Source organism: Procambarus clarkii, chromosome 22 (genome assembly GCF_040958095.1).
Source record: "Procambarus clarkii isolate CNS0578487 chromosome 22, FALCON_Pclarkii_2.0, whole genome shotgun sequence".
Taxonomy (NCBI): Eukaryota; Metazoa; Arthropoda; class Malacostraca; order Decapoda; family Cambaridae; genus Procambarus; species Procambarus clarkii.
This window is the reverse complement of record NC_091171.1, coordinates 1,369,936-1,442,024: the sequence shown is the minus strand read 5'-3', so window position 1 is coordinate 1,442,024 and position 72,089 is coordinate 1,369,936. Positions and strand designations below refer to the sequence as shown.

The 72,089-nt window shown below is 38.5% G+C and overlaps 1 protein-coding gene across 1 annotated transcript; it reads right to left on the bottom strand.

Moving 5' to 3' along the window:
* Positions 1–12,812: 12,812 nt before the first annotated feature.
* On the bottom strand, positions 12,813–33,018 carry LOC123756203 (uncharacterized). The gene is made up of 3 exons (XM_045739285.1): positions 32,191–33,018; positions 15,308–15,406; positions 12,813–12,872 (listed from the first exon to the last, which is right to left on the bottom strand). The coding sequence occupies exons 1-3, from the start codon at positions 33,016–33,018 to the stop codon at positions 12,813–12,815; spliced, it is 987 nt and encodes a 328-aa protein (XP_045595241.1).
* Between the last annotated feature and the right edge of the window lie 39,071 nt (positions 33,019–72,089).

Here is a 72,089-nt window from a genome sequence, read left to right as displayed (position 1 = left end):
CCATGGTCAAATTTGTCAAATGCGTTTGTGAAATCCGTGTACTGTATACCACATCTGCATTCCCTTTTTCTTCTAATGCCTCAGTGATTTTGTCGTAATGGTCAAGTAGCTGTGAGAGGCATGATCTTCCCGCTGTAAATCCATGTTCACCTGGATTGTGGAGATCATTTGTTTCCATGAAAGTAGTGACCTGACTCCTGATCAATATCTCAAATACTTTTATTATGTGGGACGTTAGTGCAACTGGTCTATAATTCTTTGCCAGTGCTTTGCTCCCTCTCTTGTGTAGAGGGGCTATGTCTGCTGCTTTAAGCGCATCTGGTATTTCCCCCGTGTCCAATCTCTTCCTACTCACTATACTGAGTGCCTGTGCTAATGTCACTTTGCATTTCTTTATAAATATTAAATTCCATGAGTCTGGACCCGGGGCTGAGTGCATGGGCATATTGTAAAATTCTCTTTCAAAATGTTCCATGCTCGTGTTGATATTGGTTATATTTACAGGGGTTTGGATATCACGCATAAAGAAGTTGTCCGGAATTTTTACTTTCATGCTGTGTATCTGAGTGCTAAACATATCCTCATACAGCTTTTTTAGGATTTCACTAATTGTAAAAATAGTGTTATGACAAATTAGAAATTTGTCATCCTCAATGTATGAACCTTCACTAATACAAATAGGTCCAATATTGGCAGTGATATTTTCTTATGATTTAGCATAAATGAAGAAATATTTTGGGTTTTCCTTTATTTCTTGAATTGCTTTTTTGTCTAGTTGCCTCTCTTCAATCTGATATGAATGCTTCAGTCTCTGTTTTATTTCTACAATCTCCCTGTTTAAATTATTCCTTCTTTGTATTAAAAGTTGTCTGCTTAATCATTTCCGTTGTTTTTTGTCTTCTTTTGTAGTGTCGCCTGCGTTTTCTTTCTACGTTGGACCTCTTTCTGGCTTTCCTCAAAGGAACATGTTTCAGACAGACTTCATAGGCTTCAGAAGTCTGTTTTTCTATTTGAGTATGATGTTTATTACTTAGAACACATTCCCATTGAACGTTTGTAAGTTCCCCATTTATTTTTGCCCAGTCTATCCTTTTATTATTATTATTAAAATTGGATTTATTGAATAACCCTTCTCACTTGTTGTTTCTCTTAGGCCTACTACCATTATTAATGTTAGTTTTCACTTCAATGTTGTCCGAGTACGTAGTATTTGAGACAGTAATGTCGCTGATTAGCTCATCATTGTTTGTAAATATCAGGTCCAGCGTGTTTTCGTTCCTAGTTGGTTCTGTAATCTGCTGACTGGGCGAGAATTTGTCAAGAATCTCAGTAGTTCTCTGACCTGTAGTTTGTTATTTCCAGGTTGATTTCCTGCTATAATGTTATTTTTACTATTCTCCATTTTAAAATGGGCAGATTGAAGTCTGCAAAGAAGATAATATCTGGTACTGGGTTTGTTAAGTTATCAAGGGTATTCTCTATTTTGTGGATTTGCTGAGTTAATTTCTCAACTGTTGCATCTTGCAGTTTGTATATTAAAATAATAATTAGATTTATATTTTCAACCCTGATTCCAAGTACCTCTACCACCTCATTAGTTGAGTTCAGGAGCACTGTTCATGTCAGTTCCTCTTTAATATACAGACCTACTCTTCCACCTGACCTTATTACTCTGTCACATCTATATAAATTATAATTTTGGATCCAGATTTCACTATCCATGTGGTCTTTTGTGTTGAATGATTTGCTCATTCAAATCATTCATTCATCATTTGCTCATTCAAATATGAATGATTTCCCATATTGTGTGTGACTTCTGGTGAGCTTAGGTAGTTCTACATTATAATGTAATTATACTGTACTGCACAGTTTATCATAACCCAAATTATCTTTATTTTTCAGTCCTGAGAAACGCTTTACAGCGATTATGTCCCTCATGTCATATTATCGTGAACATTAATCAACATGTCTGCAAGTGTGGCTATAGGCTTTTTGATGTCAAACGTAAAGCTCAGCCGGAAAGCCAGGCTCAGGCAAATATCAAGAGATCAGAAAAGAAAAAACATATACCTGTTGTACATGGTAAGCTCACTTATATTTTTATTCACAATGTTTAATATGGAAATAAATAACATATAATTGATTAATTTAATTTTATTTAAAGAAAATATTTTACTCCCTTTCATATTGTTGTAAAGATTACCAACATATATTGTCAAATGAGCAATTTATGTCATCTGCATTTAAAATACAGCTTTCACACACTTCACGTATTTGTGTTGGATAATATCATTTTCCAGCTTTACATAGAATACTTTGTGTTCTTTATCTATGTTCAGATGAGTTGCACAAAAGTGTGCAAGATTTACAACACCAAAAGAAATTGAAGGAGATTGAAGAGGAGATAACAAGGCTTCGAGCAATTTATGATTCCCAAAATAACAACCCAAAAAGGCGGACAATTATGTACACTGGCACTTCGTCTAGAAAAAGCAGAGCTTTAGGTATTAGTATTATTATTAACAGTTAAATATAATCACTAACTGCTCTTAAATGTAATTATAAATAACTTGTTATAGTAATATATTTTTTACTGTTTTTTTTCTATTACTAGGCACACCATCAAATCCTTTCCCTTACAGTCATGAAGTAATGAAGCCTCCAGTTTCTGTTGTAGACGTTATACCCCAAAATATCAATGGTATGTTATCTAATTATTTTAGAGAGATACAAATATAAATGCATTGCCAGAGTAACCAAGGACTAAGTTGCAGATACAGTGTGTGTGTGTTTGTGTATATATATATATATATATATATATATATATATATATATATATATATATATATATATATATATATATATATATATATATATATATATATATATATATATATATATATATGTCGTACCTAGTAGCCAGAACGCACTTCTCAGCCTACTATGCAAGGCCCAATTTGCCTAATAAGCCAAGTTTTCATGAATTAATTGTTTTTCGACTACCTAACCTACCTAACCTAACCTAACCTAACTTTTTCGGCTACCTAACCTAACCTAACCTGTAAAGATAGGTTAGGTTAGGTTAGGTAGGGTTGGTTAGGTTCGGTCATATATCTACGTTAATTTTAACTCCAATAAAAAACAATTGACCTCATACATAATGAAATGGGTAGCTTTATCATTTCATAAGAAAAAAATTAGAGAAAATATGTTAATTCAGGAAAACTTGGCTTATTAGGCAAATCGGGCCTTGCATAGTAGGCTGAGAAGTGCGTTCTGGCTACTAGGTACGACATATATATATATATATATATGTCGTACCTAGTAGTCAGAACGCACTTCTCAGCCTACTATGCAAGGCCTGATTTGCCTAATAACGCAAGTTTTCCTTAATTAATATATTTTCTCAATTTTTTTTCTTATGAAATGATAAAGCTACCCATTTCATTATGTATGAGGTCAATTTTGTTTTATTGGAGTTAAAATTAACGTAGATATATGACAGAACCTAACCAACCCTACCTAACCTAACCTAACCTATCTTTATAGGTTAGGTTAGGTTAGGTAGCCGAAAAAGTTAGGTTAGGTAGGTTAGGTAGTCAAAAACAATTAATTCATGAAAACTTGGCTTATTAGGCAAATCGGGCCATGCATAGTAGACTGAGAAGTGCGTTCTGGCTACTAGGTACGCCATATATATATATATATATATATATATATATATATATATATATATATATATATATATATATATATATATATATATATATATATATATATATATATATATATATGTATATATATATTATATATATATATTATATATATGTCGTACCTAGTAGTCAGAACGCACTTCTTGGCCTACTATGCAAGTACCGATTGGCCTAATAGGCCAAGTGACTTTTTATTTTCAATAAATTGTTTCCTTTTTTTTAAATATTATTATTATATTATATTAAGAACATAAATTATTGATTTAGTTATGTTGTTTAGTTATAAACAACATGTTATGTTGTTTAGTTATGTTTAGTTATGAAATTGCTGACCTGAAGAGCGTGCAGAGAACCTTTACTGCTAGAATCCACTCAGTAAACCATCAGTAAAAATTATTACTCAGTAAAAAAAGTAACACATCTAAACTATTGGGACCGACTAAAGAGCCTAAATCTGTACTCCCTTGAGCGCAGGCGGGAGAGATACATAATAATTTACACCTGGAAAATATTAGAGGGGCTGGTCCCAAACCTGCACACAGAAATAACATCACATGAGACCAGAAGACATGGCAAGATGTGCAGAATACCCCCATTGAAAAGCAGAAGTGCAACAGGTATTCTGAGAGAGAACTCTATCAACATCAGAGGCCTGAGACTGTTCAACACGCTTCTGCTACACATAAGGGGCATAACTGGCAAACCCCTCAGAGTGTTCAAGAGAACTGGATAAGCACCTCCAAAGGATACCTGATCAACCAGGCTGTGACTCATACATCAGGCTGCGAGCAGCCGCATCCAACAGCCTGGTTGATCAGTCCAGCAACCAGGAGGCCTGGTCGACGACCGAGCCGCGGGGACGCTAAGCCCCGGAAGCACCTCAAGGTACTTGCCCTACCATCTACATGATTTGATGCTCTGCAAATACAGCACACATCAATTCATTGCACACTTATATAATAATTATTTGAGAATATATAACAAGTACTTTATTTTAAAAATAATTTTTTTTATATTTGTAGCTATACAATATTTGTATCCCTGGTTTCCATACAGTATATTCTAAACAAAATATATATTTACAAAACACATCACAACAAATAGTTGACAGCTGGTAGACTGCCAAATAACAAAAAGAGCTTTGAATATATGATCAGATATTCTTGATATGGGACAGGAACCAAACACTCGCCAGGTCCAAAAAGCACACTTGAAGCCTCCCCAAAACCTCCATTCATTCATTCACAAACTTCTCCCAAGACCATCATGAATTAATGAATGAATGCATGATGGTCTTTCCCCCAAGACCAAATGATCCAAGTTATGATCCAAATATTGAAATATATTCCCCAAAGATCAAAATATCCAAGATATGATCAAAATATTCAATCAAAACTAGTAACATCAAATCAGCTTATAGAGTGGGTATCAAATCAACAGGAGGGTATAAATAACAGGAGAATTTGAGTTAAACTAGATAGCTGCTTCCGCAAGTCAGACCTTTTCAAATCTGCAGTCTCTAGTAAATCAAATGTTTATGTGAGTAAATGTCTGACCAGGTTCAGACAAAATCTCTTATTTAAACTGCAGGGTTTCTGGAAAAATTCCCCTGTAATTAAACATTGTTTTGTGGGAGACAATACAATTATAGCTAGGGGGACTGACACTGGAAAAACCTATTTTATAACAACTGAAGCTCACCTCAATTCTCCTGAATGACTGTGGGATAGCTGCTGAATAACCAGAGTTCAAATTATAACCTCATTTAACTAGCAATGTGTACTGTAGCTGTGCCTTTCCTTCCAAAAGGTTTTAACTTTAAAAAAAAAAATGGGTCTTCTCTATTATTGTCTCTTTTTTTTCTTTTTTTACTTCCTTGTTCCATAGTACAATGGCTTTGCCTGTGTCCTCTAGTATAAACTTTATCATCCAGTGTACCTGAGTGTATCTCAATTTAATCTACCTCATTTTGTTTTAGTGTTTTAGTGTAACTTTAATATTAAACTATAGTGTACTTCTTATATTATAGTAAGTAAGCTATTCATTTTATAGATTTCATAATTGCTTTTTGACTTTTATTAGTCATCCATTGTTATTAATTATTCTAGTTAATTTTTACTTTAAGTTCCCATAAGTTTTCATTACTTAAATTACCATTAAGTTTATATTACTTTACAATTTTTAAATTGTATCTATTTAAAATATATTTATATATTTTATAAATTTGTAAATTGTATTTTAAATCTTTAAAATTTATAACTAAAACTGGACAAACTGCAGGAATAGCCCAAGAATATATACACCAGTTGATTGACAGTTGAAACACGGGACCATAGAGCCAATCCTCAACCCCTGCAAACACAACTAGGTGAGTACAAGTTTTGCTTAGAAATCGAAGAATGAGTTTTGATTACCTGTCACAGTTGTATCTTGAGAAAGTCGGTGTTTCTTCATTTTTTTCAAGGACTTATCCTCTTGCTCTACATTCTTGTCTTTCGCTTCCCTGATCTTCCTATTTTGATTTTCCTGAATGTGAACTGAAAATAAGGAAAACCTGAATAAAATATATATCCTCATTAAACAAAAATTGTGTTTCTCTACAGCTGCAGCTACAGATAACACACAGCCACTCTACTTGAATTAATGCACATGCTACACACACACAAACACAATACTTCAAATCTACAAAAGTGACAGCAGAGAAGACCCACTCAATTATAGACCTGTATCATTGACAAGTGTAATAGTCAAAATATTGGAAAAAATAACAAAAACTAAATGGGTAGAACACTGGGAGAGAAATGATATAATATCAGACAGACAGTATGGTTTTTGATCTAGAAGATCCGGTGTATCGAATTTACTCAGTTTCTATGATCGAGCAACAGAGATTTTACAGGAAAGAGATGGTTGGGTTGACTGCATCTATCTGGACCTAAAAAACGCATTTGATAGAGTTCCACATAAAGAGGTTGTTCCGGAAACTGGAAAATATTGGAGGGGTGACAGGTAAGCTTCTAACATGGATGAAAACATTTCTGACTTATAGGAAAATGAGGGCAGTAATCAGAGGCAATGTATCAGACTGGAGAAATGTTACAAGTGGAGTACCACAGGGCTCAGATCTTGCACCGAGGATGTCCATTGTCTACATAAACAATCTACCAGATGGAATACAGAATTATATGAACATGTTTGCTGATGATGCTAAGATAATAGGAAGAACAAACAACTTAGATGATTGGCATGCCCTTCAAGATGACCTGGACAAAATAAGTGTATGGAGCACCACTTGGCAAATTGAATTTAATGTGAATAAATGTCATGTTATAGAATGTGGAATAGGAGAACATAGACCCCACACAACCTATAAATTATGTGAGAAATCCTTAAAAAATTCTGATAAAAAAAAAGAGATCTAGGGATGGTTCTAGATAGAAAAGTATCACCTGAGGACCACATAAAGAATGTTGTGCGAGGAGCCTATGCTACACTTTCTAACTTCAGAATTGCTTTTAAATACATGGATGGTAAAATACTAAAGAAATTGTTCTACATAAATGTACAAAAAAATATTTCTTAATGTTAATCCGGATCTGAAATTCTTCCTGACCATGTAATAGAACCCCAATAAATCAATATATGAAAATATATTTAAAAATTCTTTGATAAACGGATGAGACTTTGTTGTGTAAAGAAGGCATGAACTTCAGGTTGGATTTTTTTATATATATTTTCTTTTATTTATATATATATATATATATATATATATATATATATATATATATATATATATATATATATATATATATATATATAAATAAACAAACGGACCCAATCCATGGAACTCACTCCCTATTGAATTTAAAAGCTGTCTAACTTTTACGTCATTCATAAACAATACAAAAAAGTACCTAATTTCATCTTCATAGTTTTTTACCTTTTGCTTTAAAATTGCACTGTATCTATTGCTACCCAATCTCCAAATTTTTATGTACCCGATCCGAACATCTTTACCATTGTTATCATTGCTGTCTTCTTATATGTGCTGTCAATCTGCTGTATGGTGTCTATTAATCTTGTTTAAATTACCAATCAAGCTGTCAGTGTAATCAATCAGAGCTTTAATATACCAATGGGCTTTAATATACCTACTATTCTCTCTCATCTCATTTTTTTTCTTGCAATGTATTTGTTATTTTATTAATTCTGCTAGAATTTACCTAATTAAAATTATCTATTAGATAAAGGACCTGCCTGAAACGCTGCGTATACTAGTGGCTTTACAAAATTGGAAATACTATGCTATGTAGTCTCACAAACCCAATGTACCTTCTTGTATATAAATAAATAAATAAATAAATAAATAAATGAAATATATAAATATATAAATGAAATATATATTTCAAGTATATATATATATATATATATATATATATATATATATATATATATATATATATATATATATATATATATATATATATATATATATATATATATATATATATATATATATATATATATATATGTCGTACCTAGTAGCCAGAACGCACTTCTCAGCCTACTATGCAATGCCCGATTTGCCTAATAAGCCAAGTTTTCATGAATTAATGTTTTTTCAACTACCTAACCTACCTAACCTAACCTAACCTAACTTTTTCAGCTACCTAACCTAACCTAACTTTTTCAGCTACCTAACCTAACCTAACCTATAAAGATAGGTTAGGTTAGGTTAGGTAGGGTTGGTTTGGTTCGGTCATATATCTACGTTAATTTTAACTCCAATAAAAAAATTGACCTCATACATAATGAAATGGGTAGCTTTATCATTTCATAAGAAAAAATTAGAGAAAATATAATAATTCAGGAAAACTTGGCTTATTAGGCAAATCGGGCCTTGCATAGTAGGCTGAGAAGTGCGTTCTCATATATATATATATGTCGTACCTAGTAGCCAGAACTCACTTTTTGGCCTACTATGCAAGGCCCGATTTGCCTAATAAGCCAAGTTTTTCTGAATTAATATATTTTTTCAAATTTTTTTCTTATGAAATGATAAAGCTACCCATTTCATTATGTATGAGGTCAATTTTCTTTTTATTGGAGTTAAAATTAACGTAGATATATGACCGAACCTAACCAACCCTACCTAACCTAACCTAACCTATCTTTATAGGTTAGGTTTGGTTAGGTAGCCGAAAAAGTTAGGTTAGGTTAGGTTAGGTAGGTTAGGTAGTCGAAAAACAATTAATTCATGAAAACTTGGCTTATTAGGCAAATCGGGCCTTGCATAGTAGGCCAAAAAGTGAGTTTTGGCTACTAGGTACGACATATATATATATATATATATATATATATATATATATATATATATATATACATATATATATATATATATATATATATATATATATATATATATATATATATATATATATATATACATATGTATATATATATATATATATATATATATATATATATATATATATATATATATATATATATATAATAATAATAATAATAATAATTTTTATTTAGGCAAAGGTACATACATAAAGAGATTTTACAAAGTTTGTTGGCTTTATAGATAGAGCTAGTACATACAATGCCTAAAGCCACTATTACGCAAAGCGTTTCAGGCAGGAAAAAACACTACTGACTAAAGCTTAAAACTAATGGGTAAAAAGAAAAAAAATGCGTTGAATACAAATAAAAATAGAGGTAAAAGAGGGGGGAACATTGTTGAAAAAACAGCACAAATACAATTGCAAATTATTACAGAAAATTACATTAAAACAGCGTTGATTTGAAAAAAAAAAAAAAAAAAAAAAAACATACATGGGTTGACAATAGAGGGGTAAGGTAGGTTACAGGGAATTTATTAGGTATAGCTTCGTTTTTAACTTAAACTGGTTGAGAGAGGTACTGTCTTTAACATGGTTGGGAAGGTCATTCCACATTCTGGGCCCCTTGATTTGTAGAGCATTTCTGGTTTGATTAAGTCGTACTCTAGGAATATCAAAACTGTATTTATTTCTGGTGTGGTGCTCATGGGTTCTGTTACAACCTTCTATGAAGCTTTTGAGATCAGGATTGGCATTACAGTTTAGCGTTTTATATATGTATAATACACATGAGAGAATGTGCAGTGACTTAATGTCTAACATATTCAGGGATTTGAGTAGGGATTTGTTCAGGGATATTCAGGGATTCAGTATTCAGGGATTCAGTATTCAGGGATTCAGTATTCAGGGATTTGAGTGTTGTACCTAGTAGCCAGAACGTCATACTCGGCCTACTATGCAAGGCCTGATTTGCCTAATAAGCCAAGTTTTCCTGAATTTATGTATTTTTCTCATTTTTTTCTTATGAGATGATAAATCATTCCATTTCATTATTTATAAGTTAATTTGTTGAAATTTGAGTTAAAACTAACGTAGATATATGACCGAACCTGACCAACCTTACCTAACCTATCTAAACGTAACCTATACTCACACAACTAAGTCAATAATTTATGTTCCTAATATAATATAATAATAATAATTCAAATAAACTAATTGGAAACAATTTATTGAAAATAAAGTAAATCACTCGGCCTATTAGGCAAATCGGGGATTGCATTGTAGGGCAAGAAGTGAGTTCTGGCTACTAGGTACGACATATATATATATGTGTATGTATATATATATATATATATATATATATATATATATATATATATATATATATATATATATATATATATATATAAAAGATTTCTAACATTCTTGAACAGACACTAGCATGCATAGCTTTTTGGGAAAGTCCTTAATCCTAATTTTAACACTCACATTCCCAGTAAGAAGCCCATATCAGCTGTCTAACTCCCAAGTACCTATTTACTGTTAGGTGAATAGATGCATTAGGGCAAAAGAAACTGCCCATTTGTTTCAGCATCTAATAGGAATAGAACCTTGACCCTTAGGATTACAAACCCAGAGCACTGTCCACTGAGCCGTCAGGCTCTGATGTTAATTTTAATATTACTGTGAACTGGAATACATGAAATAAACTATATCAGCAGTCAAGTATAATACAACTAACAATTGAATTAATAGTGGTCCAGAACGGACCGAAACGTCTTTGTATTTTCATCTTTTTGTGTGTGGTTAGGACAACATTCTTCAGCAACATTATTGTGACTCATCAGCTGTATAAAATACAACTACTTTATACAACAAATCAGTAATGTAATTGTGGAACCTAAAAACTTGTCTAAAATATATACAAGTTTTGCTTTGAATTTATAAAACGAAGAATGAGTTTTTATTACCTTTAATAGTTGAATCTTCAGACAGTCTTCGTTTTTTCTTCATTTTCTTTAACTTAAGCTCTTGCTCCCCATTCTTTTCTTTTGCCTCACTGATGTTGATATCTTCTTGGGCATCTATATTATTTGTTGGTATCTTGTTGACACTTGATCCATTGTCCTGCATGTACAGTATGCTGAAAATAAAGAAACATGCGTAAATTTAATATGGTATCATCATTACAAAATATGTGCTCCAAAAAACTTTAATTGAAAGAAACACTGAAATGTGAAATTTGGCAGCAATGAGGAACTATGTCATTATGGGAATTTTGGTACCCATATGTAAAGGAAGTCTCATTATCTGCTGATATAGACCTGATGCAAAGTAAAGTGTGTCAAAATTATTTGCACACCCTCCTCCACTATGTGATGGAGTGAAAAAAGATACGTGAATTCGGATAATTCTATAACAAATGTTCAAGATATGAGTAAATATTTCATTCAAAATGATCTGCCAGAAATCTTGGTCAATTATCACCAGTTTGCTAACTGTATGTAGTAACTAAGTGATTGTAACCTATCCACCGCTCTCCACTGGATGGAGGCAGTGTGCAAGATAAACATATCAATTGTGACACTAGCTCTCCACACATGTCAGTTGCTTAATTTAAAATCTGTACTCATGGTCGGTCTCGAGACCCTTGTCAATGTGGTGATGTGCATGGAATTATGTAATTATGTCATCAAGATGGAAACTTGCTTAGCTAAAATGAATTGCTTGGTTCAGTCCCGGAGCCAATTAATTATGTGCCTCTGCAACCATTTCCACCACCGCTAACAACATGGATATGGGATGCATAATATATGAACTAAACTACTGTACTATGTAAATGCTTTTCATTATTGCCAACACAAAGGAACATGCAGGTGTTTATGATTTTCATTGTTAGCTTATGCAAAATAATAATAATAATAATTACCAAGATAAAACAATTCGGTGAGATTATTAACATTTTTGCTTGACAGACCACTTCCTGGTAGCATGCCCTTTGTGGTATTTCTATTGCCGACCTTAAAATAGATGACAGCAGCTTGCTAACCACCACCTTGTAGTTTAGAGACCTGCAATACAACATAATATTTACAAATATAACTAAAATATTTTTAGTGTTAATTTGAACACAGTGTTCAAGAGATATGGCTTCAATTATAAAAAAAGAGATTAACTTTATGATTACAAAATATAAGATGGGATAACCATAAGCCTCTGAAACAGACAGCATCCCTCCCTCATACAGCATTGGGTACATCTGCAAAAGTGCAGAAGTACCGAAGTAGCTTAAGATGTACTTTTCTTACCTAGTTTAAGAGACCTACTGATAGTTATATCATTAAAGTATTATTACATAACTAATGGAAATTAAAAAAAATATAAAATAACACAAAAATACTTATATAATGCACATTACTTTATAATTAACAACAATAAGTACAGTATTCACCAAAATTGAAAATGTTAATACTAATTAATTATCAAATGGCTTAAAATCTGTTTATTTGTGGGACAATTTAAAACCTAACAGAATGGGTATTAATACAATTCTAATTGAAGAAATAACAGAATGCATGAAATACTTACAGATTTTTTCATGGCTTTAAATGATCTGCAAAGGTTTTGATGCTTAGCAGCTCTTCGACCCATTTCCTTATATTTCTCCTCCCGCTCTACATCACCCTTACGCTTTTCATCTATAAAGCTGTGTCCACAGTTGCAGAAATGTCGAAGAACACTAATGACATTACTGCAGATGGGACATCACCGCTGGGAAGGTTTCTTCTGGCCTGTAAATACAGATAATCTGGGCAATCATAAAAAAGAGTAAAATGTTGAAAATGTAATACAGTGGTACAAAAAACACAGTAGCAGCATAATGAAAGAGCACAAAGCAGTACAGTGCTACAGAAGACTGAGCGGAAAATTGTGATTGTATTATTGAGAACCTGTACAGCAGCAGATTTTATTAATTACACAAGTAAACCAAATTTAATATGTTTAAATAAGAGAAGAATAATCTGGAATTTTCAATGTAAATCAAAATTGCAATTTGTGAACTGCAAATAATTGAATTGTGACTCAAATACTTATTTGACTAAGTTTTTTGATCTTCCAATAATATTAAATTAATATTCAACTTAACTAACATTTTGTGGTATTAATAAAGTTTGAAATAGATATGCAATTCTAACAGACAAAATTGACAAAACAAAATTATGATTTTATACTCTATATCTAATGATAATATGAACTTACACCCAAATAAAATTAATAACCTACAAAAATAAAATTTAAAGTATATATTATATACATGTAACGGTTCTATTGTTACGTAAAGTATGGTGACAAATAAACACAGACACTAAGATACTATATATATATTTGGTCGAATATACAGAAGTACACAGGTGATACTTTGGTGTGAGTTGAGCGCACTGAGCGTCGGTACAGTATCTCGCAAGTGTCTGCTCTAGACCACACTTGAATGTAGACTCTGGTTAATGTTTGCTATTCTGCTGCTTATATGCTCGGGCAACACCTCACCGTGTTGCCCGGGCAACGCCTCACCTCATTCATCTCCAAAGGTTGACAGGAATATTAACAAAGCATTTGGAGCGAGTATATTATTGGGATAATCTACTCGCTACAGAACTCCCCCTCCCAGGGGATGAAAGGAAAAATACTTGATCAAGGAACTTAGCTGGTCGGTGAATTGTACGCCCTGCTCGCGTTACATAACCATCAAAGTTAACTTCCTCCTCTTCGCTAATGTCATCTAACTGGGGTCGTAGGGTGGGAGGTCGCACAGGATCGTCCGTCGTCGTAGGATCAGGTTGTGGTGCGGCTGGTAACTGGGGTTGTAGGGTGGGAGGTCGTACAAGATCGTCCGTTGTCGTAGGTGGCGGTGCTGCTGGTAACTGTGGTCGAAAAGTGAACTGCGTAGTCGGCGGATGTGTCTCTGGATTTAGCAGTGTTGCAGACGTTGAGACGAAGCCTGGAGCAGAGCAGAGAGCTGAGTGAGGCCGGAGTCGTGGAGCTCTATGTGGGTGAGCGTGGCGGCTCGATTGAGAATTGTGAGTGTCTAAACTCGGGGAGCGAGAGCGTGGCGGCTCGATTGAGAATTGTGAGTGTCTAAACTCGGGGAGCGAGAGCGTGGCGGCTCGATGCGGTCGTAGTCTGCTGTCTGCTCTGTGTCGAAGCTGTAGCGTCTTGGGTTGATTAGGACTGTACACGCCGAGTACTACATTGTTGACTGTGGAAATTGTAGTCTGGTAATAAAAGATGTAGGCAGTGTGTGGACAAGCTCGGTGTAGCAGGAGAGAAGAATGTGCATAATTGTTGCGTCCTTGGGTCGCTGGTGGAGCATTTAGATCCGGGGCGGATGAGCTCGGGCACCAGGACTTTAGGAGGTAATGTAGGCACGTAGTTAGGACAACGAGGGAATCACTGCTAGAGCTGAATTGTCCTGGAGGCAACGAAGAGTCGGAAACGCAAGCTGTAAGTCCTGTACTGCGCAAAGGGCTTGAGTCGGCCAAGTATCAAAATGCAGTGAACGTGTAGATGAATCTGATGACAGCAGCTGTCGTGGGCGTAGGACAAGCAGTGCCCTGGCAGCGACGGAGAGTCGGCAGGACAGGCTGTAGATCCAACATGATGTAATCATTGATGAGGCTTGTCAGATGAGTGAGTAACGATCGTGGAGCAGCAAGCCGTAGTAGATAAAAATGCAGAGATGGACGCGATTAAAATCTTAACTGTGGCGAGGGTGTTGGCAGTGTTCCATCACAGCAAACAGTAGCAGTAGAGGTCCAGTGAGAGTCCATGTTGTAGTCCATCGTGGCTGGGTATCGTCGAAACTCTCTGGGGTCACCAATGTAGCGGTTCTATTGTTACATAAAGTATGGTGACAAATAAACACAGACACTAAGATACTATATATATATTTGGTCGAATATACAGAAGTACACAGGTGATACTTTGGTGTGAGTTGAGCGCACTGAGCGTCGGTACAGTATCTCGCAAGTGTCTGCTCTAGACCACACTTGAAAGTAGACTCTGGTTAATGTTTGCTATTCTGCTGCTTATATGCTCGGGCAACACCTCACCGTGTTGCCCGGGCAACGCCTCACCTCATTCATCTCCAAAGGTTTACAGGAATATTAACAAAGCATTTGGAGCGAGTATATTATTGGGATAATCTACTCGCTACATACAAATCACAATTATAATGTAACTTACTTGAATTACTGGAAGCCATTGCGGTAATGTTCTCTCAGATAGAATTGTTGACAATGTTGTAAGGTTGCAATTGATAATGTTGTCTGATATAAATTTTACCTGAAAAAAACAAAAATATATTAATAACAGATATACAATAGCATCAGTTTAGATTAATTATAAAAAAACAAAAATGCATATTTTTCATATATATTTTTTCATGCATATTTTTCTACCTTGCATATAAATGCAAGGTAGAATGCATATATGCACCACTAAGATGGTGGTGCATGTATTTTATAACACATTTGAACAATGAAACTCTACAGATGATACAGAAGACACAAGAAAATTGGCACTGTAGGAGACATTAAAAAAACAGAAATAACATGATGTTTAACAGTGATAAGTTACAGGTGCTGAAGTATGGTAGAAACGAGGAAATTAAATGAAACAAGGAACACAGGACACAATCAGACCTACTCTAAGAAGGGAAAAACATGCAAAAGATCTGAGAATTACGACGTCTGTCGACCTCACACTTTGTGAACATAACCGAGCAAATATAGTGGCGGCCAGAAAAATAATGGGATGGTTTATGAGAATGTTAAAATTCAAAGACCCCACCCACAGTAATGCTAATACTATTCAAATAACTGGTGCTGTCCCATCTTGAGTATTGCTCGGTACTGATTCCCCCTTTCTGAACAGGAGAAATCTCTGAATTAGAGGAAATAAAGAGACCATAAACAGCAAACATATAAATGATAAAAAATCTAAATAATTGAGACCGTCTCAAAGCTCTCAAAATGTACTCTCTGGACAGGAGACAAGAATGGTATCAAATAATACATATATGTAAGATACTAGAGGGCCAGGTCCCAAATTTGCACAGCATAATATAACAACATACTGGAGCTAAAGATACAGAAGGAAATTAATAATAGGTGTCATAGGTACAATCAGAGAGCAGAGTCTTAACAGTAGGGGGTTCAAGGGCTGTTTGCTAGGCTAGGCAAGGGTAGACTAGGCTTGGCTAGTGTTGGCTAGGTTATGCTAGGAAGAAGTAGGCTAGGCTGATTTACTCCACCAGTAATTGGCGGTCTGTCTAATTACAAGCTACCACAAGCTACACAAGCTTCACATAGCTTCCTGGCAATATGTTAGTAATGAATAAATAAGATATATTTACTCATTATAATGTTGGTACTGAATGTACAACACGAAAAAACATAATTTTAATCTGAAAAAGTATCTTTTTATAAAGAAATTAGACGAAAATAAAGAAATGGTGACACCAAATCAAGTCGACGATCCAAGCATCGGTTAGGTTAGGTTAGGTTAGGTTGGGTTTGGTTAAGTTAGGTTAGATTTGGTTAAGTTAGATTTGGTTAGGTTAGATTTGCTTAGGTTAGATTTGGTTAAGTTTGATTAGGTTAGGTTAAGTTAGGTCAGCCTAACATATCATACTCAATACTTTGTAAGCTCTTATTGTATTGTTATATTATTATATTGTTGTGTTTTGCTATAATTACTTTCTATTTTACAGCAGATTTGCTTTCATCTGTTCCTATAACTGCTCATCTTATTGTATCGTGACATTCTTATCTATATTGATATATATTATCTATCTATTGTTACTTACAGTGTACCTGAGAGCACTTGTAAGCAATCTACCTCATTTTTCATTTTTGCTCAATTTGTTTTTGTATTGCTTAGTCTTGTTTATATTTTTGTTTTGTATATCTATATCTTGTGTTTTGTATAGTCCATGTTTATATGTTTTTTCTTTAATCTCATTTATTACCTAGGTTGCCTAGCCTAGCCATACTCCCTTACTCCATTGTACCCCTGTAAGCCCCTTTTGTGTTTGTTTTGCACAGTATTGTGTCCATTTTTTTTCCCCTATTTTATAGCTTATTTCTACCTTGTAATATGCCTTTCTTTCCTTGTTTTTCCTCCAATCACCTTTTTTTAATGCAGTCAAGTATAGACCCAGAACTTAACCTCTTATCCACTATCTATGACAATAATCACTTTAATGATCTAAATTGCAGATATTTTGCAGCACATGATGTAAACAATGTAGTAACTCATAATCACAATATCTCTGTAATCAATTTGAATGTTAGATCCCTAGGTAAACACTTCGATGATGTTAGTGCCTTGATTGAAGCAATTGACAACAAATTCTCTTTTATTATACTTACTGAAACATGGTTGAAGGAGGATACTACTCAACTCTTTAACATGCCTAACTACTCAGCAATTTACAACTGTCGTCAACTTCAGAGAGGTGGTGGCACTGCTCTTTACTACCACCAAGAACTAACATGCTTAAAAGAAATTAGAACTAGAGACTGCTATGGGGAGTATATCTTCGCCAGCTTCAGAGTCAAGGGTGCCGAGTCTGTCCTGTCTGTGGGTGCAGTTTATAGAATTCCTAACACTGATGTGTCCGAATTCAACTCAAACCTTAGAAATCTAATACTTGATAACAGACTGAACAAAAACCACCTAATTATTGCAGGGGACTTTAATATTGACCTCTGCGAGCCAGAACACCCTACTGCTGTTAGCTTCCTCAATTGTATAAACTCCTGCTTCCTCATACCCTTAATCACTAGACCTACTAGAATCACTGATAGCACTGCCACGACTCTTGATCACATCTGGACAAACATAACCTCTCCGCTTACTTCAGGTATAATCACCGATAGCACTACAGACCATTACCCCACATTTCTCTTAACTTACATTAGCAAACCACCTCTTGAGTCAAGAGAGATACGTTTTAGACTACACAATGAAACTGCTATAGACAATTTTATAACTGCTACTGATAATGTCAACTGGGAGTCCGAGTTAGGAAACATAGAGGACATCAACCTAGCAGTTCAATCTTTTCTTCAAAAAACTCTTAGCCTTTATAATACCCACTGTCCTATGCTTACAAAACAAGTCACAACCAAAAGGCTTAACAATCCCTGGCTTACAAAGGGAATACTTAAATCTATTAATAAAAAACATGACCTTGAGAAGAAGTATAGGTTAGGAATTATCTCCAAAGAATTCTCAAAGAATTACTCATTATTGCTATCTAAGATAATTAGACGAGCCAAAACTAAATACTACGAAGATAAATTTACCCAAATAAAGAGCAACATTAAACAAACTTGGAGAACAATTTCACAAATATTGGGATCAAAGAAGTCTATAAATAACAAACCAACACTCCTGTCTAATAACGATGGTCAGCTTTCAGCCTCTGATTCTGCTATTGAGTTCAATAGGTTCTTCTCTTCCATTGGTTCATCCCTTGCTAATGATATTCCATCTTCCAGTACTGACATTAAGGACTATCTTACAGGTAACTATCCACAGTCTCTGTACCTAAAGCCTATTAATTCCACTGACGTCAATGAGATAATCCTTTCCCTTAAAACCAAGTCTGGTGCCCTTGAGGAGATACCAACTTTAATCTACAAAAAAGCCTCCAGATCTTTAGCCCCTGCTATTGCTTTGCTCTTCAACAAGTCACTTGAACTCCAAACCTTTCCAGATATTCTAAAAAAAGCGAGAGTAACGCCTGTCCACAAATGTGGTGATCTCACAGATGTTAACAACTACAGACCTATATCAATCCTGCCAAACTAGTCAAAAAATTTTGAAAAACTAATCTATAAGCAGCTTTACTCATATCTAGCCAAACTCAATATACTTAGCCCTTGCCAATATGGCTTCAGGCCCAAAAAAAGCACTAACGATGCACCTATTAGTATGCTTAACTCGATTCATACAGCTCTTGATCAAAATGAGTTCCCTGTTGGGTTATTTGTGGACCTGCGTAAAGGTTCAATACTGTCAACCACCAAAACCTTCTTCTTAAATTACATCATTATGGTGTCAGAGGACACTCCCTACAATACCTCAAATCCTACCTTACTGACAGGCTCCAATGTGTTTCTGTGAATAATACAATTTCTCCCACCCTACCCATCAACATTGGTGTTCCCCAGGGCAGCATACTTGGCCCTCTCCTCTTTCTCATCTACATTAATGACCTTCCAAATGCCTCCCAACACCTCAAACCAATTCTATTTGCTGATGACACAACCTTCATTTACTCCAGTCCTGATCCCCTTGCTCTAAATGCCACAGTAAATACTGAGCCTAATAAAGTCCATCTGTGGCTAACTGCCAACAATCTCACCCTTAACATTGACAAAACTTTCTATATTCTGTTTGGCAATAAATCCTCTAATCAAATAAATCTCAAAATAAACAATACCCAAATTTGTAACAAATTAAATGGCAAATTCCTTGGCATTCTCATTGACCACAAGCTGAATTTCCAGGGACACATTCTAAACATATCAAAAAAAGTTTCAAAAACTGTGGGCATTCTTTCTAAGATCTGATATTATGTACCACGCCCTGCCCTGGTGACTCTCTATTACTCCCTTATCTATCCATATCTCAACTATGGTATTTGTGCTTGGGGCTCTACTACCCAAAATCACTTACGTCCTCTAATTACTCAACACAAAGCTGCTATTAGGACAATATCCAATTCTGGCCCCAGACATCACTCGGTACCCCTACTCAAATCTTTGAATATGTTAGACATTAAGTCACTGCACATTCTCTCATGTGTATTATACATATATAAAACGCTAAACTATAATGCCAATCCTGATCTCAAAAGCTTCATAGAAGGTTGTAACAGAACCCATGAGCACCACACCAGAAATAAATACAGTTTTGATATTCCTAGAGTAAGACTAAATCAAACCAGAAATGCTCTACAAATCAAGGGGCCCAGAATGTGGAATGACCTTCCCAACCATGTTAAAGACTGTACCTCTCTCAACCAGTTTAAGTTAAAAACGAAGATATACCTAATAAATTCCATGTAACCCACCTTACTCCCCTGTTGTCAACCCATGTATGTTTTTTGTTTTTTTGTTTTTCAAATCAACGCTGTTTGAATGTAATTTTCTGTAATAATTTGTAATTGTATTTGTGCTGCTTTTTCAACAATGTTCCCCCCTCTTTTACCTCTATTTTTTATATGTACTCATCACATCTTTTCTTTTTACCCATTAGTTTTAAGCTTTAGTCATTAATGTTTTTCCTGCCCGAAACGCTTTGCGTAATAGTGGCTTTAGGCATTGTATGTACTAGCTCTATCTATAAAGCCAACAAACTTTGTAAAATCTCTTTATGTATGTACCTTACCTAAATATAAATTATTATTATTATTATTATTATTTATTCATTACTAACGTATTGCCAGGAAGCTTTGTGTAGCTTGTGGTAGCTTGTGGTAATTAGACAGACCCGTAATTGGAGGGAAAGAGGGGAGGGGGGAACCTCAATATAAGCCTAATTTGTAGCTTCCTGTTCTCCGTCACAATGATTTATTTTACGTCAGGCTTTCAGCACAGCCGCATAAAAAACCCTGGTTATTTATTTATTTTTATACGAGAAGGTACACTGGGGGTTAGGAGAGAAAATAGGAATAATGATGATTTTACAATCTTGCCCGAAACACTATGCGTACTAGTGGCTTTAGGAATTGTATGTACTACCTTTATCTATAAATCAAACAGAATGTTTGTACTGTAACTCTGAATCTATGTATATATTTTTCCTAAATAAATTATTATTATTATTGTAAAGCCACTAGCACGCATAGCGTTTCGGGCAAAGATCCCGTACCCAGAAGCTGGGTATCTTTTGTTGCTCTGTGACTACTCTTATGACATTCCCTAACTCTTATGACATTCCCTAACAGTATTGTTAAACTAATAACAATGAACAGTAGTTCAATATTACCGGAATAATCCAACTGATGTGGCCATGTTTTTGTTGTGAAGCCCGGTCGTTCAGTTCGTATACAGCATACGAAGGTTAATCTAACCTAAAACCAGAGTCTTAAAAATGTCTTACCATTGCTAAGAAATCCTAAGATATAAATATTTACAATAATACACTGGTTGTTTTTGTTGATTTAGGGGCGATGGCATGAGTAAACTGGTTATGTTGTGTTGATTTAGGGGCAACGAACTGTGGTTATTAGACTATGTTCAGTGCGGTCTGCTGCATGATGCGAGGAGGACGTGTTGCTCCGCATCTTCGTGTTTGCACGTGGCTGCTGCAGCTAGATGTTGTGAATTTGTTCTCGACTGTTGCAGTGATACAGTGCCTTTGTGTATCGAGGAAATGGCTGAGGCGGTCTGCCTAGGTGATGGAAGATCCTGTACTGGGCCTGGAGAGTGTGACAGTGGGGATGGCAGACAGGATGATACTAGGCCGTATCAAGCAGTAGTAAACAGATATAAACGGAGAAATATTCAAAGACAGCGAGACGAAGACAGTGAGGAGGAAATAACAAAGAGACCAAAAAATGAAGACATGCTCAGCAGGACGCGGGAGATGCAGACTAATGGAAGGAAGAGGCTGTTGTTCCCTACAGCATGTCAACTGAATTTCCATCAAAAGCTGGAGTGGACGGTTCGTTTGGCTAAGGAGTTTTTTGAATATGAACCACTATTCAAGGAGGGTCTTCACCGGCCCTATATAACAGTTGGGACAGAGGAGGCCGTGGAACACCTAACGAAGGATGGGTTTGAGAATATTGTGATGGTTACTCCGGAAAAAGGTATGATGTACACCAAGGTCATAGTGTTTAAGTATCCAACTTATTTGGATCCTGATTATCTATTGCTCAACAATGATAGTGTTGTTTGGGCAAAGAGGAACAGTGTTCGTGGTGAAAAACAAAGCCAGGTTGTTGCCTTGGTAAAGGGTGAGGCTCCAGAAAGAATTTTTGTGCAAGGACTAGGCTACAGGAAAGTTGTAAAATACATTGAGGAGCCCATATTATGCATGAAGTGTTCTCGTTGGGGACATATGGCTTGGAAATGCCAGTTTGACTCCAGGTGTCGGTACTGTGGTAAGAAACACGACTCTCGAGAGTGTAGAGTCAAGATTAAAAACGGTGAAAAAATCGTCCCATCTTGTTGCAATTGTCGAGGAAGCCACAATGCTGGTTCCTATCTATGTCGCATGAAGCCTCATCTGAGAGACTCGAGGACGGGTGCTACAAGCAGGATAGATGTATCCTCGAAGGAAGGAAAGATTGTGCAGCAGGAACATGGAGGAAACAGTTGGAAGCCAATGACAGCGCCTATGAACAATGTGTGGGAGAAAGGAACAGAGACAATTAAGGCGAGCCTAGGGAAAGTAGGAAATGCAGCTGAAAAAATTAAACCTTGTGGAAACAAGGTTCAGGTCAATATAGTGGACTCTGAGGTTGGTACTCAAATATTGGAATATCTAAAAAAACTAGAAAAGAGGATTGAGGCATTAGAAAAATTAACTATGGGGGGTAGACGGGGTGAAGATGGTGGTGAAACAGGACGTGAAGTGGAAAGTGAAACAGGACGTGAAATGGAAAGTGAAACAGGACGTGAAATGGAAAGTGAAACAGGACGTGAAATGGAAAGCCAAACAGGACGTGAAATGGAAAGCCAAACAGGACGTGAAATGGAAAGCCAAACAGGACGTGAAATGAAAAGCCAAACAGGACGTGAAATGGAAAGTGAAACAGGACGTGAAATGGAAAGTGAAACAGGACGTGAAATGGAAAGTCAAACAGGACGTGAAATGGAAAGTGAAATAGGACGTGAAGTGGAAAGTGAAACAGGACGTGAAATGTGCGTTGAAGAAAGTAAGGAAGAACATGACGTATTGATGATAGAGGATAGTCAGGAAAATGAACTTTCTAGTAGTGTTAGCGTTCAACCTTCTGTAGTGACAAATGTCGAAACAAAGGTTAAAGTAAAACGGTATAGAGAAATAAGAAAGAAATTAGATATGAATAAGATCACCTTTGATGCTAGTAGCTGTTGTGCAAATGAGGAGAAAGCAGAAATGTTACAGTGTTGGGAGAGTCTGTCTGAGAAAATCTCGTATCTCATGGAATATGACAGACAGGGCAAAGGTAGCTTTATTAAATCATGGATGAAAGTAGAGTGAGAATATTATCTTGGAGCGTTAATGGGTTAAAATCTAGTGCGGTGGATGTACACTATTATACTCTTAGATAGTACTATATTAACCTGATATGTTACATGGGATTCTTGTATTTGTACTCACTGAATTTGTGCGCCCCTTGAGGGACTTGAAGTATGGGAAGGGGTAGAAATAGCCTAAGCTAATCTTTGATTTTTTTTTTTTTTTTTAACTTGTCTCAATAAACCTACTTGAACTTGGAAGACCATTATGTATTAAAGTGTCAAATTATGGATAACCATAGAAATAAGGAAATAAGTAGTGTACCACTTCAAATTGTTTGGATGTGTGATAATGATATGATAGACAGAATACTTAGGAACTACAAGAATTTTGCCCCAATGATTGTAACACTTACTATATTAATATGCAATGTTAAATGTTGTATTGTGATTTGTGTATCTGTACTCACTGAATTTGTGCGCCCCTTGAGGGACTTGAAGTAGAGGGGGGTAGAAATAGCCTAAGCTACTCTATCCCTTTGAGATGTATTTCTTTCTTGTCTCAATAAACATACTTGAACTTGAACTAGACTATGTTTTGTACATAAGCAAAAAACAAGGTGTAATTCTTTTAATTATAACAATAATAACGACAAAAAGTTAATAATTAATGTACTTGTTAAGCAAAATTCGCAATATCTTAGTTTTCTTTAGGAAAAAAAAATAAAAGACATCTGGAAAAAGATCTGCAGACTTTGTCTTACATTTTATTCCGTTATTTACACTAAAAGAACAATTAAGCGTACACTATCGCCCGTGCCTGGTGCACGAGCACCAGGCACGGGCACCGGGAGCATCCCAGACACTGCCTTAATCGACTGAGATTAAGGCAGTGTCATTTTCATTCCTTTAGAACAAGGAAATCTCATTCTTAAACTGTATAATATGAGCTGCGCAATAATTTTTTGCTGATCTTCAATAAAGAAATTCTAGAGGGCTTATGCAAGGATTAAGATGAGTTAGCCTAGGCATTTTTATATCCGTTTCTGGTTACTCAAGGGAGACACTGGCGGGCAACACGAGAATAAATATTTGTATAAATTCCAATTTCGATCCGATCTACTTGGGGATAGTTTACAAATGTTCGCCATGAAATTTACGTTTTCTCTAATAGCTGAAGAGCTTATTTGAGAAAACAGTATGGCATTGAATCAGCGTGGTAAAACAATTGTATTATTGACACGACGAGTATAATCGACGTAGTTTTTATATATGTTGCCGGTCGAACACATCCTTATGTGACGTTTTATACTTATGTTCTTCTAGAACATTCTATTGCGAACACATTGGTACAAAAATGAAATACGTACATCGAAAACTAATGTCAGAACAGTGACAAGAGTATACACCTTTAAATATGGACGCTCGATCGCCGATACACTAATTTCATTTTGGGAAATTTATTTTTTCATACGCCGTTTCGCGACAATTATTTATATCTGATATAAATGTTGCAAAAGAAGTTTATGATTAAGTACCATATTACACATTAAAAAAATGAATACATTAATGCCTAAACAGTTTGTAAATACAGTGATAAATTGTGCCAAACATTATACAATATTATTTACTAAGAAGCGTATGACAACTCAAAACGGCATGATTTCAACAGGATTTTTTATAGTTGTCAAAAAACTCTGATTTTAATTATCAAGTATTTGTCACAATGAATTTTATATAATTATGAGGCAGTGGAAAGACCAAATTGTTCTGTATTATAAATGCATAATGCTAAATTTCTATATACATAACAGTAAAATATTGACCACCTACATTTAAGGATAACTAGGAAATAGGAACTGGAAACTTTATTTGAACGAAAATTCAATACCAAATTTCTTAGATGTTTTTCTTAATATAAAGATCAACAGTAACGAATCTTATTCATTATGGACAAATTAACAAAAAAAAACATAATTTTCATTGAGGACCATGTATTAGAGCATACTTAGTCACTTATATATTAAAAGTATTGTGTTTTTTGAAACATTGGGGTTGTAAACAAACAGAACGGCCTATACCCGAAAAGTCGTAACATAAGAAGTTGTACATGTTTGCTAATTTGTTATTTGATAAATGATTATTACTAATTTACAACGACTATAAAGGTTTCCCATTAGTTAAATTACTGTAGTGTGACTAAATGCTACTACAAAACATATATAAATCCTGGGAAAGTCACAATGACCAGCGACATTAAAGCATAAAAGACTAAATAGTAACAGGAAACTGACGGCGAACGAAAAATTCATTTCCAAATTTATTAGATGTTTCCCTAAATATAAAGATCGATAGGCTGGAATTTTCTGGATTAGGGCCTAATTAAGGCAAAAATATATGTATTTTTACTTGAAAAACATATATCAGAGCATAGTCTGTGAGTTATAGAATAATAAGTGTGTGGTATTTTATTGTATAACAAGAGATAGTCCATGGAAGCAAAAATAGACGTAGTTTAAGACAAAATAACGTCCAAAAACAGCCATAGAGTCAAACGGCAACTGTTGACGTTCTTTTTAAGAGGACAGGTTGGATAAATAAGCAGTAATTTTAGCGGCGGGTGTTTAGCTGTTAGTGATTATCTTAACAGTTGGTGGTTGTAGTTGTTGGACATTCTTAATGATTGCAGCATGGAGGCAACCACCTATGCCGACTAGTTGAGTCACACACTGCTCTCCTTGAGCTACACACGGCGCCTTCTCAGGCCACCAACAGTTATTTAATTCAATGTAAAGGCCCTCCACACTCTGTGCACAGAGTATTCTCTATCAAACTCACCCTTGTCGCACCTCATGCAACCACACACATGTATATGGAAGGCTAGGTAACCCTTTTATATCTCAGGCACCTCAGTAATGGCACTGCTCTGACAGTGACAGGCAGTATCTCTCAAATATTCTGGCCAAACGGCCTGGAGTCTGGAATTGACAATTACAACTCTAGAACGATCCCCACTGTCTCACAGCATCGTAAAATGTGCTCAAGCCTAGCCTCTCCTTTAAGTGTGTCACAGTGTTGAGAAATGAGCTGCTGTAACTCAGCGTCATATGGGTCAATTAACAAATACTAAAGAAAGGAATAAAAAAGAAACATAAAGTTCATAAATCGTAAAATAAATGAAACAAATGCAATCAAATTTACATTTATAGCCTCTGCCACTAAGTTGACATTTAACCGCCTGGGTTCTTTAAACTAAAAAAACTTTTACTGTACTTTTCATGCACTCTCTTGGAGTGTCAAAGAGACAATGAATGAGCCTGCACTCAAAGAAGCTTGCTTCTCACAAAGCAAAAACTAAATGAAACTTGCAAATCACCATGAATAAATAATAGTGTACCATAAAACACATGCATAAATAATTATCACAGACCCAGTCAATCAAAATAAATGGACAAATTCCTAATTAATTTCTCAGAATGATTGTCCTAGACCTAGAGGACAGGGGAGAGCTGGACCTAGATTCACGAAGCTCCACGTATTTCTTTGTAAGTAGGTTTGCTACGAAGGTTCCTAAGTATGCTATAAGATTTCCTGCCCGAAATGCTTTGCGTAATAATGGCTTTAGGCATTGTATGTACTAGCTCTATCTATAAATCCATCAACTTTTGTATTTTCCCTTGTATGTATGAACTTTACCTGAATAAATATTTGTATTTGTATTTTGTAAGATGCTTAGGTGCAATTCACGTAGGTCCACTTAGGAAGATATTTCGGTTCTGGGTCTGGTTCACCTGCATGCCGATAGAGGTCACTACTGTGTTTTGTTTGGCCAATCAGAGAGCAGCAACATTCTTCATAATGAAGATTTAGCGCTGGCTTATCGGAGCTCAATTGCCTCCTATTTACATCGAATTTTCTTATAAAATTATCATATTTCGAAGTAAAACTATGTTTTTTCAACTTCTACAGCCAGCACCGACATTGTAGTAAACAAATATGTTACATTTGTTGTTTACCTACGTAATTCTAAGAGATACTGTGTAGCTGTCCTTCTTGCTCGGAAGATGCGCTGACAATTATTGTATATATTTACTGAATTTACCCAAGGGACACTAACTATCTAGTGGCCTCGACGAGGACAGAAAGCCGGCGGCTTGTTAAAGGGCCCGCCAATTGTCTTAATGATATTTTTTAGCTTGAATTTGGCATTTACATTCAGCGGGAAGGCAGTTCCATGGCTTTATTATCCTCTTGGTGGAAAAAACATCTATTTTCAGTCCTACTTGAGAGAACATACTCTCCAACACTATATCTGTGATTGCCCTGTTATCAGTGACTTCATACCAAATGGTATGAGGTACTTTGAGCTCTGCAATTACTTCATACACTCAGGAATATTGGAAGATATTCTTGTGCTGCACCCAGATTTTTCCAGTGGAGGCTAATATAGATCAGCCTTAAGTATTTTGTTCTCTCCTGGTTCCATGTATGACTGGCCATCCTGTGAGGTGAGGATGTTGGATGAGCTTGTAGCTGGTTTTTGATCTACATTGTGTAGATCAAATATACATAATAGGGAAGCAGCACATTGTTGAGTATACCTAAACATGTTAAAAAATATATTGTTTGAGAGGAGTCTTGTAGAAACTGGTAAGAGTAATTATAATATAATGTTTCCATGATTCAATGCTTACCTCTTGGTAAAATCGTGAAGAGTTGTTTAGTCAGAGTTGATTTGTTTTTTGTATTGAGGCTGGTATTTTCTATCTTGATTCCATGTATGTCTAACCATCCTGTGAGATGGGAGCATTAGATAAACTTATAGCTAGTTTCTTATCTACACTGTGAAATATTCCATATAGAATTGGGTAGCAGCACTTTGCTGTGTATACCTAATCTTCTTAATAAAAAAAAATCAGTAATAAAGATGTTAAATTATAGTTTGTATTATTACAAATACTGTATTATCCTTATTAAATCATCTTAACCATGGATCATTAGATCTCATATTGATGTGTAATAGTCATATTTCTTTTGAACTGCAAATCCATGCTAATCATTTTTGAATCATTCATTAAATTGTGCATTATGTCTCAATTTTTCACTTCCTTGGATATACTGTACAGTACAAAAAGATAGGCTAAAAATAAACCGGTAATATTTCTTTCATGATATTTTTTTATTTAAATAACTGCATCAATATTTTTACAGCTGACAGGATTTGTTTTATCATATAGGTGCATTATATGTTAAAAAAAATGGTGTATTTCTACACACAATGGTGCTACAAAGCCTTCCCAGCCTGGTGCCTTCTTTTAATACTTACTTACTGATTAATAAATAAATAATAATAATAAATTTTATTCAGGAAAAGTACATACAGTTGATTTACAAACATAATGTTGGATTTATAGACAGAGCTAGTACATATAATACCTAAAGCCACTAATACTCATAACATTTTGGGCAAGGTGTGGAGGAAAAACACTTATACTAAAACTTAATAGTAATCGGGATTAGGTATAAACTGTGTTGAAATAAGGAATAAAAAATGAAAAAGGGGGAGTAACATAGCGGAAATCTGCAATTGTACACGTTAGTGAACAAACAGCATTGTTTAAAAAATATCAAGACATGGGTTGACATTTAGGGGGTAAGGTAGGTTACATGGAGTTAATTAGGTTGTACTTGGTTTTACTCTTAAACTGGTTGAGAGAGGTACAGCCTTTGACATGATTCGGGAGGTCATTCCACATTCTGGGTCCTTTGATTTGTAGAGGACTTCAAGTTTTTTACACACAGCCAAATTGTGTAACAGGAAGAGGTCTTGGACACAAATTTATTCCATGCTAAATGTAGAGAAATCAGCTAAGTATTCTTCAAATAAAATAAGCTGCCTCAGCTTATAAGGTAAATAAAATAAGCATTTCTCCATCAAGTAGCTGCCTCACCTCACTACCTTACTGCTACATAGCCTTCCCGGCATGGTGCCTTCTTTTGATAATTACTTGTTCCACACCCAAGTTGTGTAACAGGAAGAGGTCTTGGACCTCTACTTCCCTCTCTCTTTTTTAATAGTCCATATAGGCATAATTATAGCTTTAAGTATTCATTGAATAAAGTTTTTGACATTTTTACCCATCTCCTTACCTAACATCATTTGTGCAGCATATTTTTATTTTATGTCCCACCCAGATTTAATTACAAAATAAAACCAAACTAAATAAATTAGAAATGGGTATGTATAGCTAAGGTACACCCTTACTACTAGGTGAACAGGGGCATTTGGTGATAGTAAATGATCCCATTAGGCAGGGCTCATGACCTCTCATATTTCATGTTCACCAGTGTTTATTTACTTAATAACTACGGGTATAATATCTTGCTATTATAAAACTAATTCTACTATCATAAAAGACATATTTACTTAAGTTTCAAGCAGAGAATGCATATATAACTAACACGAAGGACTCCACTTCACGAGATTCACCAGCTATAATATCCTGTTAGGGGACTGGTCAAGTCGTCGACTGCAGTTTCGGATAACAACTTCGTTCACGGATAATTTTATACATTCATACCTTTTCGTTCGTACATGCGCTGGTTTGTGTTCGCTGCTGTTCTCGTCTGAATAAATACATGGCACTTTTTTTTTTGAGATATATACAAGAGTTGTTACATTCTTGTACAGCCACTAGGTCGCGTAGTGTTTCGGGCAGGTCCCTGGAATACGATCCCCTGCCGCGAAGAATCGTTTTTTCATCCAAGTACACATTTTACTGTTGCGTTAAACAGAAACTACAGTTAAGGAATTGCGTCCAGTAAATCCTCCCTGGCCAGGATACGAACCCATGACATAGCGCTCGCGGAACGCCAGGCGAGTGTCTTACCACTATACCACGGAGACTGCTGATCTTGATCATATAATTATAAATAAAATAAATAAATATGTTTATTCAGGTAAGGTATATACATACAAGTGATGTTACATTAATGGATTGATATATAGATAGAGCTAGTACATACAATGCCTAAAGCCACTATTACGCAATGCGTTTCGGGCAAAATTACAGTAGATTTAGCATTTATGTAAGAATCTACCTCAGCGTCATAGTAAAATTTTACTCATAAATATAATCTAACCCTGTTATTTTTTTTAATTTTAAATTTAATTGTAATTTGATAGTGGCTTTACAAGATTGCAAATATGCTATGTATGTATTCTTTTATAATTAGTGCTTAACAGTGCTTAGCGCATTGTTTGTATTACTGTGTTTGTTAACAAAGCGAACTCTTATCAGAGAAGGGAAGAGAAGAGAACTACCAGGGGGAAAGCGCCAAGCCATTAAGACTATATAGCACGTGGAAGGGGTCAGGTTAAGAGGGGGAGGTTTCTTTTATTAGAAAAACAAGGTGCAAACCATACCCCCTTACAATTGAAATCTATTTATTTATATACAAGAAGGTACATTGGGTTGTGAGAGTATGTAACACTTATTAAGAGGTATATTGTAGCAAAGTTTGAGTTGACGGAGTGGATAGCACAAGGGACAGTGTGAGTTTGAAACACATTTAGAAACAAGGCACCGCCGAAGGAGGCTATTATTTGTTATGCACCCCATACTCAACCAGTAAGTAGTGGAGCAAAGCATAGATTACATGATCATAAAGTCTTAATCAGACCTCAGTGGCTATTTTTACATTATCATTTACAACTAACTTAAGTAAAATAACAACCAGTAAACAGACTGCTGTTTTCTAATTCTAGTTCAGGCACTTCCTGGGATAAAACGCGAACATTCCTTGAGGAACTATGGGGTGCTTATCTGTTTTTCCTCGTAACAGTCCCAAAGCTTCCACAAATGTTCCTATTTCTCTTTATTGCCCTTGCAGCGACTGGACTTTAGCTTTTGATCAGAAACCAGTTGGTATTGCAAGGTTACCAGGGACGCCTCACGGTACAGTAAGGCGATTAATATATATATAGATAAGTTGTCCCTCACTGCCCTTTGATTCAGACGCTGGTGCCATCCTTCTACGTCATTGTTTTTTTCTTTTTATTTGTAAAACAAAGTAAAATAGCGTACATTCAACCATATAAAACAGTAAAGCACAGAATAACAAGGAACACAGAATGACAACAACACATAACAAGTAACACAAAGCAACAGAACACAAAAGGGAAACCAAAGAACAATAAAAAATACATAGGAAAATACATTAAATACACATAAAAACAGCTAGCCAAAACAGCACAAGCAGTGATCCATAAAGCACAAACACATGAGAACAAAAAAGAAAACAAACATAAACAGGAAAACAATGAAACATACAACAGGAAACATGAAAATGACACAATGACATAGTACAAAATGAATACAAAACTAGGAACAAGTCAGCCTGAAGGGACACACAAGCATTACTACAAGCTAAAACAGACAGGAAATCACAACCGGAACATGCAGGAACTGGCAAACACACACACACACACAAACAGCCCTAGAAACAACATAAGCAACAGAACACAAAACACACACAGCACACTACAACAACAACAACAAAAAATCGCACGCGGAACTCACAAACACACACATCGCCTAACAGGGTGAAACCAAACACGGAGACAAACCAAACATAAAACCGCAGACACGGTAACAAAATCACAGAGTATACAAGTAAACACAGGCACTAACGATACTTGTCCGGAAAATCCTTTGCCGGGAAGCAGAAGCACTACGCCTCCTAGATCAGCTGGACGTCTTCGAACACTGGTCTACCAGGAGACGCACAAGGCCGAGGCATCCAATCAGGCACCCTATAAATAAACCCCTTTAATCTCGGTACCCAAATAGTCGACAAGCACCACGGGCCCTCACGCACCCTGTCGTCCCAAACTAGGTCCAAAACCCGTGACTTAGGGACCACGCTCCCGTCGGCCGCGAGCACAGGGAAGTGGTCCACACTAGAAGGTGTCGCACCAGTATCGGCAACGGGAGGTTCCCTGGGCGCCGCACAGGGCTTTGTACTGGCTGGCGCACGAGGCTTCTCACAAGGCTTCACACGGGGTTGCACACTAGGGGAACCCGCAGAGGACACAGACGAGTCGGGGCCCCCGCCACCGAGCACAGGAGCAGAGGCACCTTGGTGCACATCCTTCCGTAAAATCACGACGAGGTCCCGGTCGGCAGTAGCAACCACTAACCGTGGGGAGTCATCAGCAGTAGGCATCGGGGGCGACGCCGGAGACAGCTCAGAGCCCCCCACAGCACCGCAAACATCGGCAGGAGAAGAAACATCAACCCTCGCCGCATCCTCACATTCCACTGCCCACGAACGAGGAGGCGAAGCACCCGTATCTGTACGCAAACGCTTGGGGACAGGCCGTTGATCAACGGAGCTGTCACCCCCAGCAGGAGGCACCCGAGAGGGGCCGGCGGCAGGCCGCCCCACAGCGGGGGGAGCACGACCCCGCAGAACGTCAGTCTCAACTACACGGGGGACGAGACCGCCACCCACAGAAGAGACAGGAGAAGGAACAGGCGCGTCCGCAGGAGGGGAAGGGTCCAACACAGGTGAAGGAGCCCGCAGAGACGTTGGAGGCGCAGAGTCGGAACCAGGTGCAGAAGCCGGTGGAAGCAACGAGACCGACTGCGGGGGGGAGGGGGGGGGAAGCCGCACACACCCCCACCTCGTCGTGTACACCACCATCCACACACTCCGGGCCAACAGCCATCACCAGGTCAGCACCTCCTCACCCACTCCATCACGAGGCGACAGGTCGTGCGCTACCAATGGGGGAAAAAAAGTGCAATCAGCTGCCAGATGCCCCTCAATGCCACAACGAAAACATTGTCGAGGCTGTCCTGCATAGAACACCTGCATAGTGTAGCCCATCAAAGTCACCGCGGAAGGAACAGGAGACTTGAGCCACAGGCCAAGAGCCCGGGGTCCCACACGAGACACCACGCCACCTGCCGGCAGAGACGGAGTTCATCCAGATTGAAACGACAGTCCCAAACTGGCCAAAATACCGTCAAAGCAAAGCCTCCGTGAATTCAAACGGCATACGATGCAGGGCCACATACATCACCGAGCAGCACTGGTCAGATATAGTGACGGTACCACCGTCCCCAGGGAAAGGAAGAGAGCGCTCATCGTAACGGGCCACGAAGTCTATAAACAGCAGCGGAGTTAAACTTAACAAGCGCCCGATGGGTAGCAGCAGTTGGAGCCCGTACACATCGGCAACTCGCAAACGCAGCATATTCAACAGGACAAGGGCCAGGTAAGACGCTCGGCCAGAAAATTCCTGACCCACGGTCTCAGAGCGGCGAATAGGGGGGAGGGAGGGGGGGTACCCATGACGCCGACGCAATAACAACACCCTCCCACACGGTACGCCAAGCAACAACTCCTTCTACGTTATTGTTGGTCCTCACCAGTCGTCTGAATGCACACCAGCTCCCCAATTCCAACACACTGTTGCACAGCCACGTATTTTTTATGTAATGAGTTAATTGTGTCGTTAAGGGTGAACTGCTAGCCGACTTTTCTAATTCAGCAAACGCCTTACACTTATGTAGTATATACGTACCACATAAGTACGTGTGTGTTACACACGTACACATACACACACACCTTGTTAAGCACAAGACGAAGCTTGAAAAAGTTTAGTGGTATGCCAATATGCTAGTCCCAGAACTAAGAGGCATGAGTTACGAGGACAGGCTGCGAGAAATGCACCTCACGACACTGGAAGACAGAAGAGTAAGGGGAGACATGATCACTACCTACAAAATTCTCAGAGCAATTGATAGGGTACATAAAGATAAACTGTTTAACACGGGTGGTAGGTGAACAAGGGGACACAGGTGGAAACTTAGTACCCAATTGAGCCACTGGGACGTTAGAAAGAACTTTTTCAGTGTCAGAGTAGTTAGGCAGTGATGTGGTGAAGGGTGAAGTTTCAAATGCATATAAGATAGAGCCCAGTAGGCTCAGGAAACTGTACATCAGTTGATTGACAGGTGAGAGGTGGGACCAAAGAGCCAGAGCTCAACCCCTGCAACTACAACTAGGTGAGTATACACACAAACACACACACTCACACACACACGTACACACACACAAACATACACTAATGCCTCTATTCACCTTGCAGTAAATAGGAACCTGGAAGTCAGAAAGCTGCTAAAGGCTGCATCCTGGGGATGTGTGTGCGTGTGTTTGATAAAAATATATGTTGTTTAAATATGATGGAAGAAAAGAGGCCGTAAGTCGGTACATTAGACAACCGACGCTTAGAAAGGCGGGGTCCAAGAGCTAACAGCTAAATCTTGCTAATAATAAATCAAAATATTTAATACACACACATACATGTTTTACATGAATTTGGCTGAGGGCGATCATCTCTGATGGCCTCGACGGGACAGGAAGTCGGTGGTTGATCAAAGGCCTCCCACATGCTTCACATGCCTGAGGATTTTTCCGGCTTAATTTTAAACGGAAGTAATGTCTTGGCATTTACGGCTTCAGCGGGTGGGTGGGTCCGTGGGTTTATTACACTATGAGTGAAAACAATCGCCTATTCTCTATTTTATATTGCCGCTTGTAGAGCTAGAAGCTGTTGCCTCTTATGTGCGTTGCACAAGGGGATTAATATCTAGATTAACATATTTCAAAATTTCCAGTATTTTTAAAGGTATCGCTAAAATACCGAAGATACTGTTATTGGACACCACTTAATTGACAATATCTCAACAACGCAGGCTGAAGATGTGCGTGGCTCCTGCTATTGCAATGATGCTCATTTGCTTTTCATGGATGCTCATTTGCTTTTCAATGATGCGCCTTAGTTGCCCCATTTCTACCTTACCGTTCTAAATACCCCTTCTCCATCTTTTGCAAACATTCCCCTCATAAATCTCCCCCCTTTCCACCTGTCCCCCTGTCCATCTTTGTCCCCATGTCCCTCTCTTTGTCTCCCTGCCCACATTTTCTGTCCTCTGTCCCCGATTCCTTTCCCCCTGTCCCTCTCTCTGTCCCCCCTTTCCATCTGTTACGGCCCTCTCGGGACGCAACGGGGTTCTTACTCTGATGTTGTTAGAGGAAGTTGTATCCGACCCCAAGCCAGTAGTGGCTTTCAAAGGATGTGATCCATGACGCAAGTAACTTAAAGGGGAAGGGAAATAAAGGCAAAAACTTAATATAATATATTAACCACCACCAATAAATAATATATAAAAAGATTACACAGGGGAGGGGTATTAACACTGTACACATGTCTTCTCCTGAAGACCCTGGAATCAAGCTCTCGGTGCTAAGTCGTCGGTGCTTCTTCGTGGCCTCACAACGAATCCTCTGAGAATGCCAAGCCTACCCTGGCCACAGGTCAGCCAAAACACAGGTCCACTGGGGGCACCGCCGTGGAGGCCGTCAACCACAAATCCAGCAGGGGCTCTGCTGGCAGGTTCCGGACCCGCAACGCTGGTCAGGCCACTCCACGAACGATATAAGGGGAACGCCCTAGACAGGAGCCTCGTGTGACACTACAAATCACTCTCCTGTCCTCAATACCCCAGTGGATAAACGTCTCCAGCAGTCGGTCCCGGGAACGACGATCCTTTCAACTGCCACTCCACTGGCAGGGTAACACCACAGTGTTCTTCCGGGGGGACGACTTCACAGCTGCTGCAGCAAAGCACACGTTATGGAGACGGCTGCCTCGGGTAGACTGACTCGACTTCCATCACAGCAGTCCCAGGTCGACTCTGTAAGCAGACACGTCATCAATAACTGGGACACACTAAGGCACCTCACTTACAGGCTCAGACACAAACGCCCACCTATCCACTCCATAGATGGCGCTGGTGTCTGAGCACCACCTCACTAGAGGTCAGCAGCGGCTGTGTTGAGCGCTGAACCAGACTAGAAACTGGCCCTCGAGGCCAATACATCCCGTCCTCGCCAGGTGTCGTCGTCCATTTGGTGGGGGTTTCGGGAGCTGACCCACAGATGGCGCGGTTGTCACTGCTCCGGGCTCGGACGCTGGATCCGGGTTCGTAACACCATCTCTCTGTCCCTCTCTGTCCCATTGTCCCTCTCTCTGTCCCCCTGTCTCTCTCTGTCCCCCTGTTCCTCTCTGTCCTCCTGTTCCTCTCTCTGTCCCCCTGTCACTCTCTGTCCCACTGTCCCTCTATGTCCCCCTGTCCATCTATGTCCCCCTGCCCCTCTCTCTGTTCCCCTGTTCCTATCTCTGTCCTCATGTCCTTCTCTCTGTCCCCTGTACCTCTCTGTCCCCCTGCCCACTCTTTCTGTCCGCTGTCCCTACACTGTCCCCCTCCCTTTCTTCCAGTCCCCCTGTCCATCTCTGTCCCCTTGTCCCTGTCTCTGTTCCACCTGTCCCTATCTCTGTCCCCTGTCCCTCTCTCTGTCCCCCTGTCTGCCCTTTCTGTCCCCCTGTCCCCATCCCACTCTTTGACCCGGTCCCTGTCCCTCTGTCCCTGTCCTTCTCTGTCTCTGTCCCTGTCCCTCTCTCTTTGTCCCCCTCCCCACTCTTTCTGTACCCTGTCCTTCCTCTGTCCCTCTGTCCTCCCTCTGTTCCCCTGTCCTCCCTCTGTCCCCCGGGCGTCTCTATGACCCTGTCCCTCTTGTTGGAAATTTCCAACACTAACACACTACCATTGTATTATAATACATCATAATTATATACTAATTACAGTAGTTATTAATTTCACTAACGGTAGTGTTAATATAAATTAATATTTCTTTATCTGAGCCTATTGCTAATATTCTCATGACATCGAGAGGCAGGATTGCGTCAGATAATGTACATTTAAACATATTTATTACCAATATGTTAGAGAATTGAATGTGGTTCTCTAAAATTATCAGTATTCTGTACAATAATTAACTACAGATAATATAGCTCCCAATAATCCAAAACCGAGAGTTATTAACTGAAATTATTATCAAGTAGCAGTTTTATCTGATACGTACGAATGCTATGGAGGAAATAAAATTTCTCTCCATTTCTCGATTAGCACCATTTAACGAGAATATGATATTATTTAATTCCCTATAATTGCAACCCGATTCTCATTAACGCATTACATCAGTAATTACACAGAAAAGAATTTTCCGTGGTTAGTAATTTCTGTTGTGAATGCGAGAGACGAGTTGAGGAAGGGCAGAGAGACACCGCCATTCGCCATGCTGCTTCGCTAGAGACGCCAACAATCACATCGTGCGTCCCAGGAGAGTCGATTTCCATCAATACTACGTTAGGCCCTTGCATTTAATCGGCCTAGGAGTGTGTAATTACTCCAGTAGCAATCTGGAATTGCTTCGGTGGACAACCAGCAGGTTAAGTGCCCTAATATTTGTTATATCGTGAGATCTCTAGGTATATCATTTTACTGTGCACTGTCCATCGTTATGCTACGCGACCTCCCAAAACAATAAGTACGTCCATAAGGAATTAAATATTTTCCTTTTATGGCATAGTGAGGATATTATATAATAGGTGTAACCAATTAGTATATTTAGTTGAAAACTCAGCTTGTGTAGTAAGCGGTCGTGGTCATCATGTTCCCACGCCATGCTTGAACTCACGTGTTGCTCTAAGTAGCAGACGACGCCATTGCACCTCTACCTCTCCGTTCACTATTACAGCTAAGCAGCTGAAATCTTTTCTATTATTTCTTTAATTGAGAAAATTATAGATCAGTCGAAGAGATTTAGTTTATTTGATTTGAGATATCTAACGTAATATGTTAGCCTCATAAAAGTCAAATGAGAATAATTGCTTGATTAATCAAAATATAATCCTTTTACCATTAACAGACTTATTTGTTCTAGCCTTAGCTATGTTATGGCAGGTTGGGTTAGGTGAAGTCAGTATTTTCTATGATAATTTTAAGCAAATTTGCTATATCTTATCAAAATGCGTCCTATTAAAACCTAAATTCATCTAAATCTATCAAAAAATATACTTATACTACACAAATTTCACTAAATTTAACCAAGCAAAAGCTAAACTAACTAAATATGAGCATCCCATTTCCTCACATACAAGCCTATGTCACCTCTGTCCAAACATTACATGAGTTGGTCATATAGCTCGAACCCCAAATAGGAAAATTTACACTATTTCATAAACATGCTAGTTCATTATCCCTAAGATATTAAATATGTCCTTCCCTACACGACCTCACCTAACCTGACCTAGCATATCCAAACCTAGATTTAGTTCAAGTTGGTGAAATTTAAGCCATGCCACTTAAATTCGACCTAATTTAAGGCAATTTCCACCAAATATACCCAAATGTTGTGTAGCATAGCACTGCCAAAGCCCATTTTTACCGACATTTTCTCCTATTCCATAATACCCTACACAACCTCACCTAACCTGACCTAGCATACCCAAACCTGGATTTGGTTAAAGTTGGCGAAATTTAAGCTATCCAACATAAATTCTACCTAATTTATGACAATTTCCACCGAAATATACCCAAATGTTGTGAATCATAGCAACGCCAAAGTCCATTTTTACCTACATTTTCTCCTATTCCATCTTACCCTACGCAACTTTACCTAACCTAGCATATCCACACACACATTTGGTTAAAGTTGACCAAATTTAAGCTATTCCCACCTAAATTTGACCAAATTTAAGACAATTTCCACCGAATATACCCAAATGTTGTGTATCATAGCACTGTCAAAGCCCTTTTTTTTACCAACATTTTCTCCTATTTCCATCCTACCCTACACAAGCACACCTAACCTATCCTAACATATCCAAACCTGAATTTGGTTAAAGTTGGCGAAATTTAAGATAAGCCACCTAAATTCGACCTAATTTAAGACAATTTCTACCAAATATATCAAAATGTTGTGTATCATAGCATCGCCAAAGCCCATTTTTACCTACATTTTCTCATATTCTATCCTAGTTTTCGCAACCTTACCTAACCTATCCTAGCATATCCAAACCTAGATTTGGTTAAAGTTGACGAAATTTAAGTTATCCTACATAAATTTGACCTAATTTAAGACAATTTCCACCAAATATACTCAAAAATGTTTTATAACATAGCACATTCAAAGCTTATTTTAGCTAAGTTTTTCACCTATTCCAACCTGCCCTAGACAACCCTACCCAGTCTCACCTGGCATATCCAAAGTTAGATTTATTAAAGTTGGCAAAATTTATGCCTTTCCCACCTAAATTCAACCTAATTTCAGCCAATTTCCACCAAATATACCCAAATGTTTTGTATCATAGCATAGCCAAAGTTCATTTCACCCAAGTTTTCACCTATTCCATCTTGCCCTACACAACCTTACCTAACCTGACCTAGCATATCCCAAGCTAGATTTGATTAATGTTCGTGAAATTTATGCTTACTCACCTAAATTCAACCTAATTTAAGACAATTTCTACCAAATATACCCAAAATGTTTTGTTACATTGCTCAGCCAAAGACCATTTTAGCCAAGTTTTCACATATTCCATCCTACCCTACATAGCCTTGCCTAACCCTAACCTAGCAGATTTGATTAAAGTTGGGGAAATTTAAGCTATCACCACCAAATTGGAGACAATTTCCACCAAATATGACTAAATGTTGTGTATCATAGCACAGCCAAAACCCATTTTACCCACATTTTCACCAATTCAATCTAAACCTGGGCCTAACCTTTGTTACGACATATACTCAGAGAAGTGATTTTTTTGGATATAGCCTAAATGCCTGTGCCTAACCTGCAAGAGTCTTGGAGCTTTGTTGAATATTTTATCTATTTTCTTTGAAAAGTGAAGTTTTGGACATGAACCTATCCGCACTGTGCCTAACCTACCAGGGACTTTGCTGAACATTGTAACCATATTCATAGAAAAGTGTTGTTTTGGATATGGTCCTAACAGCCCCTCTCCTTTAAAACTTGGAATTGTGTTCAATATTGTAGCTATATTGTTGGGTAGGTGTTTTTGTTTTTACACATCAACCCAACCGTCCTGGACCTAACTTCCCTCTATCTAACTTCCAATTTATAGTAAATATGGGAGGAACGTGTTGTTTGTGCATCAACCCAACCGTCCTGGACCTAACCTTCCTTTATCTAACTTCAAATTTATCGTAAATATGGGAGGAACGTGTTGTTTGTGCATCAACCCAACCATCCTGGACCTAACTTCCCTTTACCTAACTTCAAATTTATCGTAAATATGGAAGGAACGTGTTGTTTGTGTATCAAATCAACCGTCTTGGACCTACCCTCCCTTTATCTAACTTCAAATTTATTGTATTTATGGGAAGAAAGTATTGTTTATGCATCAACCCAACCGCCCTGGACCTAACCTCCTTTTATCTAACTTCAAATTTGTTGTATTTATGGGGAGAAAGTGTTGTTTATGCATCAACCCAACCACCCTGGACCTAACCTCTGATACACGGATCTTGCTTCGATATTGCATCATATTCCTAGCACTTTTTCACATCAATACAACCATCCTCAATTCATCCTTTATCACCTAGGGAGGGAGGTTAATGGAAAATATAATAATAATAATGGGAATTTTCTCTACAACAGTTTAACTTAATCATCCTTAACCTAACCTTAGTTAGAAAGGGAAACTCACCAAAACTATTTAATTACCATTTTCCAAATTTTCCTTATCCTAACCCATAACCAGAGGGTTTAGACCCCCCCTTACCTCGAAATTATATTATAGGGTTGAATTAGGGAATGTTAGGTTTATATGTGAAAATATATTCCTACCTTAAATATATAGTATAATTTCGAGGTAAAGGGGGGGTGTCTAAACCCTCTGGTTATGGGCTAGGATAAGGAAAATTTGGTAAATGGTAATTAAATAGTTTTGGTGAGTTATATCCCTTTCTAACTAAGGTTAGGTTAAGGATGGTTAAGTTAAACTGATGTAGAGAAAACTCCCATTATTATCATATTTTCCATTAACCTCCCTCCCCAGGTGATAAAGGTTGAGTTGAGGATGGTTGTATTGATGTGAAAAAGTGCTACGAATATGATGCAATATTGAACCAAGATCTGTGTATCAGAGGTTAGATTCAGGGTGGTTGGGTTGATGCATAAACAACACTTTCTCCCCATAAATACAATAAATTTGAAGTTAGATAAAGGGAGGTTAGGTCCAAGACGGTTGAGTTGATACACAAACAACACGTTCCTTACATATTTACGATAAATTTGAAGTTAGATAAAGGGAGGTTAGGTGCAGGATGGTTGGGTTGATGCACAAATAACACGTTCCTCCCATATTTACGATAAATTTGAAGTTAGATAAAGAGAGGTTAGGTCCAGGACGGTTGGGTTGATGTGTTAAAAAAAAACACCTCCCCTACAATATAGCTACAATATTGAACACAATTTTAAGTTTTAAAGGAGAGGGGCTGTTAGGACCATATCCAAAACAACACTTTTCTATGAATATGGTTACAATGTTCAGCAAAGAACCTAGTAGGTTAGGCACAGTGCAGATAGGTTCATATCCAAAACTTCACTTTTCAAAGAAAATAGATAAAATATTCAACAAAGCTCCAAGACTCTTGCAGGTTAGGCACGGGCATTTAGGCTATATCCAAAAAACATCACTTCTCTGAGTATATGTCGTATCAGAGGTTAGGTCCAGGTTTATTTATTTATTTATTAATTTATTTATTTATTTATTTATTTATTTATTTATGCATATACAAGAATGTACATAAGGAATGTGAGGATAGAAATATGGTAATTACAGACTTGTAAAGCCACTAGCACGCGCAGCGTTTCGGGCAGGTCCTTAATCTAAGAAAATTTTAAGGAGGTAAATACTTGCAAAATTTATAGACAAAAAATGATAACAGTTACATGAAATGAAAAAAAAGATGAGAGAAAATTGTAGGTACAGTATATTAAAGCACATAGGTAGCTAAGATTGATTGCAATGACAGCTTGAATGGTAGTTGACAAAAATTGGTAGGCACAATACAGCAGAAACAATATAAGATTGATTGCAATGACAGCTTGAATGGTAGTTGACAAAAATTGGTAGTCCCAATACAGCATATGGCTAGCACATAAAAGAAGACAGCAATGAACACAATGATAAGGTTGTTTGATATTACATAAAAATTAGGAGATTGGGTAACACTAGGTACAGAGCAAATTTAAAGCTCAGTGTAGGAAACTAAGAAGATGAAGTTAGGTACTTTTTGGTTTTGCTTTTAAATAAGGCAAAAGTTTTACAGTTTTTCAATTCACTAGGGAGTGAGTTCCATAGACTAGGTCCCTTAATTTGCATAGAGTGTTTACACAGATTAAGTTTGACCCTGGGGATATCAAAGAGATATTTATTTCTGGTGTGGTGATAATGGGTTCTATTACATCTGTCCAGGGAGAGTTTCAGAGCATGGTTTGCATTTAAGAACAGGGTTTTGTAAATGTAGTTGACACAAGTGAATGTGTGGAGGGAGTTAATATTTAGCAAGTTTAGGGATTTAAATAAGGGAGCTGAGTGTTGTCTGAAAGCAGAGTTAGTTATTATTCTGATAGCAGATTTTTGCTGTGTGATGATGGGCTTAAGGTGGTTTGCAGTGGTAGACCCCCATGCACAGATACCATAATTAAGATAGGAGTAGATTAGTGCATAATATAGTGAGAGGAGAGCAGAGTTAGGAACATAATATCTGATTTTGGAGAGTATACCAACTGTCTTAGAGACTTTCTTAGTTATGTGCTGAATGTGGGTGCTGAAGTTGAGTCTCTTGTCTAGGAATAGGCCAAGAAACTTGCCATCATTTTTATTACTGATGTTAATGTTGTCTATCTGTAGCTGAATTGCATTTGATGATTTGCTTCCAAATAAGATGTAGTAAGTCTTTTCGATGTTTAATGTTAGTTTGTTCGTTGACATCCATAAGTGGACTTTTTTTAATTCATTATTCACAACATTATTTAGTGTATGTGGGTTGAGGTTTGAATAGATAAGGGTAGTATAGTCAGCAAACAATATAGGTTTGAGAATATTAGAGACATTAGGCAGATCGTTTATATATATAAGAAATAGAAGAGGTCCTAAGATGCTGCCCTGTGGCACTCCAACGGTAATTGGTAGAGTGGAAGAAGTTGTATCATTGATGGTTACATATTGGTGTCTGTCACTAAAATAGGATCGGATGTAGTCAAGGGCAAGGCCTCGGATTCCATAATGCTGGAGTTTAAGTAAGAGGTAGTTGTGATTAACAGTATCAAAGGCTTTTCTTAGGTCAATGAAGAGTCCTATCGGAAACTCATTTTTGTCAAGGGCTGAGTAGATAACGTCAAGGAGACTAATGATTGCATCGTTGGTGCTCTTTTGAGACCGGAAGCCAAACTGGCAGGGGCTGAGTATGTCGAATCTTACGAGGTAGGAATAGAGCTGTTTGTAAATAATTTTTTCAAATATTTTTGATAGAATGGGTAGACTTGATATTGGTCTATAATTGTTTATGTCCGCCGGATTGCCTCCTTTATGGACTAGCGTTAATCTTGCTTTTTTGAGGATATCAGGGAAGGTATGACACTCTATAGATTTGTTGAACAGTAGTGCTATGGGTGGGGCAAGGGCATGGGAGGCTCTCTTGTACACAATGGACGGAATTTCACTGGTGTTCCCTGCCTTGGTTTTTAGAGAGTGTATGATGGACACAACATCTGCCGGGCTGATTGGTGAAAGGAGAAGAGAGTTTGGATAGCTGCCTGAGAGATGTGTTAATATGTGTCTGAGTCTGTGGGATTTTACTGGCAAGATTAGCACCAACCGATGAAAAGAATCTATTAAATTCATTTGCCATTTCTAAATCAGTTGACGGTATATCCCCATCATTGTAGAGTTTTATTTGGTTATGTGAGTGTTGTTTAGTTCCTAGGATACTAGAGATAGTTTTCCAAGTGCTTTTCATGTTGCCTTTTGCTTCATTGAATCTGTTCACATAATATGCAAGTTTTGCCTTTCTTATGATACTGGTAAGCATTGATGAGTACCTTTTAGCTACTTCCTTTGAAACTAGGCCAATCCTAACTTTCTTTTCATATTCATGTTTCTTGTTGATTGAGTTGAGAATGCCACTTGTGAGCCATGGATTGTTTAATCTTTTGTCAGTTACTTGCTTGGTAAGAAGGGGACAATGAAGGTTGTAGAGGCTTAGAGTTTTGGAGAGGAAGAGGTTAGCTAATGAATTTATATCATGGGTATTATTGAATTCAGAATCCCAGTTAATATTGTGAGGTGCCTCTGTAAGATTGTCTAAAGCTGATTCACTGTGTAGCCTAAATGAAAGTTTCTTGCTTTTTGGTGGTGTTATGTCCATGTTCGCTATGAGAAAGGTAGGATAGTGGTCAGTTGTTCTGTCGTAGATTATACCAGATACAAGGGGAGCTGTTATGTTTGTCCATATGTGGTCCAAGGTAGTGGCTGATGTTTGAGTGACTCGGGTAGGTTTGGTGATTGTGGGGATTAGCATACAGGAGTTCATGCTGTTAAGGAAATAGTCAATTTGAGAGCAATTGTGTTGACCCAGGTCAATATTAAAGTCTCCTCCCAGAATGATGTGGTTTTTGTTGAGATTGTTGTTTATAATAAGATTCCTTAGGTTGTCTGAGAAAGAAGCTATGTTAGTATTGGGAAATCTATAGATGGCTCCAATAGTCAAAGAGGATTTAAGGGATTTAATTGTAAACTGAGCAAAAGTATATTCACAGTAGTCATCTCTGTCACTAATAACACTGTTGCAGATAAATGTATCTCGGTAATATATAGCTGTGCCACCACCTTTTTTATTAGGCCTACAGTTATGAATGGCTTTATAACCAGCTAAGTTGTAGAGTTGTGTATAGTCTTTATTTAGCCAAGTTTCTGTTAAAATAATGAACGATAGGTTAGTACCTAGTGCTGTGAGTAATGCATTTAAATCGTCAAAATGTTTACCAAGTGATCTAACATTTTGGTTATAAACTGATAGACAGGTGCTATTTTGAAGTTTGTTTTAGCCTGGTGTGCTGTGAAATACTTGCAATAATGATGATCAATGTGCTGGTTGGTATAGATATGAGACAGAAGATTTTGATCAGGATCAATATCAGTGTGCATAGAGATGCAGATTGAAGATTGAAGATGAGAGATGCAGATTTAGATTGAATGGGTGAAAATGTGGGTAAAATGGGTTTTGTCTGTGCTATGATACGCAACATTTAGGCATATTTGGTGGAAATTGCCTCCAATTTGGTGGCGATAGCTTAAATTTCCCCAACTTTAATCAAATCTGCTAGGTTAGGGTTAGGCAAGGCTATGTAGGGTAGGATGGAATATGTGAAAACTTGGCTAAAATGGTCTTTGGCTGAGCAATGTAACAAAACATTTTGGGTATATTTGGTAGAAATTTTCTTAAAATAGATTAAATTTAGGTGGGAAAGGCATAAATTTTGCCAGCTTTAATCAAATCTAGCTTTGGATATGCCAGGTGAGACTGGGTAGGGTTGTCTAGGGCAGGTTGGAATAGGTGAAAAACTTAGCTAAAATAAGCTTTGACCGTTCTATGTTACAAAACATTTTTGGGTATATTTGGTGGAAATTGTCTTAAATTAGGTCAAATTTATGTGGGATAACTTAAATTTCGCCAACTTTAACCAAATCTAGGTTTGGATATGCTAGGATAGGTTAGGTAAGGTAGAAGTTAGGTACAAGGTTGTAACAGAACCCATGAGCACCACACCAGAAATAAATACAGTTTTGATATTCCTAGAGTACGACTTAATCAAACTAGAAATGCTCTACAAATCAAGGGACCCAGATTGTGGAATGACCTTCCCAACCATGTTAAAGACTGTACCTCTCTCAACCAGTTTAAGATAAAAACGAAGCTATACCTAATAAATTCCCTGTAACCTACCTTACCCCTCTATTGTCAACCAATGTCTGTTTTTTTTTTAAAGAGCGCTGTTTGTCGACAGAATTGTATTTGTGTTGCTTTTTCAGCTATGTCTTCATTCCATGTTTTCATTTTACTCTTTATGCTCAATTAGTATTAAGCTTTAATCATTTAAGTTTTTCATGCCCGAAACGCTTTGCGTAATAGTGGCTTTAGGCATTGTATGTACTAGCCCTATCTATAAATCCATCACTCTTTGTAAAATCTCTTGTATGTATGTACCTTACCTAAATAAACATTTGATTTGATTTTGATTTGATTTGTAAGGTTACGTAGAATAGGATGGAATATGAGAAAATGTAGGTAAAAATGGGCTTTGACGATGCTATGATACACAACATTTGGATATATTTGGTGGAAATTGTCTTAAATTAGGTCGAATTTAGGTGGCATATCTTAAATTTCGCCAACTTTAACCAAATCCAGGCTTGGATATGGTAGGATAGGTTAGGTGAGGTTGTGTAGGTTAGGATGGAAATAGGAGAAAATGTTGGTAAAAAAAAAATGGGTTTTGACAGTGCTATGATACCCAACATTTGGGTATATTCGGTGGAAATTTTCTTAAATTTGGTCAAATTTAGGTGGGAATAGCTTAAATTTTGTCAACTTATCCAAATCTTTGTGTGAATATGCTAGGTTAGGTAAGGTTGCGTAGGGTACGATGGAATAGGAGAAAATGTAGGTAAAAATGGGCTTTGGCGTTGCTATGATACACAACATTTGGGTATATTTCAGTGGAAATTGTCTTAAATTAGGTCGAATTTATGTTGGATAGCTTAAATTTCGTCAACTTTAACCAAATCCAGGTTGGGGTATGCTAGGTCAGGTTAGGTGAGGTTGTGTAGGGTAGTATGGAATAGGAGAAAATGTCGGTAAAAATGGGCTTTGTCAGTGCTATGCTACACAACATTTGGGTATATTTGGTGGAAATTGCCTTAAATTAGGTCGAATTTAAGTGGCATGGCTTAAATTTCACCATCTTGAACTAAATCTAGGTTAGGATATGCTAGGTCAGGTTAGGTGAGGTCGTGTAGGGAAGGACATATATAATATCTTAGGGGTAATAAACTAGCATGTTTATGAAATAGTGTAAATTTTCCTATCTGGGGTTCGAGCTATAGGACCAACTCATGTAATGTTTGGACAGAGGTGACATAGGCTTGTATGTGAGGATATGGGATGCTCATATTTAGTTAGTTTAGCTTTTGCTTGGTTGAATTTATTCAAATTTGTGTAGTATAAGTATATTTTTTGATAGATTTAGATGCATTTAGGTTTTAATAGTATGCATTTTGATAAGATATAGCAAATTTTCTTAAAATTATCATAGAAAATACTGACTTTACCTAACCCAACCTGCCCTAATATAACTAAGGCTAGAACAAATAAGTCTGTTAAATGGCTTGCATAAATAAATATGGGTGGCCTGATTGAAGAGGATGTAACAAGGAAGGTATTAATAATAAGACATTAAAAACAATGGACATATGCTAGATGAATAGTTTAACACTAATAATGTTGAAATATTAATGGAAAATGAATATGTTTTATATTGAGCTCATCGGAAGTCATATGTACCATTTTTTATGTAAAATTCTGACTTTTGGGGAGTTGGTTAAACTCAGCATAGCATAATTAATGTCCTAAATATACCTAGAAAAATGTCATGCAAATTGTGTATTGTTTGACCTAGTTGGTTGTGTTTGTATTTGTACATATATAGCACAATTAATATACTTGTGTATTAATTGTGTATTTTGCATAAGTTTATGTATTTTAATTATGTATTTTGCATAAGTTGCATGATTATTGCAATTATGTATTGATTATATTTCTATAAATTGTGTATTGTTCTATGCAAGTTGTATGTATTAATTGTATATGTTTTTGTATGTGTATTTGTGGAAATTGTGTAGTTGTGTGTTTAATGAATATGTGCTAGTTATGTATTGTTCTTATTTTGGTAAGTTATGTATTTAATGAATATGTGCTAGTTATGTATTGTTCATATTTTGGTAAGTTGTGTAGTGATTATATTTTTGAGCAAGTTGTGTAAATGTCGCAATTGTATTTGTGTAAATCGTGTACAGTATTTATGCTAGTTGAGTATTTTCATATTTGGGGTAGTTATGTATTGTACGTGTTTGTGCTAGATATGTATTTGTGCAAGTTGTGTAATAATTATGAAAGATGTGTAATATATGTGAAAGTTGTGTATTAATTGCACATGTTGTGTAATTGCATATGGAGGAATTGTTTATTTATACCTTTGTGTATTGATTGTCATTGTGCAAGTTGAGTAATTATATAGCAAGTTATCTTGTATTAATTGTGCAAAGATGTATAATAATTACACAAATTGTGTAATAATTGTCCATGTTTTATAATAATTTTTGTGCTAATTGTGCATTTATGCCAGTTGTGTTTTTAATTTGTTGAAGTGGAACTGGTGCAACTGTATTTTTTGTGTGCAAATTGTGTATTTTGTGTAAGCTCTGTAATCTGAAAAAATAGATCTTAATGGTGTAATTGTATTTGGTTTATGAGACAATGTGTGGGTATTTTATGAAAAATTATGTATGTGTAATTGTGCAATTTTTGCAAAAGCGCATTTTTGATTGTCTAAATGCATAAGCATTTTTGATATATTTGTGCAAATACCATACTTTGTGTAAATATCATACACTGATTCTACATGCATTATTGTGTAAATGGTATATTTTGCGTGCAACTGACATATTTTGTATGTAAATATCATATTTTTGTGTGATGGTATATTTTGAGTGTAAATAATATATTTTGTGCATAAATGGCATGTAAATGCTGTATTTTTTGTGTATGGCATAAATTACATCTGATTAATGGGGAAATGGTGGCAAAAAACTAGGTATTCTCTATGAATGTATAGGTTGTGGAGTTTGTGTAGGTATGCATTCATGTATTGGCGAGTGTTGGTTTAGAAACAAGTTACCTGATTTGCGTAGCAAGACTAGGATTTTTTGAGGTGTAGAAATGATTAGCCTATGAATATAGTGGCTAGCATCCAGCTGAGTTGCTAGATAGATGAACTGAAGTGCGACATTTGGATAGCTATTTGATGGATTTGAGGACAGTTGACTAGCCTATGAACACAGCTACTAATCCGCTGTACTGCCAGATGTGTGGTAACTACTTGTGGATTATAGTACGATATCTAGCTATAGGGTTTCATTATTACTGTTGTGTATAAAACTAGAATGAGAGCTATTTATTAAAACTATTATTGTAAACTAATACTTTAAGTGGGATCACATGGTTGTTTTAAGCATAGGGTGGACATAAATATCAATGAGATTGGGTGGAGATATATAGGAGCTGCCTCGTATGGGCCAATAGGACTTCTGCAGTTACCTTTATTCTTATGTTCAGCTCACCTACAATTCTGCCAGATGCACGATTCTGCAAAAATAGCGGTATGACATTTGGGTTGCTGTTATACTTTTGCACTTATCACCGAATAATGATTACAGTTGTGGATAATTAAAATGTATATTCTTAAACCTCTGACTAGGTTAGGTGGATATGGATAGTATAACTATTTTTGAATAATAACATAAAAAAATAGTACATATGCTCTGCCAAAGGCCGCATTGGCCATCTGGTGACGTCATACATAGTTGAACAGTCAGGTGCTGTGATACCTTGACACTTATATGCTAATGGCCAGCAATACCTATCCCTATACTGAGGTCGCTTTTGTGACGTCGCTAAACAACAACTGGTCTGTAGAATGTATTTGTTTGTTTCATATAATAAATTAGGTTAGGATGGTTTGATAGGGTTTATGAAATGAATAACAGAAAACATGAGCGGAAATACGAGCAAAGGTAACTAAATATCGTCTCTGGTGAAACACAGAGTACAGTTGAGGTATTGGGAGTGATTAAGAGTTAGCACTTATGTGTGAACCTCCTATAGGACCCGCATTAGCACGTTGGCGCCTCGCGTCGCATTAGGGATGATGACGTCAGAAAAGAAGGCGATTGCAGAAGGCCTTATTTCAAAACATGAGAGGCTTGCTTTTACTGAATGAATATTTTGATTTGTTATATGCTACAGTAAGGTGTGCGAGGCATGTTTTTTGAGTGAATGTTGGATGTGCATATATATTTTCGCACGTGCAAATACATTTATGCGTTTATGCAGCAATATTGGATTACTACTGAAATCGCATTAAAGTCACCACGCCTGGCAGGGGACTGTTTTCGTACAAATGGATGATAGTGGGTTTTCATTTTTAATTGCTCAATGCTCAATAAGCAATCCTTGAAGAAAAGATTGACAAAGCGTAAATTACATTCTCTAGAAAGGCGAAGAAATAGAGGTGACATGATAGAGGTATGACTGAATGGACTTGACAAACGGGGATGTTATTAGCTGATTAAAAGTATCAACACAAAACAATGGGTATAAATTGGATACGTTTTACATTTAGGAAAAAAGACCTGGGTAAATACTGGTTCAGTTACAGGGATGAACGCTGAGATACATGGTAGTTCATGCTCTGTGTTGCTCCCCCCTTTGATACATGTAATGGGCGATGGTTGGAAGTAAATATGAAATTTAAAATAGACTAGGGATGATGGTATTTTGCATTAGGTTTCAGGGTCACTGTTGTTGTTACGAAAAACATACGACTCATAGACCGGCTTTTTAATCCCCCCTTCAATGTGCCTGTGCAGGAACGCTGAGCGGTTTGCTGGTGACGTCATTGACCGTTGGCGATGCCTGTGCAAGGTCGCTGGGGTAACACAAAACACACGAAACAGAGACTGGCATTTTAATTCCCTTGAGGTAAATGGCAGGGGCCATCGAGCGACTCGTAGAATTTTTTTTAGAAATCTCAGGGGCCAATGACTGGCATGGAGAATTTCTTTTAGAAAACACAGGGGCCAATTACCGGCATGGAGAAATTTTTTTAGAAAACCCAGGGGCCAATGACCGGCATGGACAAAAAATTTGAGAAAACCCCTGGGCCAATGACCGGCATGGGAAAAAAAAGTTTGTAAATCCCCTGCGCCAATGACTGGCATGGAGAAAAAAAGTTCGTAAAACCCCTGCGCCAATGACCGGCATGGCGAAAAAATTTGAGAAAGCCCTTGCGCCAATGACCGGCATGGGGAAAAAAAGTTCGTAAATCCCCTGCGCCAATGACTGGCATGGAGAAAAAAAAATTGTAAACCCCCTGCGCCAATGACCAGCATGGGAAAAAAAAGTTTGTAAAACCCCTGCGCCATTACCGGCATGGAGAAAAAATTCGTAAAACCCCTGCGCCATGTACCGGCATGGGAAAAAAGCAAAATTGCCAGTACTTGGGGCTTTTTCCACTACTCATCACTACATCCCCCACCTTTTGATTATTACCACTTCTAGCACCACCACCCCATTCACTACCACTACCTCAACCACCAACACTTCAGCCACCACCACTACTACAGCCCCCCACAACCTCAACCACCAGCACCCTGTTCTCCACTACCAATCAAATATGCCAAAACATTTACTCATCATTGTGAGATATTTACTGGTTGTGTAGGCGGAGACAAAGTGAGTTCAGCACGCACTACTGTTGCACACTCAAGCCTCTTTACATTGTTTATAACTTGCTGCTAATTTATTTATTTCAACATTCAGTCTAGAATGTCAACTGGAGTGGACGATACAAATACTCAAGCACACGGATTGCAAGTATAGCACATTATAATTTAATATGTTTTATTAAAAAGTGTATTGAAGGATATATATCAGGATTGGAGAGCCATTGTATTAGAAGATCGGCAGCTGAAAAAAAGACCCAAGGAGAAGTAGGTCACTTGGTCTTGAAGGCCCAAATATGTAAGACGAATTCGTGCACATTCTAACATGCCAACTTAATTATTATTAAAAGTAATGAAAACTGGTGGAAAAGTAGAAGCCTCCCTGACATCTCAAGTTAATGCAATACGTATTTGCAGTTCTGCTAAGGTTCATTGTTCATAGTTTGCGTTAATGGCACTTGCAACATATATTATTGTACTAACAGAGGCATGAATGAACGTAGAAAACAGAAACTGAATGCAAAACTAGTTGAAGCAAACTTTCACAATGATAAACGTCTACATAAATATAATGTAAATGTTCGTTTGTTCAAAATCATTAGATTCCAAAAGGTGTTCACCAATTGCTTTTAAATTTTCACACAACGTTCCATTCGCACCCGAGCGGGTTTATATATTTATACTATATAGATATCACGTCTGCGACAGGAATAAATATGCTTTTTCTGAAAAACTGTGTTTTTCATGTGAGGGAAATCTTTGAAAGCGTTTTAACGATTGCTTTGAAATTTTGACACAACGTTGCATTTGAATAGGCACATTCAAAAGGAATGAAAGGAAAAAAAACATGCTTTTTTATAACAGCTCCACCTGTTGGACGTAAGTGCAAGACATGTTGTAATCTTCGAAAGCTCTTCACAGATTGCTTTGAAATTTTGACACGTTTCATTTGAACACGCGGGTGTTTTAATATACCTAATTTATTAATGCCACACCTGTGACAGGTAAAAATATACTTTTTTTTTAAAAACGTGCCCTCTATTGCACGTAATAATAATAATACACGCTATTCTAAATGTGTTATGATTACAGTTCAGTGTGTCCGATTGTATTGATAAATTGAATTTTCATAGATTTCGTTTTTTTTTCATTTTGATTTAATTATTTTGTGTGACATTGCGTAGGAAACGAGCTGTGATGCTTACCTTACCATTCATTTCGTAAGTATAAGTATAGATGCCACACCTGTGATAGGTAAAATCACTCATTTTTAAAAGAAACAGCACCATCTGTTGCACATAAGAACAACACACGATACACTAAATGTTCCGATTCCATTTCAATGTTTCCAATTGCTTTGACAATTTGAATTTTCATAGATTTTGATAAATTTTCATTTTGATTTAATTATTTTGTGTGACATTGCATTGAAATTCAGCTGTGTTGTTTACCATTCCGTTCATTTTGTGAGTACAGTATAAGTATAATTGCCAAACCTGTGACAGGTAAAAACACGCTTAAAAAAAAAGTGCCATCTGTTGCACATAAAATCGACACATGCTATACAAAATGTGCTCCGATTCCATTTCAATGTTTCCGATTTCACTGAAAATTTGAATTTTCATAGATTTTGATTAATTTTTATTTTTATTTAAACATTTTTTTGTGATATTGTGTTGGAATTGAGCTGTGTTTTTACCATATTGCTCATTTAGCAACAGTCTCCGTGGTGTAGCAACAGTCTCCGTGGTGTAGTGGTAAGACACTCGCCTGGCGTTCCGCGAGCGCTATGTCATGGGTTCGTATCCTGGCCGGGGAGGATTTACTGGGCGCAATTCCTTAACTGTAGCCTCTGTTTAACGCAACAGTAAAATGTGTACTTGGATGAAAAAACGATTCTTCGCGGCAGGGGATCGTATTCCAGGGACCATAGGATTAAGGACTTGCCCGAAACGCTACGCCTACTAGTGGCTGTACAAGAATGTAACAACTCTTGTATATATCTCAAAAAAAAAAAAAAAAAAAATTTCATGAGTATAGTTAATTTTTTATTTTTTAGTTGTTTTTCAATTTATTTTACTGTTTTTCTTATATTTCAGTGATAGGAACATCAGATAATTTGATGTTCCCAATTTTCTCATGGGAATATCAGATCATTTGGAAATGCATCGGACGAGGATGTGCGGAATGGTGGGGAGGATGAGGGGACCGGGGGGTGTTCGGGATGGTGGGGACAAGGGGATAGGGGAATGGAGAATGGTAGAGAGGACAATGAGAGAAGGAAGTGAGGGATGGTGGAGAGGATGAGGGGTTGAGGGAGGGGCTAATGGTAGGAAGGACGAGGGAACAGTGGAGTGGGAGATGGGGAGGACGAGGGGACAGTGGCATGGAGAATGGTTAAGAGGACGAGGGGACGGTGGAGATGGAGATGGTTGGGAGGACAAAGGGACAGGGGAGGGGGAAATGGGTGAGAAGGAAGTGGGGACGGGTGAGTGGGGAATAGTTGGGAGAACGAGGGGATGGGAAAGTGAGGAATGGTTGGGAAGACGAAGGGACGTGTAAAGTGACTGCAAGACAGCTGCATTGTCTGACCACACTATTATCTCACCAAAGTGAATATTACTGAGTGTTTTGATCAGGCAATGAGCCAGTCTTACACCTACTAATAAGGCATTAATTCCATTTGGGGTAATGACTGCCTTTTAATTTGGGCTACCCCATGCCCTAGATGTAAGCAAAAATGATTGTTGAGTGTTAACTAGATAGGCTACTGCACCATACGCTTTGCCTGAGGCATCACAGAACACATGTAAATTTGTTGGTAAATTTAGTCTTTAGGCATTGTGTGGAAGAATACAGAGTTTACTATAATCTGGAATTAATTGTTGCCATTTGTCTTGGAGATCATCTGGCATTGGTTTATCCCAACCCATATTAATTTGCCAGCACTCCTGCATGAGGAGTTTGCCCTTAATTAAAATAGAACTAAGTAGGCCTAAAGGGTCAAATGGTTTACTGACATGTGAGAGTAACTTTCTCATGGTTAGGGGAGAAGCATTGATTTCCACTGACTAAATATTTAATTCGTCCATGGAAGTATTCCATTCCATACCTAGAACTTTCAATTTGTTTGGTACTTTAAAATCGGGAAAGTCTTTCTCGATTATCTGATTGAATTGTTGATTATTTGAGGCCCTTGACTGTAAAGGCATATTGGCTCCTAATAGTTCACAGTTTGCCTCAAGATAAATTTCCACTAATTTGTTTTCATCATTAATGGTTCCCTGGAAATTATCGACGTACAGGTTGTTGCTAATTTCAGCATTGTAGGAGCTATTAGATTTCTTCAAATGAGTATCCAAGGTGGCTTACAGTAAGAATGGTGAAGATGTTGCTCCGAACAGAACTGACGCAAACCTGTAAGTGATGATGTCACTATTAGGGTCCTGTGGATCCTTTAGCCAGAGAAATTTAGTAAAGTCACGATCTTCCTCTTGCAAGCCTACTCTTAAAAAGGCTATACTGATGTCAGCCGTATAGGCGAAAATGACAGAACGAAATCGTAACAAAATATCTTGTAGTCTTTGGGTCCAGTTTTTAGACAATCATTTAATGACATTCTGTCTGCCATTATTTTGGCACTACAGTTGAACACAATTCTGATCAGTGTCACTGAATCTTTCATGACAGCGTAATGTGGCAAATAATGGCCTAATTTATGGTTGTCTTGGTCAACAACCTCTATAAATTTGTTAGCAAGTTGTTGCTGTATCAATTCATGATACAGTTGTAATTTGTCAGTCTGCATCTGTAGCATAACTAACCGTGGTTTTAATTGAATTTAAAATAATTTGCAGGAAGTTGGGGGTGGCTCAGCTTCCACAGCAACTTAACCCAATGTTGGTTATCTTTATAGATAACCGTATCAAGATATTTTTGGTAAGTCCATGTGTGTTATGATCTCAGCCTGCAGGAGAAACGAGTCTCCCTTCTTGAGAGTTATTCAGCAAGCCTGACCTAACTAGAAGGTCTAGCAAGTATTGAGGTGATAACGCATATGTAAAATAGTTGGTTGGATATGTGTAACAGTTTGAGATTATGGGCAATGCAAAAGAAAATAGATAAATGACGGGCTAGGAGATGTGGACATTTTGCTGGAGGCGTGAGGCTCGCTTCTGGAGGACCTTGACCTCACTTGAGTGCCAGACATCGCAGGGGGAAGCCGCGCTCCGTTGAGCTCCCGTCAGAAGGGAACCCCTAGTGATATATCTCTAAGAGAAGAGAAGTGTGCAGACGTGCCAGCTGTGGAATCGAGCTGGGGACGTGTGGTCTCAAGTCGTGGACGATAATTAGTGAATATTAAGCCGCCCGGAGGCATTATTGTGGGCCGTGTGGAGCGCCCTGACCAGACGCCGTCAGAGGGAAAGCGCCCTCGACCAATTAATCTGTGGTAAGCACGATATACGCCAGTTCATAGTGATCACTTGTAGTTGGTCGTGTGCCCAGCGACAGTAGCAATGTTTATTTATAAGTTAGGCATGTTTTAATAAGGCAGAAAGCCTGAAATAAGAGAGTGGAGAGGGAGGAACACGGAGCGACGTCCGCCCCCTCTGAGCGCTGGCGGACGACTGAGGGAGCCTGGCTCCGGATGGAGGAAGACCCTCCCAGTGAGTGAGGACCGCCGCCAGGCGAGGTGGAGTATGGACCCGCCCAAAACGGGGGAGTCCACTCTCACTGTATGTAGAGAACAGATAGAAGTTTGAGGCAAGCATATTGTGTGGTTATTTTTGTTTATGTGTTAAAGGGGAACATTTTATTGGAGTGTCGATGGGTTGCAGGTTTGTTCTTTGGGGAAGAAGTTGCTGAGAACTTCGAAGCCAGCAGATGATGTAGCTGATGAGACTCCAAGGTAGTGGAGCAGAGGACCTCGAGCTGTGAGGAGAAGCAGCAGTGAGGAGGAGTGTCACGTGCTTCTGTAGAGGTGGTGTAGCAGCCAAGAGAGCTGTGGAAGAACCTAACAGAAGGGTGAAGCACCGTAGTTGCACAAGGAAACTTCATGATAGCAGCCTGGAGGAGCTGCAGAGGATCCTGGTAGTGAAGCCCGGCAGAACCTAAAGATATTAGGGTTGTGAACTTCCAGAGGTGGAAGGGGAAGTTCTGGTGGATTACTTATAGGGAGTTGATAGTGTTTGGTTGTCATTAGCGTGCAAGACGCAGTGAGAGGTGAGTGACTGTTTGCATTCTCATGTCAAGGAGTGATTTAGTCTGAAGCTTAGAGTTGCAGTCGTAGGCTTGATTACCTACAGATGTATGTGCTCGAGGACTGACAGTGATCGATTAATCATTGTTGTGTATCAATGAACATTTATACTGATATATGTTATTGCATTCAAATGCTGGTATTCTATATATACATTATCTTGCTGATAGTGCAACAGTGTATGTAGGCTTGACCAACTTGAGGAGGTTAATAGTATCAGGTGGTGAACCAGGAGATAGGATACCACTGGATAAGCTGATAATAGAGTTCTGATGGTGTTGGAGTGCAACCTGATTGTGATATTATAGAGTATAGGATTCATTATTATTATATGTGTGTATGTATCGTGTATGTGCTTTGTCCAGTAAATGTGTCACAATTTGCTGGTGTTTGCCCTTGTCCTAGTGAGGCTTCCCAGGAGGTAGTAAAGAAGGAGAGAGAAAGAACCAAGAACCACTGCTGTGGACAGGGCAGGAGGTAATACTAGTAAGTCATAGGGGATTGAGGAGATCACATCTTATCTAAGGAGAGAGTGGGGAGTCACAGCGGCTCGAGTGGGTGTGTGCACGTGACAACGAGGCTAAGTGTTGGAGCCGCATCCCCTAAACGTGTGACGTTGAGCCCCTCTCCAAGAGCCAGAAGCGCCAAGGGTGATCTCCTAGTATAAGCACTCTACCGAGTTGTGGGTTGGGTTGTCCGTAGAGAAGGATCAACGACGACAACACCAACCAACCCACAGTCTATAATAAAAATTGGGGGCCTGTGTCCGGGAGAGTGAACTGACACACCCACACCCTGTCCAAAAGTGGATTTGTACACCCCTGCTGAGATAAACTGTGTGACCGCAGGTGTATATTCTCTCTTGGGAAGACTCACAGGACAAAGATGGATAAGGTGCAAGCGTTTGTGGAGTCAGGCAAGCCTGAGGATTTAGAAGGTTGCACGAGGGATCAATTGAAACAAATAGCAGAAAAATGTGGCATCAGGTTGAAAGCATCTAAAGTAGCTGGGATGAAGGATGAGATCCTGAGGCAGTTGAGAGCCAGAAGTGAAGCGGCAGAACAAGGGGCCCAGGAAGGAGCTGAAAGTAGAAAGGAGGATGATGGGCAGGATGACGTGAGATCCCAGGGATCGAGTAGGAGCAGCAAGAGTAGCCGCAGTAGCAGGAGTAGCCGGAATAGGAGCTTGGAGAGATTCCAGTTAGAGCTCCAGATGCAGCGTGAGGACAAGGAGAGACAGTTCCAGCTGGAAAAGATGAAATTAGAACTCCAGATGAAAAATGAAGCCGAGAAGGAAAAAGAGAAAACCAGGCTGGAAGTAGAAAAAGAGAAAACCAGGCTGGAAGTAGAAAAAGAGAAAACCAGGTTGGAAGTAGAAAAAGAGAAAACCAGAGTAAGAGAACTGGAGTTGGAACAAGAAAAAGAAAAAGCCCAGGTCGAAAAAGAAAAAGAGAGAACAAAACAAATGCAGATAGAAGCGAATAGAACCTTGGCTGAGCAAAGGATTGAACATGGGTTGCCAGAGAGCACCACCCAGGTATCACACCCACCAGATGTTAGGGTTAGGGAGAAGGACATTCCCTTGTTTGTTCCCGAAGAGGCAGAGAGCTTTTTCGAGCACTTTGAAAAAGTAGCCAGCATCAAGGAGTGGCCACAGGAGGAATGGGCCCAGCTGGTCCAGTTAAGATTGACCGGTGCAGCCAGGGAGGCATACACCCAATTGTCACTGGAAGAGTGCCAGGATTACGCCACAGTAAAGAGCAGCATATTGCGCTCGTTTCAGTTAACCCCAGAAGCTTATAGGAAGCGCTTCAGAGAGATGATCAAAGTTGGAGCATGTACGTTTGCTGAGACAGCAAGAGATCTGGAAAGACGATTCCAGAAGTGGATTGAGGCTGCTGGAGTTGGATCTTACGCTGACCTGAAGCAACTGATGGTCATGGAGAAGTTCTTGGAGATGATGCATCCCGAAACAAAGTTCAAGATCCAAGAAGCAGGGATAATGGAGGTGAAAGATGCCGCAGATAGGGCGGATATGATTACTGAAGCGTATAAGAGCTTAAGGGAGAACAGAGTGAGAAGCGAGGCGAGACGCAGCAATGGCAGACCCAATGGAGTCTGGGGAGGAAGAAATTATGAGAGACCCAGAAGAGTCTGGGGTGAGAAAAATTTTGATAAATGGGCAGATAAAAGTAAGTACCCTAAAACTCAGAAGAGTAGGTCGCGCACTTCATCTGAAAGTGAGGATGGAGGAGCAAAACGAGAAACTGATCGTTATCCAGGAAATCAAGGGTCCAGTAAAGGTCCACAGAGTGCGAGTAGTACGTCTGGCCCGAGGAACTCTCATGTGAGTGGACAAAGTCAGAGCCGCTTTGGTACGTATAGGAGAGATTTCTCCCAGATGAGATGTTACAATTGTAACGGATTGGGTCACGTGATGCGAGATTGTCGGCAGGGCAAGAGAGTTGTGACCCTGGCCATGTGTGACCCCCGAAGCAAATATATCAATGTGTTCCAAGACAAACCACAGAGAGCGAACTTAGTGAACGAGAGGTATAGGCCGTTCATGAGCAAAGGTTGGATCAGTGTAGGAGGCCTACCTGAGGTAGAAGTTGGTATCTTAAGAGATACCGGAGCTAATCAGAGCTTGATTACGAGAAGCCTGATTGGGAATGATCGACGGTTAGCTGGCAGGAGTAAGATGAGGGTATATGGGTTATTGTCTGAGAGTGACATGCCCGTATGCACTGTCCAGCTAAGGTCGGAATATGTGTCGGCAGAGGTGATGTTGGGAGTGTGCCCCGACATACCTATTCCAGGAGTCCAAGTGATCCTGGGGAATGACTTGTGCGGGACAAAGGTGTTGACAAGAGTCATAGCGGAGACTGTGCCAGAGGAGTGCCCAGAAGGCCACGGCACGTGTGGGACACCTGAGAGTGTGAACCTGACTGACATCCGAGGAGATGAGTCAGGAGACCGCCAAGCCATTGAGTACCCTGTCTCGGTAGTGATGAAGGCAGAGGTGGCCGACGAGGAAGACACTGGAGAAGGTGAGACAGTGTCGATTAAACCGGTGGAAGATATCGACGTAGATATAGCATGGCTGTTTGATGAAGGTCCAGCCCAGGAGAATGAAGTCTCGGTGAGGTCGAAAGTGAAGATGGCCCAGCCGAAGAAGAATCAGGTGAAGAGAGCGGACCTGAGTAGAGTCCAGACTGCTGGAATTAAGAGTCGGAAGGCGAATGCAACTGTGCTGAGTGGGAATGAGGAAAGATGTGGACAGACTGAGGACGGAAATAGAGCGTCAAGTGGTCCACGAGCACAGAGGCATAGGGATAGTGGAGTTAAGTTGTTTGAGATGTCAAGAGTTGGCATGTTTCACAGACAACGTGGAGGAGAAATAATGAAGAAGAGTAATAGCCGAGAAAATGAAAGGAGAAGAGACAGTATGTGTGGAGAGATGCTTACGAGCACTTTGGGAGAGGCAAAGCGACATGTATGGTCGAGTGCTGTTGGATGTAGTGCAGTGCTCGAAGAAACTTTTAGGGAACGAAGAAGAGTTGAAGGAGAAGAAATGGAGTGGTATAGAAGTGAAAAATGTGAAAAGAGGATGATGATACAAGCATGGAGGAATAGGGGAAAGCCGAGGACTCGATGGAAGTCAAACAGGATGAGGTCTCGGATAAACGAGGAGACGAAAGGGAGGATCGTCGGTGAAAACGAGGGAGTGGAGTATGATGACAGGAGACGAAAGTATAATGGCAGTAGATGGAAGTGTGAAGACGACAGAGGAGGTACAGACAGCAGATGTCTGACTCTGGACGTGAAGAGAAGAAGACGAGGAAACGGAGGGTGGAGACAATAAGTAGAGTGGACCGATAGAGTGCAGGCCACGGAGGACAGCCTAGCTAAGAGGTGTCAGAGGTCAAATCGTTTATGAGAAGATCATGTTTCTGGAGAGAGGTGAGCCAGATGTTGCAAGGTGCAACGAATTAATTGTAGACTCCTAAGAGAGTATATGGGGTGAAGAACGAGACAGTGTGGTGGCGGATGTATTATCCCGAGCTTTGCCACTGGAATAACTCTCAAAAATAAGGGGAGGGGAGTGTTATGATCTCAGCCTGCAGGAGAAACGAGTCTCCCTTCTTGAGAGTTATTCAGCAAGCCTGACCTAACTAGAAGGTCTAGCAAGTATTGAGGTGATAACGCATATGTAAAATAGTTGGTTGGATATGTGTAACAGTTTGAGATTATGGGCAATGCAGAAGAAAATAGATAAATGACGGGCTAGGAGATGTGGACATTTTGCTGGAGGCGTGAGGCTCGCTTCTGGAGGACCTTGACCTCACTTGAGTGCCAGACATCGCAGGGGGAAGCCGCGCTCCGTTGAGCTCCCGTCAGAAGGGAACCCCTAGTGATATATCTCTAAGAGAAGAGAAGTGTGCAGACGTGCCAGCTGTGGAATCGAGCTGGGGACGTGTGGTCTCAAGTCGTGGACGATAATTAGTGAATATTAAGCCGCCCGGAGGCATTATTGTGGGCCGTGTGGAGCGCCCTGACCAGACGCCGTCAGAGGGAAAGCGCCCTCGACCAATTAATCTGTGGTAAGCACGATATACGCCAGTTCATAGTGATCACTTGTAGTTGGTCGTGTGCCCAGCGACAGTAGCAATGTTTATTTATAAGTTAGGCATGTTTTAATAAGGCAGAAAGCCTGAAATAAGAGAGTGGAGAGGGAGGAACACGGAGCGACGTCCGCCCCCTCTGAGCGCTGGCGGACGACTGAGGGAGCCTGGCTCCGGATGGAGGAAGACCCTCCCAGTGAGTGAGGACCGCCGCCAGGCGAGGTGGAGTATGGACCCGCCCAAAACGGGGGAGTCCACTCTCACTGTATGTAGAGAACAGATAGAAGTTTGAGGCAAGCATATTGTGTGGTTATTTTTGTTTATGTGTTAAAGGGGAACATTTTATTGGAGTGTCGATGGGTTGCAGGTTTGTTCTTTGGGGAAGAAGTTGCTGAGAACTTCGAAGCCAGCAGATGATGTAGCTGATGAGACTCCAAGGTAGTGGAGCAGAGGACCTCGAGCTGTGAGGAGAAGCAGCAGTGAGGAGGAGTGTCACGTGCTTCTGTAGAGGTGGTGTAGCAGCCAAGAGAGCTGTGGAAGAACCTAACAGAAGGGTGAAGCACCGTAGTTGCACAAGGAAACTTCATGATAGCAGCCTGGAGGAGCTGCAGAGGATCCTGGTAGTGAAGCCCGGCAGAACCTAAAGATATTAGGGTTGTGAACTTCCAGAGGTGGAAGGGGAAGTTCTGGTGGATTACTTATAGGGAGTTGATAGTGTTTGGTTGTCATTAGCGTGCAAGACGCAGTGAGAGGTGAGTGACTGTTTGCATTCTCATGTCAAGGAGTGATTTAGTCTGAAGCTTAGAGTTGCAGTCGTAGGCTTGATTACCTACAGATGTATGTGCTCGAGGACTGACAGTGATCGATTAATCATTGTTGTGTATCAATGAACATTTATACTGATATATGTTATTGCATTCAAATGCTGGTATTCTATATATACATTATCTTGCTGATAGTGCAACAGTGTATGTAGGCTTGACCAACTTGAGGAGGTTAATAGTATCAGGTGGTGAACCAGGAGATAGGATACCACTGGATAAGCTGATAATAGAGTTCTGATGGTGTTGGAGTGCAACCTGATTGTGATATTATAGAGTATAGGATTCATTATTATTATATGTGTGTATGTATCGTGTATGTGCTTTGTCCAGTAAATGTGTCACAATTTGCTGGTGTTTGCCCTTGTCCTAGTGAGGCTTCCCAGGAGGTAGTAAAGAAGGAGAGAGAAAGAACCAAGAACCACTGCTGTGGACAGGGTAGGAGGTAATACTAGTAAGTCATAGGGGATTGAGGAGATCACATCTTATCTAAGGAGAGAGTGGGGAGTCACAGCGGCTCGAGTGGGTGTGTGCACGTGACAACGAGGCTAAGTGTTGGAGCCGCATCCCCTAAACGTGTGACGTTGAGCCCCTCTCCAAGAGCCAGAAGCGCCAAGGGTGATCTCCTAGTATAAGCACTCTACCGAGTTGTGGGTTGGGTTATCCATAGAGAAGGATCAACGACGACAACACCAACCAACCCACAGTCTATAATAATGTGTCGTCTGGACTAGATTGCTCAGGGACAACATGATGTCTAAATCCCATAATTTGTGTACAGGGGGATTAGACTCATCATATACTGCTATGTCTCTGATTTGTAGTGGTGACTGCTGTGAGAGTTTTTTATGAGAATTTGTGGAATAAAATGAAATTGGTTTAAGGAATTTTAGCTCGGAAAATTTCTAAGAATTTTCTTTATTCTTTAACCTTTATTCCTGTCGTGATATTCAATTAGGTCGCCTGAGGAAGGACTTGCTTAGCTAACACACCAGTGTAGTAAGCAGCTCATTCCTCACTTTGGGACCATGTATGAACAATTGACTAGGCGCGAGCAAACGCCGAGACCCCAATGAAAATTGAAATCCCCTCCACTAGGCCGCCGACCTTCGCCATTCGCCGAAGCGAATCTAACGAGTAAGTCAAGGGCTCTCACAACAATAATTTATTGTTGTGTGGTGCCGTATATTTGATCCAAAGCTCAGAATTAGTCTCAATTTTATTAGTCGAGTGTGAAGAACATTTGCATAACAATAATAATGTGTGGGGGTGTAACAAAAAGACAGTGTTAACCATAACAACTTAGTTTATTCAATAAAATACTAACTACTACAACAAAACAAAAAGAAATGTCAATGACGTTACTCGAAATCCTTCCTGTGACACTATCAATGACAGCTAGACACCAGCCCCTCGGACTGCATAATGAACTAACTCGAACATAAGCATGATCACAGAGGAATCAACAAGAAACAAGAACTAACAGATCTCTAATCACAATTGCAACAAATGACACAGTAGGTTCTGAAACACGTCTCCAATAACCTCCTAACTGTTCTACGCCTCAGTGCAGTCTACACCTGCAATGGCGGTTGCAATGCAATCAAATCAGTAGTCTTTCAATGACAACTATAACTAATGGGTTCACTGGCAACTCCAGCACCCTTCCTCAAATTAATCCTTACGTTAACACTCCGTCCCCTGGACGATCAACAATCAATAACAATTGATTTACGTTAATAACACAATAACATTTACGTTAATAACAAGGTAACATTTACGTTAAATTAATAACTCTTACAACTGTCACTAGTAACGCGGAAATTACACAACACTCTATCCGTCGAGCATTCAGTGAGAAAATTCCATTAATCCCTGTACTACCAGACAGCTGATTAATCTCTTTACTAGTTACGTTAATTTACGTTAATCAGTTACTAATCACTCAGCGATGGTAAACTCTGATTTACAATGTCCAAAGTGCTAAGAGAACGGTAATCACTCGTGATTACCTTTAGAGTAATTAATTACTATCTTCAAGATCAATAATTAAACAATTAGAATACGCAACCCTTCACACTGGCTCAGCAATTTACATTAAGGTATGAATTCCGTCTAAGCCTTCCATACGCAGACCAATTCAGGTGGCTAATAACAGTAATTAGCACCACGTTTACGTTATTCTAAAATGACGTTACTCCTCCCATGAGTCAATCAAGTGCCGGTATTTCCGGGCAGATAACGACGTTACGCTAATGGAACAATGTAGCCTTCGTGTGAGTCGATCAAACAAGGATCGAGGTTAATTATTTTGACTTCCTGAAACACGTCAATTACCCGGCCCACTGACCGTTAATTACGACAGACAATACTCTAATTCTTATCTGGCTGATGGCTAGGCTTCGAGCTACGGTAGTCTCGAAGAGACTACCGTAGCTGCTTGCTGGAAAGTAAATTAACCCAAACGTTTTCTACGTTACTCAAATTGTCAAAGAACAAATTCTCTTAAAGCAATGGGCGTTCCCTTGGTTACGTTATATTAAATAATAATAATAATAATAATAATAATAATTTTTATTTAGGCAAAGGTACATACATAAAGAGATTTTACAAAGTTTGTTGGCTTTATAGATAAGAGCTAGTACATACAATGCCTAAAGCCACTATTACGCAAAGCGTTTCGGGCAGGAAAAAACACTACTGACTAAAGCTTAAAACTAATGGGTAAAAAGAAAAAAATGCGTTGAGTACAAATAAAAATAGAGGTAAAAGAGGGGGGAACATTGTTGAAAAACAGCACAAATACAATTACAAATTATTACAGAAAATTACATTAAAACAGCGTTGATTTGAAAAAAAAAAAAAAAAAAAAAAAAAAACATACATGGGTTGACAATAGAGGGGTAAGGTAGGTTACAGGGAATTTATTAGGTATAGCTTCGTTTTTAACTTAAACTGGTTGAGAGAGGTACTGTCTTTAACATTTGTGGGAAGGTCATTCCACATTCTGGGCCCCTTGATTTGTAGAGCATTTCTGGTTTGATTAAGTCGTACTCTAGGAATATCAAAACTGTATTTATTTCTGGTGTGGTGCTCATGGGTTCTGTTACAACCTTCTATGAAGCTTTTGAGATCAGGATTGGCATTACAGTTTAGCGTTTTATATATGTATAGTACACATGAGAGAATGTGCAGTGACTTAATGTCTAACATATTCAGGGATTTGAGTAGGGGTACCGAGTGATGTCTGGGGCCAGAATTGGATATTGTCCTAATAGCAGCTTTGTGTTGAGTAATTAGAGGACGTAAGTGATTTTGGGTAGTAGAGCCCCAAGCACAAATACCATAGTTGAGATATGGATAGATAAGGGAGTAATAGAGAGTCACCAGGGCAGGGCGTGGTATATAATATCTGATCTTAGAAAGAATGCCCACAGTTTTTGAAACTTTTTTTGATATGTTTAGAATGTGTCCCTGGAAATTCAGCTTGTGGTCAATGAGAATGCCAAGGAATTTGCCATCTAATTTGTTACAAATTTGGGTATTGTTTATTTTGAGATTTATTTGATTAGAGGATTTATTGCCAAACAGAATATAGAAAGTTTTGTCAATGTTAAGGGTGAGTTTGTTGGCAGTTAGCCACAGATGGACTTTATTTAGCTCAGTATTTACTGTGGCATTTAGAGCAAGGGGATCAGGACTGGAGCAAATGAAGGTTGTGTCGTCAGCAAATAGGATTGGTTTGAGGTGTTGGGAGGCATTTGGAAGGTCATTAATGTAGATGAGAAAGAGGAGAGGGCCAAGTATGCTGCCCTGGGGAACACCAATGTTGATGGGTAGGGTGGGAGAAATTGTATTATTCACAGAAACACATTGGAGCCTGTCAGTAAGGTAGGATTTGAGGTATTGTAGGGAGTGTCCTCTGACACCATAATGATGTAATTTAAGAAGAAGGTTTTGGTGGTTGACAGTATCGAAAGCTTTACGCAGGTCCACAAATAACCCAACAGGGAACTCATTTTTATCAAGAGCTGTATGAATCGAGTTAAGCATACTAATAAGTGCATCGTTAGTGCTTTTTTTGGGCCTGAAGCCATATTGGCAAGGGCTAAGTATATTGAGTTTGGCTAGATATGAGTAAAGCTGCTTATAGATTAGTTTTTCAAAATTTTTTGACAAGTTTGGCAGGATTGATATATATTAATTGCCTCGCAATCACCTCACTGAATACTGGACTTCGATGTCCTGCCAGATAACCAGGAGAATATATTTTTACCCAAGTACTCGTCTACAGCCGAGTTCCCCCACGACAATGACAAATCACACTAACAAATCCCAGTGATTTACGTTACAATCCGGTTACAATGACAATACTGCAGAGCCTAGTAAAATAACATACTGGACATGAACCCTCTAGAACACTGCCCCACAATGGCTTTACTGGACTGCAATCACATACGGTGATGCTGAACACTAGCAACAATCACCATCAAATAACAACCCCTTTGCAATAACACACACGGCAAGTACTCTAATTTCCAAGTATTAGAATACTGCACACACTTACTTACTGTTGCAAATGACCCCAGTGCTCTCAATAACCCCTAGAACATAGGTCAATATATTTCAATGACCTCACAGTAAATAACACAATAACACTGAGCACCGTGACACTATGATTATATATATATATATATATATATAATTACTGCTGACACATGTAGCCTACAGCTATCAAACGTTATTGGGAACACTAAGGAGAATCTCACACTCCATAAATCACATGGGTGAGTGATTTATCGATCACGCATGCCGATAAACACTCTCGAGAGTTATGTTACTCGACAGAGCGGTGCCGGTCTCTCCAGCCAGCCTCATCACTCACCAAATTCTACCAAAATTACGTTAATACATATATATATATATAAATATAAATCACACTTGTCATGGCCCTGGGAACAATACAAGAAATTAAGACCACACTGTGGTACACTCCACAATAATCATTGCCAGGAATCACTGGCGTTACACATACCTGAGCGCTCAGTGTTGGAATTCCACACCTGCAAGACCACACATGGAAATGACATCACTCCGTCCTACGGACGATCAAAAATGATTACCACAATGATAATATAATTATTACATGGACATCCTCTCAGTCCTTGGCTAATCTATGTATACTCTGTTCCCGTGTGTACCCACACACACACACACACTGTACGTCTGTGTACACCAGACGTAAGTCCCTCTGGACTGACAAGATGACAACAAGGGGTGATAATCTCCTCGTCTACACTCCACTCCACCTGAACAGGTGCTGCGTGACAATGTGACGGAACACTTGACCTCGAATTCAAGCTTTAGAGACTACTAATCACCAGAAATACATACATAGGTACTTACTCATTCACACTGCCGGCTACACACCATTCTCATACATCAGGCACCCCGCTATAGGTGGCTGGCTTGCTCAGGGTGGCGTAGGCGGCAGTAATACCTTACGTGGTATTTATTCGAAAAATTTGCGCACACTCGAACCCCTCCCACTCAACACACGGCTCGGCTCGCACCCTCGACCCACCGGTGAAGTGTAGCGTTCGTACCCAGGTGACGCGCACAACGATAGCGTCTCACACAAACATGGAAAATTTGCCTTAACACTGACACGAATTTCAATGAGATGAGATGAGATGCCATACAATGAGATGATGCCATTGAGCCATACAATGAGATGATGCTATCAGCTCTAGCACTGTCCACAGTCATGCCACCCCTGCCAGGGTAATATTTATGGACTGCTGATGACTGGGGCTCTCACATGAGCCCAAACACTAGATGTTTCGGTTCCTGGTTACCAAACTTAAGTCCGCCCACTTAACAAGTGCACTTAATAAGTGTACTGGCTCCCACAGGCATAAGAGCACTATTGTAAGTGAGCTGGTGAACCATCCCCCCACAACTGCTCTAGGCCTAGTCATGCCACAATTGAATTATTTTGTTGATTACTGTTAGATTTAGATTTTTGCTGGATCAGTACCGGTCCTGTGAGTAATTTCCCTCCAGCTGACAGCAACAAATTCATACCTCGCTGCCTGGTGCATCCGGTAATAAATCTATAGTAATAGCTCCATTGAGAATACCTACGTCACTGAGATAGTCTGAATTTATTTTATATTCTGCTAGCCTAAGACCATTGTGTTTAAGAAGTTTGACTGTGTGACCAAGTCCTGTAACATGTAGATCAGAAGGAATCTTGTCAACGACTAAGGCTGTATTGGGCTGGTGCAGCCTCCAAGATGTACCAACAATTTGACAACTTGGTAGTCACGAGGTCCATTATTTGTTAAGAATCCAGACATATTTAAATTCACTCGATTTGTAGTTTTCAGTTTTAACTGTTCAACAAAATGTTGAGAAATAAATGTCTTCTTCAAACCTTGGTCAAAGAGACCACGAGTGGAAATCCTGGACTCCTTGTTGATTAATTTTAATTGAGCCGTAGGTAATGTAGTTGTGTTACATGACTCTGTTGTATGTACACTTATGTCCTGATGTACTTTACAATAGAGTACAGATTTAGATTTAGTGGAATTTTTATGAGAATTCGTTGATCATGATTGATCAATACCACACAAGGTATAATGATGTCTACCTTTGTTGCACTTGTTCCACACACACATAAGGTGACAGTACAGTCATGAGAACCCATGCATTTGGTGCATTTGCGTAGTTCTTGCAGAAGATGAATCCCAGAACTACGATCTGGGTAGGTACTACACTTGTAAGAGAGGTGTTCATTATTACAGAACAGACACTTCTTCGTAAAAAGAGTTTTAGGAGTTACACTCACTACTGAGGTTGAGGGGGTTTACTGTATATGTATCCACATTACCAGACTTCCATTTAGGAGATGATTTAGTTAATTTTGGTTTTACTACAGTAGTTGTAGCACTTTGCGGTTTGCGATGAAAATTAGTAGAAGGTTTTACATCACCTTTTCTATCTTGATTGGCTCTTTGTCTTTCGACTAGGGAGCATAACCCTTCTGTGGTCTCGGACATAAGTCAGAGAGGTTTTGTTGTACAAAGTACACAGTTTGTCCAAAAGTTTCCCTTGATAACTTACATCTTACAACTACTCGGGCCATCCATTCAGCAGTCTGAAGTTTGACTTTGAGGCTTAAGGCCTTCAGTAGAAACTCTAGTTCTAACCTAAAGGTTTGAAGAGAATCTATAGAATTATTAGTGGCTGGTAGATTCAGTAATTTTGGGTCTAAAATAGTAATAGTCCTTTCATTGTTGTCATAGTTGCTCTTCAGCACTTGAACAGCTAGGTCGTAACCATCACTGGTCAGGTTTAAGTTTGAGATTACTTTCAAAGCTTAATCTCGTAATAGACGTAGGTGAACTTGGTAGTTTTGGGAATGTTAGTTTCAGAGCCTACAGCAATTTATTCCAGAAATCATCCCAACTTTCATTCTCACTACCAGAAAAGGGGGGTAGACTAATCTGGGGCAATTTGACTTCAGGTTCTTGAAGATTAGCAGATGATGTGACTACTTGATTTTTAGCGAATTAGCCTTTTAAAGGGTTTTAGTTTAACTTGTACATCATCTTCGTACTGGGTTAAATTACTTATAATGTCATCAAGCTCAGTTTCGTCTATTGAAGTTTTGTAAAGTTCAGACAAGTATAAATTCATATGTTCTTTAATTTGCTCAAATCTATTTTCGGCAATTTGAAGGTAGCTTTCTAGCTCTATATAGTCAACAGGTGACTGTTGAGACAGATCTTGACGTACATTTGTTAATCTGTCGGGTCAAGTGACTTTTCAGACCTGTAAGGGTCCTTTTCATTCGTCCAGCGGTATCCATCTTGGTGGTTGAGGTAAAGAAGAGCATTGCCAGACTTGTGTCTTTATTGATCAAATAATTACAGTACTGTTACATCCTGCAAAAACGCACGCCATATAATATACAATACTTGTATACAGTTTAAACACTATCTATTCACTATAACAATAAGCAAACTGCCAATGACTAAAGCTACAACAAATAGAAATTAACCTAGAAGTTAACATTCCGACAACCTGTACACAAGCAAGACACAGCTGATCTGACGACACAAACAAAACAGTCAAGCGAGCATCCATCTGGTACAATAATAGCTCTGCCCCCGATACAATATATGTATGTATTTATATATATATATATATATATATATATATATATATATATATATATATATATATATATATATATATATATATATATGTCGTACCTAGTAGCCAGGATGCACTTCTCAGCCTAATATGCAAGGCCGATTTGCCTAATAAGCCAAGTTTTCCTGAAATAATATATTTTCTCTAATTTTTTTCTTATGAAATGATAAAGCTACCCATTTCATTATGTATGAGGTCAATTTTTCTTTATTGAAGTTAAAATTAACGTAGATATATGACCGAACCTAACCAACCCTACCTAACCTAACCTAACCTATCTTTATAGGTTAGGTTAGGTTAGGTAGCCGAAAAATTTAGGTAAGGTTAGGTTAGGTAGGTTAGGTAGTCGAAAAACAATTAATTCATAAAAACTTGGCTTATTAGCCAATTCGGGCCTTGCATAGTAGGCTGAGAAGTGCGTTCTGGCTACTAGGTACGACATATATATATATATATATATATATATATATATATATATATATATATATATATATATATATATATATATATATATATATATATGTCGTACCTAGTAGCCAGAACTCACTTCTCAGCCTACTATGCATGGCCCGATTTGCCTAATAAGCCAAGTTTTCCTCAATTAATATATTTTCTCTAAATTTTTTCTTATGGAATCATAAACCTACCCATTTCATTATGTATGAGGTCAATTTTTTTTCATTGGAGTTAAAATTAACGTAGATATATGACCGAACCTAACCAACCCTACCTAACCTAAGCTAACCTATCTCTATAGGTTAGGTTGGGTTATGTAGCCGAAAAAAGTTAGGTTAGGTTAGGTTAGGTAGGTTAGGTAGTCGAAAAACAATTAATTCATAAAAACTTGGCTTATTAGGCAAATCGGGCCTTGCATAGTAGGCTGAGAAGTGAGTTCTGGCTACTAGGTACGATATATATATATATATATATATATATATATATATATATATATATATATATATATATGTCGTACCTAATAGCCAGAACGCACTTCTATGCCTACTATTCAAGGCCCGATTTGCCTAATAAGCCAAGTTTTCATGAATTAATATATTTTCTCTAATTTTTTTCTTATGAAATGATAAAGCTACCCATTTCATTATGTATGAGGTCAATTTTTTTTTATTGGAGTTAAAAATAACGTAGATATATGACCGAACGTAACCAACCCTACCTAACCTAACCTAACCTATCTTTATAGGTTAGGTTAGGTTAGGTAGCCGAAAAAGTTAGGTTAGGTTAGGTTAGGTAGGTTAGGTAGTCGAAAAACAATTAATTCATGAAAAC

What these genes read in the sequence shown, in the direction of transcription:
- LOC123756203 (XM_045739285.1), bottom strand. Translation starts at nt 33,018, where the DNA reads ATGGTGGTGTACACGACGAGGTGGGGGTGTGTGCGGCTTCCCCCCCCC. An exon ending in ACCTAGTTTGGGACGACAGG is followed by an intron (nt 15,407 to 32,190) that starts GTGCGTGAGGGC and finishes TGTTTTTTTCAG; the next exon opens with GTAAAATTTATATCAGACAA. An exon ending in AATGGCTTCCAGTAATTCAA is followed by an intron (nt 12,873 to 15,307) that starts GTAAGTTACATT and finishes ATGATTGCCCAG; the next exon opens with ATTATCTGTATTTACAGGCC.